Here is a 72,089-nt window from a genome sequence, read left to right as displayed (position 1 = left end):
AATTCCCTCTATAAAGGTGAAATTCCTGGGAACTGGTAACTGGCAGACCAAGCTGTAATTACAAAAGTAGATCTCATATCTAACCTCACTACTAAAAAAGAACTTAAAAAAAATCATTGTGTTAGTTTGAAAACAAACCATTGGGAGATTCAAAGTCAGAACTACAATTTAATAGCAAAATTAAGGCAGAAAAACAATCTGACACCCTGTCAGGCAGGATGCTGGTAGCAGTCTGATTAAATGGTGGCTGCAGTCCTCCTGAAATGATAGATGTGGTTCTGTTGAAGAAGTGATTCTGTAGAAGGGTCTGGTCTTCCTCTGAAGGTCCAGTGGTGGTTATGTAGCTCTTGTTCTCTGGGAATCCAGTAGGTAAGGCTGCTCATGGTGTTCCAAAACTCAGACTGTATCCAGGTAGGAATTCTTGGCTCCTCCCCCTGGGCAGAGCATTTCACAATGGGATGATCTAATTGTATGAGTTATGCATTGATGCTTAATGACCCATTAGCAAAAGATAGCCCCTAGAAGAAGTTATGAGGGATGGGTCAAGGAAGAGATAAAGAACACGATCTCATCTGTTTTTAACAGCTTGTAAAGAGGGTGATAGAATACATACTTTAGTTACATGTTACGCTATAACCTAAGGCAATTGTGGATTCTTTGGGATACTGGAAAAATTATGTTCATAGATTTTTTGTAATAGCAAGACCGTTGTACACATTAATGAGAAAAAAACAAAATTGGAAATGGCTTGACAGCCACAAACAGTGTTTGCAAATTATAATAGAAGGACTGAAAACATATCAATCACTTAGGCCAGTTCACCCCTGTGATCCTATAATAGCTGAATGGGGTTTTGCTGAATATGGAATTTATTGTAATATGTTTCACAAAGTGACACATGAATCAAAATGACCATTTGGATTCAGTTCCACAGTGACAAAAAAGACACTGAAAAGAGATACACTGATTGGGAAAAGGGATTATTATCTCTGACTGTCTTGGTTTAAAAAGACAGGTGTCCGCTAAGGAAGGCAGGAGCCTTCCTTGAAATGGAAAGTGTAAACCCCGTCCCTCCGAATGATTATAATTTTGAAATTAAAGGGCTCTCAGGCAAAGATATGGGAATAGGAATAACAGTTCTTTACTAGGAAAATTAAAAATACAAATGCAATAGTACAAAAAAAAAGAAAACAAACCACTGATAAGAGTCAGAATACCACCTGACACCCTGCTGGTCAGGGTGGTGGTAGTGGTCCGATTAAATGGTGGCTGCAGTCCTCCTGGAGTGACAGGTGTGGTTCTGTTGAAGCAGCGAACCTGTAGAAGGGTGTAGTTTTCCTCTGAAGGCGCAGTGGTGGTGTAGATGAAGCTGGTCATCCTCTGAATATCCAGTGGAGAAGAAAGCTACTCCTTTGGGAATCCAGTGGGAAAAAGCTTCCTGTGGTGTTCCAAGTCTCAGATTACATCCCGGTAGGAATTCTTGGCTCCTTCCTCTGGATGGAGCATCTCACAATATGATGATATAATTTTATCAGTCATGCAGTGAGACTCAAAGGCCCGTTAACAGAAGACATCTCCCTGGAGGGAGGATTGGTTGTGAAAAAGATAAAGAAAACTGCCCAATTAACAGAAGATAACTGTCCCACCTCTTACAGATGGGAATAGAATACACACCCAGCTAGACCTTGCAACCTGAGACACTGACTTTAGCTCTCAAAGAACTAAAAAAAAATTCAACCGCAGCAGCCTGCAAGAAATCCAAAACCCATCCAATCTGCTAGCCAGCATTAGGAAAGGCCGTACTCCGCCGGAGGAAATTGCACAGTGACCCACAGTTCACAAATGGTATGCATATGACTCAGGGGTCACAGATCAGATGGATGTTACAGATAACAGCTACTCCATAAATGTTAACATGACAAAACCTAACCTATCTTGGATGCCCCTGCATCCACTTCAGACTGAAGTTGGGGATGTCTGATTCACTGATGCCTCAGCCAAACACATTGATGGTAACTGGTAGTAAAGTGAAGTTGCTTTTAAAACAGGAATGGAAATGGTAGAAGGGATGATGGAAAGTGCACAGGTAAGAGAATTAAAAGCTGTATTGCTGGTAGTAATGTCAAAAGCTAGGATGGTGTCTTGGTTTGAAAGACAGACGTCTGCTAAGGAAGGCAGGAGCCTCTCTTGGAATGGAAAATGTAAACCTCTTTGCTCCAAATTATTATAATTTTGAAATTAAGGGTCTCTGAGGCAAAGATAGGAGGTTAGGAATAGCAGTTCTTTACTAGTATGTATAATAAAGCAAACCAACAACAACTACGGCATTAACAACAAACAGAACCACAAACCCAGTAACAGCCTTACTGGCTGCAGGCAATTTCCCCTTTGGTGTAGTGATGATCACAGCCATAAGAGGTGGCTCCTGGTGGGCATGGCAGGTGCGATGATACTCCTGAGGCTGCGGGGGGCGCTGTGGCATGACCTTGGGGAGCACATGGTAATGGCAGCTTGGCCAAGACGAGAAGGGATGGGAGAGAAGCTTTGCTTCACAAAACCCTGGGGCAGTAGATCCCCATGTCCCAGCAGGACTCTGAAGAGCACCAAGCTAGAATGGCAGGAATGATCAGAAAATCCAAGGATGGTGGTTGAGATGTATCAGAAGTTCCGTGGTGGTAGCTGAAACTGCGGGACATCTTGGCAGGGCAGGGGTTGCAGGGCTACAGCATAGAGAAATCCCAGAGCAGTGCCGAAGTAGAGGTGGAGGGGTGGGGCAGCGGTGACCCAGCATTCAGCAGGGCAGGGAGAAGCAGGCTCCAGATCCCGGGCACCCAAGCAGATGGTGAAAAGACCCTCTTTTAGTGAGGAAGGTGTTAATAAGGTCCCAATTTGGTGGCTGCTCTAGCGAGCAGAGGCTCACTCCACAGAAGAAGCAGCTCTGGGATGGGTTATGGCAGTGGCAGGGAATTCCCTTCCCCAAGCAGCAGCAGCTCTGGCTGTCCTCCTCTGAAGCCAGAAGAGAGAGAGCTAGGAGCTACCTCAGTCCCACCTTCTACCTGCCCAATTCTCACAGTATCTCTGCTCCTCGGAGAGAAACCTTCAGATAAGAGAAGTGCAACCAGATGCCCTTCTCCCCTGAGCTCGATCACTTCTTTTTCTTAAGTGCCCAGTTAATGTTTCCTAGCAACTTATGGGGGAAAAAAAAATCTATAATTAAAAAGGGACAAAAGGAAGAAAAGCCTAATTCCCAACATATGGTGTATGTTAACATAGTGGTTGTGTCAGTGTGAAGTGCTAAACTGGGAAGTGAATGGAAGAGAGGTTTGGCAGAAGATTTGAAATGGTTGTTGTTATGAACAAAAATTCTGTTAATTTTTTTTGTGAGAAAAAGTTACAAAAAGGCAGCCAGATCACTGCCCCTGCCAAAGTTCTGCGTGTTTTGTTATTGTAATCACAGGTCGTTGTAGCTGATCGCTTGTTTTGTATTAGCAGAGCCTTGCCCGAGGCTAAGGTGTACTTTTCCCAGAATAGTAAAGACACCTGAGAGGGTGGGGGGGGTTATGCAAAGTGACTCCAGGACCAGCATGCTTTTAGGGACCCCCTACTCCAAACGCACAGAGAAAACCCCAAAAACAAGGAGCCAAATAAGAGTGAGAGACTGGAATGATGTTTGGACGTGAGGAGCCGAGTGCTGAGCCTGCAGAGATGCAGAGTCCCTCTCGCCCTGACCACAGGAGTCGTCCCCAGCGCCGAGACTGAGGGGGACCGCGCTGGGAAAGTAACAACGACGGGATCATCATGCCCTAAAAGGCTCCCACGAGGACTTGATCCCCAGCTCTGCCCCAAGTGGACAAAGCTGTGCATATCCTCCTCCTCTGAGTCGCCCTGGGAGACATGACGGGGAACTGCAGCCCTGCCGAGCTGCCCAATCCTGAGCTGATCACTTTTAATAAAGACATTAAAAAGGAAAAGAAGTCTCCTGGCCCTTGTTATGAACAAAAATTCGGTTACTATTTTTTTTGTGAGAAAAAGTTACAAAAAGGCAGCCAGATCACTGTCCCTGCCAAGGTTCTGGGTGTTTTGTCATGGTAATCACGGGTCGTCATAGTTAATGTTTTTTTTTGTATTAGTAAAAGCCCTGGCTAGGGCGAGGTAATGGCCCTTCCCCGAGGCTAAGGTGTACTTTTCCCAGAATAGTGAAGACACCTGAGAGGGTGGGGGGGTTATGCAAAGTGACTCCAGGACCAGCATGCTTTTAGGGACCCCGACTCCAAACGCACAGAGAAAACCCCAAAAACAACGAGCCACCTAAGAGTTGAGAGACTGGAGTGATGTCTGGACGTGAGGAGCCGAGTGCTGAGCCTGCAGAGACGCTGGAAACCTTCGTTGTTCCTCACCCTGTCTTCGAGAGCCCCTGGGCCAGGTCTGGGAGGAAGCGAGACTCAGACCAAAACAACATCTGACGGGGGGACACCACGCCCTAAAAGGCTCCCACGAGGACCGGATCCCCCAGCTCTGCCCCTAGTGGACAGAGTCGCGCATATCCTCCTCCTCTGAGTCGCCCTGGGAGACACGACGGGGACTGCAGCCCTGCCGAGCCGCCCAATCCTGAGCTGATCACTTTTAATAAAGGCATTAAAAAGGAGAAGAAGTCATCTGGCCCTGTTTATTTCAGCCCTGTTTATTTCAGTTGTTTTTACAGGCTCAGTCCATACAAATCCATATGGAATGGGTTAAAGATCATGCAAATGATGAAGCTTTACAAACTTATTGGAAAAACAAGGTGGATCAACTGGAAAAAAATCAGAAAAATAGAAATTTATCAGTTAGATCCACAACACTGGTATCGATTATGTGAGAGACAACTGCTCACTTCAAAATTTTCACAAGGTTTATTAAACCTTAACAAAAATTCAACAAAAGGACTAAATAAGGAAAAATTGCATCGCTGGGAACTGCCCTTGTGGCTGCCCACCACGTAGCCCATTCGTCTTCAAGATGGATGCCCAGCCTTTTATACTCCTGGGGGTTGCATCAGCCAACTCTGGCCCCTCCCAAAGTTTGTCAGTCAAATCTTCTTTGCCGTTTATTGGTGGAGACTGCTTTCTTGTAACTTGATTGGAAGGTCAGGTGTTGTCAGGCTGTGCCCCCTGAGCAACAAACTTTTCCATTCCCAACTGTCCCATGGAAGGGGCACATGTGCACACCTTGTTTCTACCTGTCCTAGACAACCCAGGCTGTCTGATGGCAACAATACGGGGGGGGGGTGGGGGGGTGGGGTGGAAGGGAACTATGGGGAGAACAGAAGACATCTAAACTGCAATAACATAACTATGCATCACTAAAGCTTTTCTTAATATTCACACAATATTCATCCCTTAATTGTGAAAGACAATAATCTCATCCATCTATAACAATTGGGTGAATTGTTACATTGTACATTAGGGCATACTGGACAGGAAGCTCTATTTTTTTCAGCACAAACCAAAGGCTGGCCACTGACCAGGAAGATGTGCAAAGGCATTCTCACACACTGTCCCCAGTGTCAGCAGAGACTTGAACAAAGCCATCCAGACTTGACACTGCCTTTACATATCAAAAGTAACAAAGCACTCTGGTCACCTTGGCAAATAGATTATATTGGACCTCTAAGAACATCTAATGGTTACAAGTGTGAAAAACACATTCACTCTCCTGTGAAAATTAAAAAAGTTTAATAAAGGACAATAGGAGACAAGGACCATAGAGCAAAGGTTATTATGGCTGGGTGCATCTTGGCACTCGGCCAAGAGCACACCATCACCTTTGGGCATACCCCTTAAATACCTTTTCCATTACATCATATCTTAGCATATTCATAGACCCTTATGCATATCCATAAACTAGTTTACATATTCCAGGGACTATTTTGCATGGCCCCTCCTTGGGTCAGCCTTTTTAGAGCATGCGTGTTTCTTTGCTGTGATTTTGGCTCCTTCTCTTTATCACTTCCAGTTTGGGCCTTGGTCCACACTGCCTTCAGACGGTGAGTGCTGATAGTTGGTATATCTGTAGCAGGTGTCCTCATCCTATGTTCACTGGATGTTATCCCATCCCAGCAGGCATTTTAACACAAGCATAGCTATTTCACTGCTATGTCTAAGCTTAATTAACAACAGAAATAAAAACTATGTCTTTATAACAAAGTTACTTTAACATCACACATATAAAATCCAGTTTAATATTTGCGAAAAGCCAAAATTATAATATCTATATATAACACAAGTACATACTAATAGGTGTGGAAGTGATATCTGGACTGTTAGTTGCCACTAAAAGCAGGCATGCTGATGCAAAAGCTACTATTTCTGGACTCAGTAACTAGTTTTCCAGTGTCCCTGTCCCAGACTCTATACATGACAATGGATCACATTTCATTAGTGTGATGGTACAAAATTGGGCCAAAAGGGAAGGTGTTAAATAGGTTTTCCACATACCTTATTATTCCCAAGCAAAGGGGATTGTGGAGCATGCCAATATTTTGCTAAAGTGCTACCTTAGGCTACATCAATCTGGATGGGATAAAAGGTTACCCTCCGTGTTATATCAGATAACTAACAGCCATGGACCAATGGGTAGTCCTGTTTCATGAGCTCTCCTGAGCCCTATGTCTCTTAAAACAGCTCCAAATTGTGATGGCTAACAACTGGCCTGGAGGCCTCAGAGTCACAAGGAGCCCCAACTTTAACTTGATCAGTCTATACTTGTGATAGAAAAAAAACATCTTTGGGGGAGAGGGCACTGAGATGCAGAGGGACTTGACTGCAGAGAATGGATGCCAGCCAATCCCTGACAAGCATGTACACAGGCAGCTATTGGTCAGTGGACTGGGTGGCACAAAGATTCTAGCCAGTTGGGGTCAACCATATAAAAGCAAGTGCTGAATAATAAAGTTTGCTATTGCCCCATGAACCTCGGAGTGTCATGTCGTGTCCATCTCAACTGTGACACCAAATTATAAAATTGAAGATTTTCAAGATAACTTAAAGGTGGGCCAACCAGTTATGGTAAAGCTACCCCAAAGTGGGATTGTACCTATGTTATGATCTGTTTATTAAAGGTTATTAGAAATGCCTCTGCCTGAATTAAGGTGCAAACAAGACCATATGCCAGTGACAATAGTATGGATTTTGTTTAATAGTAAATATGAGAGAGAGAGATAAAGACACAAAAGAAGAGAAAGAGAAGATAGGTTTGAGGGGCACAGAAAGAGGGTGACAGAGAGAGAACAAGGAAAATATCATCACTCCCTGGATCCCAACGATGTTCCGTTGATCCTTTCCAGCTGGTCCTCTTGATGGTGAAGGTCGCCCCCCAAAGCATAGAATCCAATGGGTTAATATACAGTCAGGCTAAGTAGGAAAACCATGGCACTTCCCTGGCGGGGAGGAGTTTGCCATTGGTTTTTACAACAGACTCCAAATTTGTTGCATCATGTGCAGTCCTGGTGTGCAAGGCCTCAGGAATGACTCTGGGGCAGCACTTCGGGGAGTCTTTGATGGATTAAGGCCCCCCCTCTGTTGCCCCTCACGTGAACGTCCCGTGGATGTAGCCTTCCTGGGGTTGGGGGTTCCATAGACAGTTTGCATAAGGGAGGATGTGTTCATTGCCCTGAACAGAGGCTACCATACACCAAAACTTCCTCCTCCCCACCTTGGTTGGTAGGGAAAATCTGTGAAAACCTGCTCCCAGCAAATGAGTCTGTGGGCTATGGCCTCCCCCATCCCGAAGCAAGCCGGAGATGATTCTTAGCATGGCTGCTGGGTTTGGCTCACATTCTTTTCCTTGTTTACCTGTCTGTTTCAGGTGATTGAAGAATGAGTTTTTCCTTTATGTAATTCATTATTTTGACTTACAGTCCAAAGCATCAGTCAGGCATCTTCAGGGAGGCTTCTTTGGTTGTAGTTTCTTTATACAGTTTTTGGTATAATGAGCAGAACTTTATATAAACATTTGTGGCATGAACTATTTCACTCTCAGGCAACCAGACTTTAATGGGCATTTGAGGTCCAAAAGCCTGGATGGCTATTGATTCCCATGGCCAGTAACACGGGATTAGCTCCTGATGGGTATTCCCTAGATTTTAAGCTTCTCTTGTCTCTGTACAAGTTTAGTTTTGCTCTGAACAAAACAAAAGTTTCTCAATTAGGCCTTGCAACCCACCCCTACACTGCCCCCGTGTGGCAGCAGTGAGTATAGCCCTGTGTTTTCAACTAGAGGCCAGAGATGGAACTGCTGCCATAACTCTCAGTGGAAAAAAAACATGTCTAAGTTCTGTTGTTTTAGTTTCTCTAATAACCTTGGATGTTTAAGTAGATCCTCATGAAACAGGAGTCTCCTCGAGCTGGGTCTCATAAGCTCTTGGAGATGTATTTCATACCCAAGATAGCTCAGCTACCTTGGAAGGCATAAAATCAGCAGGATGGTTTCTGTGACAGTGTTGGAAACAAAAAGGTTTTAATAAAAGGCAAAATAACAAATTCTTTATAGAAAAAATCTGATTCAGGTGCAAGAGGCCCTCCTGTCCCTGGTAAAACACCTCACAAAAGCGATTAGTTTCTTTGTTCTCATCTTTTTCTAGTAAATTGCCCAGGCAGGAGTTTTTGGCTCCTGTCCAATTAGCTATCCTTAAGTTTGAGGTGAAGTCCCCCAGGTCCTATGAGATGCCTTTTCACCAAATCAAGGAGAGAAACTTCTGTGCTTCTTTCCTTTTTAAGGGGACAAAGGATAGTTTTGTCACTCCGTCAACAGGGGGCACATTTCTATACTCTCACTACGCCAAGGACTACATGTATATCCAGACATGAGACAAGGAGCTGTTCAAGCAGCAGTGGGAAGGACTGTTCACTACTGACATGACTATGAAAAGTACTAACAAAGACTCTTGGACACTTATAAGAAAATAAAGCCAACTCCAGACACAAAGAAACAATACTAGACTGCACAATAATGAATCCACTAAAGCCAAAATGTTAATTATGGTATTATTTACATTTTTGTACTTACAAGTCAATGTTTGCAATAATGCAGCATGGCTAATCAGCCATCCTAATAACAGTTAAAAATTGTAAAAAAGAAAAGAACAATGTTGTGTTGCTAAAGAGCGTGACAGAGCAAAGCACTAAGACTCCATCAGAAGTGTGCAAGAGAGCGATTTATCATAGGAACCTGTTGCCTTTATAGTTTATCAAGATATTTACATTTACTTAACAGACACATAAACTGCCCATTGGTCATAAGAAAGAAACAAAGTTCTTAATAGGTGAACAAGGAGCCACATCATTCTGTGAGCCAGCTAGAGTCCGTATCTTTTAACTTTCTCTCCTTCATCACGTCTCCATGGTGACAGCCTTGGTGTCTTCCTTGGGAGAGATACAAGGCTTTCCTTATCTTAAGGAAGCCTTCGCTGGTTCACAAGAACAGCACAAAATGCCTTTCTTACAATTCCCCCTTTTTGTATTTGACCTGCAAATACAACTTCTAAGGACTTCTGCAGGGCCCTTGCAAAAATTCAAGCAGACAGAGGATCCATTCTTCATTCACTTACAGATAACCAACTTCTACGAAATCCACAACACACACCCTCACAAACTTAATATTCATATACAAGCAAGGCACATAAAAAAGAGATCTTCAAATACTGTTACAGACCTCGCAATTTCCAGATGACACATTTGTAGCAGAATGACACCTTGACCTCTAATCAAATAACTTTCTCCCACACAGAATCAGAGACCAAGTCATCTGCCTAGTCATCACATAGAACCAAGTAGTATCCACTTAAATTTACAACTGGTTGCTGCTATCATACTGGGCAACCAACCTAGTTGCTCAAAGTGTGGACTTTAGCTACTGATTCAACCCCTATGCAAAGGCAACACTGCTCCCTTAGGTGCATCAAATTCCCCTTTTTTTGGGATCGTCGGTGCCCTGCAAAAGGAAATGGTACAAGACACATTTCTCAGTACTACCAACCTCTCTATAAGAGAATTCAAGGAAAAGAAGCAAAAGTAACATACACTCACTCAAATTTTGTATTTTTAGCGTAAGCCTATAACTCCCTTTACTCTGTCTTGAATTACCACCTTTACCACACATTACTTGTGGGTCCATGCTTCCATCCCCCTAATAACCAATGCAATTACCTACTCATTTTGCATCAGCTGCAGAACCACCCATCCTGTCCTTTCCTGTGTGCTCCAAAAAAGTTTTCACACAACGGGCAGAGACCCAATGAGGTCCATTTTCTGTTAAAACACATGCATATCCTCTTCCCCATGTTACTAATTCCATTGGGGCAGTCCACCTTTCCGTATTGAAATCTTTTACCCATACCTTAATACCTTTCTGAAAGTTTGGCTGTTTTGAATAGAAAGACAAAAAATTATAGAATATAGGAGACACTTGCAAATCAGGTAAAGGACGCAGAAAGTTTAAGACTTAGATGACGGCTTTGTCTAATCTCACTTGAGGCGACTCCCTCTGCATTCTCCCTTTTTGTTTTTGTACCTGGCGCTTCAACACACCATGAGCACATTCAATATTTGCTTGGCTGGTTGAAGCATGAGGGATACCAGTAGAATGACCAACATCCCAGGCACAAAAAAACACTTGCAATTTCTTTGAAACACGCTGGGCCGTTATCTGTCTTTACATGTGATAGAACACCTAAGATGGAAAAGGCATGGCAAAAATGACGAATAACATCTCAAGCTGTTTCACCTGCCAATGCTGAGGCAACCATGGCATGACAAAAGGTGTCAATGTTGAAATGAACATACTTTAAGACGGCCAAATTCGGGCATTTTTGTAAAATCTGTTTGCCATTCTTGCAAAGGGAGTAAGCCTCTAGCATAAGTACCGTAATTTTGTGAAACATGAGACATATGACAATCAGGGCAAGAAGAAGTAATTGACTTTGCTTCACTATGTGATAATTTAAATTGCTGCTGCAGTGCCGGAGAACCCTGACAAAAAAAAATGGTGAGATAGAACAGCTTTCTGTAACACATTAGGCACCGTTTTTACTGCTGAGGCAGCCACGAGGGAATCTACATAGGCGTTATCTTCAACAAAGTATGCAGGTAGCAATGTATGGCTACCAATATGCATAATAAAATAAGAATACTTTCGATTACAAATAACCGTCCACAATTTCAACAACTGAACAAATAATGGTTTCTCCTTTACATTATACAACACATCTTGATCCAACTGCTTCACTAAATTAGCAACATCAACAGAATCAATAACTATATTTACAGAACTAGGAAATATGGTAAAGGACAAGAGTACAGCACAAAGTTCAATGAACTGAGGAGACTCCTGTTGAACCATTACTTTGTATTCCCAGTGGTCATCTTTCTTCCAGGCTACAGCAGCTTTTCCAGTTCTTCCTAAACCATCTGTAAAAACCGTCACACCTTCCACTGGCACAGAAGAACAAAGTTGTTTCCCCTGAAAGGCAATCTCCCTAGTGAAATTCAAAATAGGATGAGAAGGTAAATTATGTGCTCTTTGACCCGTAAAGGGAGATAAAGCATATTGCAGCTCATGATTGTTTTGAAACACCACTCAAAATACCATTGTTGTATAAGTATGACAATAGTTACAGGATCATGGCCTAAGATTTCATGGCAGCGTCTGTGACCTTTGATAATGATGTCTGCAAAATGCTCATACAGATCTGGACTTGTTTTTTGGGATCTGATAGATAAAAATATCCACTCCAAAATATGCAATTTATCTTCCCATTTATTGTTCCACTGACACAACAATCCACATGGTATTTCCTCATCTCTCAAAATAAATAATTGCACATTAACAGAAACATCTATCCTGGCAACAAATTTGCATGTCAAGGCCAATTCAACTTCTTCTACAGCCTTTTATGCTGTCAAATGTCTCTCATTGGTAGAGGAAGTAATCCCTGACAATAAGTCAAACAAAGGTTGCAGTTGATGATTAGTTATCCCCAAGTACGGCCTAAGCCAACCTATTGCACCAACCAATTTCTTTACGTCAGCAGCAGTTTTAATTTCAATGTCCAGTTTTACAGGTTGAGGCACAATTTGTGTATTGGTGATTATCAGCCCCAAATATTTCCAAGGCATCTGTCTTTGAACTTTCTCTGGGGCAATAACCAAACCAAAGACTTTTAAAGTTTTCACAGCACATTGTTCCAGAGCCAACAATTGTTGTTTATTTTCAGATGCCAACAAGATATCATCCATATAATGATAGCAGTAACAATTGCTAAATTGCTGTCAGACCTTAGATAAAGCCTGTGCCACAAACCATTGAAAAATACTTGGAGAATTTCTCATTCTTTGAGGCAAAATGGTCCACTGATATCTTTGGCTTGTTCCTCGTGATTTAAAGAAGGCACAGTAAATGCAAATTTTTCCATATCCTGATCAGCCAATGGAATTGAAAAAAAGCAATCTTTCAAATCAATGATAATTATTTCCCATCCTTGTGGAATCATTGTGGGTGTTAGAAGAACTGATTGTAAAGCACCCATTGTTGTCATCACAGCATTTATCCGCCGCAAATAGTGCAAAAGTCTCCATTTACCTGATTTCTTTTTTATTACAAACACTGGTGTATTCCATGGGCTAAATGATTTTTAAATATGTCCAGCTTGTAATTGTTCTGTCACTAAGTCTTGCAGGGCAAGAAGCTTTTCAGTAGACAGGAGCTACTGCTCAATCCAGACAGGCTTATCTGTCAGCCATGTCAAAGATACAACTGGGCATGTAAGGCCCTGCATCCCAGTGGCCCCCACTAAAAATCCATGGTAATTTTAACACCCCATTGGGTTAAGCAATCACATCCCCATAAGTCAGATTGAGCATTTGGAACATAAGGTTTGATGTTAGCTTGTTGGCCTTCTTGATGTGTTACAGTGATCGCAATAGCAGATAAAGCAACAACAGTTGACCCACCTAACCCAACAACTGCAAAGCTTGATTGAGTGAGGGGCCATGCTGGAGGCCAAACAAACTGTGAAATTATAGTTGCATCTGCTCCCATGTCAAGTAAACCTGATATTGTTGTAGTTTCTGGATGACATCCCTTAGCCGTGACCAAACATTGTATTTCCGGACGCTCATCGGTCACCTTTTGAGTCCAAAAAAACTGAGGTGGTCCTGTAGATCCAAAACCTCCAGTGCCACGACTCTGGTCCACTACAGTTGGAACAGAACTCATAAAAGGAACAAGTTGAGCAATACAAGTACCTTTTTGAATAACAACAGGAGGTTCACTAACAGACACCATAGCCTGAATTTGTCCCACATAATCAGAATCAAAAAGACCCAAATGCACATTAATACCTTGAATAGTGCTACTAGATCTTCCTATTGAAAAAGCACTCAAACCTCGGCCTATAGGACTATAGGCATCAAGAGGCACTTTGCATATACCTCTTGTCAAAATAGTCACTGTGTCAGCTGTCGGTATACCAATCCCTGCGGAGCCTCTCATGGCCCCTGTGTATCATTCACAAACGGAGAGCTTTGCAGTGCTGGCAGGGCTCGTGGTTGTCATCAGGGTATTTGTGTCTCCACATGCCTCTTTGTATTCCTCTTCCAGTTTCCCTGCACTTGTCAACCACCAGAAAAAGATCTTACCTTTCAAAATTTAGCAATATGGCCAAAGGTACCACAACGATAACTAGGCACTTTACTAGTCCAAATTACCCTAGAGTGTACACATCGTCCAGCAGTTTGACGGCATTGTGTCTTCACATGGCCTGATTCTTCACAAGCAGAACATCTGGGTGAGGACTTCAAGATTGTTGCCAAAGCAGCCATTTTATGCTCAACCGAACCAACCTTTGAGCGAGTAACTGCAAGATCAGACAACGAGGGATCTCCCGGTAAAGAATCAATAATTTGCCTGTAATCATCGTTCTCATTTTCCCATGCTAGTTGTCTGCATAAAATTTGCCTCAACTTATCATCTTCTAGTGCTTCTCAAGGGCTGCAGCATCCCTCTCCACAAACTGCAGAAAAGATTCCTTCACCCCTTGCTGGATGGTAATATACCTTGGTTTAGGAGCTGCCACCTCCATTTTTTCAAGGCACTCATACCCTGCTACTGGGCCTGTGCCAGAACCAGGGGGTCCAATCTTGCCTGCAAATCTGTGTTAGAGAATGGTCCATTGCCCAGCAAGGCATCAACTCCCACAGCATGACGTGGATCGTGCTGAGGTAACTGCATATTGTCCAATGATACTCTTTCAACCATTTGTTTCCAAGTAGCTTGAAACACACCATACTGCACTGACTGAAACAGAATCGTAGCAAGGTGAACAATATCATAAAGAGCATACACATCAGCACCAAGAACACGAATCACTTGCATCACCTGTGAAGAGTTAACACCATACTGATCTACTTTTGACTGAAGGTCCATGCAGAAACCTGATGGCTATCTTGTCCCGAATTATGAGCAGCTTCGAAAACAGGAAAAGCGACAGCCCCACCAGAAGCAGCAGCAGCCATCTTCATCCTTTTAGGTGGACCTATTTTCTCTAACAAATTCCAATCTCCCACCTCAGCTGCTTTCATTCTCACATACTCCCAAAATTGCAAAGGGTGTCGAGGAGTCACAGTCACCGGGCAGGGAGGCAGAGTCCAAGAAATAGCAGGCCTAGATCTGCTATGAGGTCTAACAGAAACAGATTCCTGCATCTTTTTAGGTGCACTTATAACTGGCAGTTAATCATCAGAACTATCACTAGACAAAGAAGGACACAATGTTAAAGATTGCATTTGTTCAACCAGTTCGGGGGGGGGGGGGGGGGGGGCAGACGGCTCAACAGGGGGTGGAGCGGAGGCAGACGACTCGAAGGGGGCCAGAGAAAGGATGGATGGTTCAAGGGAATATGGAGAGGAGGCAGAAAACTCGACGGAGGGCAGAGGAGGGGCGGACTGCTCAAGGGGGGGGGGGAGGAGGACGAGCAGCCGACTGAGGGGAGGGAGAGGGGGAGGAGGAGGAGCAGACGACTGAGGGGAGGGAGAGGGGGGAGCACACGGCCCAGGGAGAGACAGAAGGGCCAATGACCCAGCCTGTCTGTTTTTCACTTCGCTTCTTCTGTAACTTCATTTTTGCTAACTGCTGTGCAGGTGTAAGATACTTTGGTTTAGTACTCAGTTCAACTAACTGCTGAGCAGGCGAAGTATGCACAGGTTTAGCATAGTCTTTTGCTTTTGGAGATAAATACCGAGAAACAGTCTTAGCCTGCTGTTTGATTCTCACGATAGCAAACCCTGGGGGAACCTCCACAGTAGCTGCAGCAGCCTCCTCAAGGTGAGATTCATCAACAGGCTCAGCCTCATCTTTCTCCTGTTCCTCTACTTCAGTTTCTTGCTCTAATTCCTGCTCCTCCAATTCCTCTCGTCTATCTTGTTCTGCTTTCCATTCCTTCAATGCCTCATACAACAGTCTCCAGGTAGCAGCCAAATTGACAACTGTCTTATCCCCCTTAGATATCACTTCCCATGGTCTCTTCCCAACCTTTTCCCATGCCCGGACACTGAAGGCAGTGTCGGCATCAGTTTCAAAGTCCTGTGATTTACACCATATCAGTAAACTACGAAGAGCATAAACAGAAGCTGGAACATTTTTTATTTTCAGTAAAGTTTTCCATGTCAACAAAACAGTCTTTTCCTTGTTTGAAAAATTATTTTGCATTATTTTTCCCAATCACTTACCTCGAATCAGACGTCTGAATTGGGTCCAGACCTCCACAGCGTCCTTGCTGCCTTCACTCATTTTTAGGATACCCTTCAACTTTTATCTCTTTTTTCTCTTTCCTTTTTTACAGTCCAGGTGAAATCACGGCAGGAGTGCAAGTGTCTCAGTTTAGAGACAAGTTTAGGAGAAGTACACTCTGGAGTGAGCATTTCCTCTAACAAAAAAGGGGTTCCAACAATCCCTTTCTGCCAATCAGAAGATGAATACTAGTGGATAAAAGTGGAAAAAACCAACTGTTTATTCACAAATCAAGTGTCCACACGGCACAGGAAAAAAAAAAAGAACAAATTCTAGATATTGAGTTGTCAGAACCTTACTCTCCCCGCCCCAAACGCACACACTCACATCAGAACAAAAAAAAAAACCAATATGCCAGGGAAAGTAAAAAACAATGGCCCACCACGTGGTGAGGAGGATCAAAATGGCACCAACTTTTGTCTCAGGGAAGGAAAAAACCAAAAGGTTCATGCAGCAGCTCAGGGAAAAAACCATATGGGAACCTGGTGAATCTCTGATGTTGGTCTCCTCCCCACAGCAGATGAAGCTGGTGGGTTTAGGGTCCTTTCTTTTGCTGCGTCTGCTTTTCTGAGGTCTGGGGCTGGGACAGAGCAGCTCCTCAGCTTCCAGCTGGTCCATGGCTGATGCTTCTTCTATTGACTGTCTGATTTCAGATCAAAACCAACTTGAACAGTTCAGGAAAAAAGACTGCTGAAGGATTGTTGCTACAGTCTTCAAGACAAGGGAAAGGGGAAAAAAACCCTTCTTGCCTAAGCTAACAAAAAACCAAGCTAGCTAAGTGTGCTGGTTTTGCAATAACTGATATTTGGTGAAGAGGGAAAAAATCAGCCACAGAAGTGATTCTCTGTGAGGAGTTGCTAGCATCTTCCTCCATGCATGGCAGGACCAGTCGCTGGCTGGCTATGAGAATTGGCATAGTGCTAAGACAATTAGAAAAGCTGGAAAAGCCTCTATGATAACATATTTAAGAATTTAAAAAAAGATCTCTTGCTCCCTGCTCTCTACCGAGGAGTAGGGGGCCTGTCAAGGCCCCCTCCCCCCCCCCAGTGGGGCCTGCCAAGGCCCCTTACCAGTGGGCCAGGACCCCTCCTGGAGGGGGCCACTGGACCCCGTCCTTGGGTGGCCACCAAGCCATGCTGCTAGAGGCCATCCTGGTGCCCTGAGACACCATGCAACCAGGGCAGTGCCATGCAGCCTCAGTGATACGTTGAAAAACTCCACAATTAGTAAAAGTTGTAAAGTAGGTATGTATTTATTCAGCACTTAGACGCATTTGGGATAGCTCCTCAAAGACATGCACGTTGTCAGCAGCACCTATTCTCCTATTTATTCTCTAAAGTCTTACATATGCATAGAATTACACAATACACCTAATACATATTTATTTCCTAACCCCGCCTATCTTTGTTTCAAATTATAATTAGTTCCAAGTCCTTCTGCACTTGCGCACCACTATCTGGTGGTCAAATGGTGGTCATATGGGAGGAAGTAAACAAGCCTTCCAACATCTTCCTCATGGGTGAACTTTTCACCTCATCTCCTTGCCCATGCTCCCTGGTCTCTTGGTCGCAATTCAAACCACAAGACTGGTTTTGGTCAGTTTAGCGGTCCAAACAGTCTTCCTTATCATGATAGCCTTGCATTCTCTCATTCTGCTTTTGTAAGCACAGTAAATGTTAAGCAATATACATCGTCTAGTCAGCTACCCTTAATCAATCACCCTTTAACCCCTAACTCCCTTGCAACATTCCACCCTTATCTAAAGAATTAGTAAATTCTTTTACTTAATACAAAGATTCTTCTTCCCAATTCCTACGATATATATCTCTCAATGCCTTACCATGTGCTTTTGACAAAGAAGTTAATATCGCCACTTGTTGCAACATTCTCCGGTTCCAAACAAGTATTACAATAGACAATACTAGTGGTGTACTAACTAATATCAATAAAACAATAATGGGGTGGCATAATCTATTTAAAATGCCAGTTGCAGTGTGGGACCATTCAAAATGTACATCCCACCAGTGATGACTTGCATCTTATTTTACTCTTTGCAAAACTCTGCTTATTTCTTTTGTATCATGATGGACAGTAGTTAGAGTTTTCTCTCAATTTTCCTGAATTTCTGTCAGAATTTTAATCAGGTCTTGGTGTTTATTGATTCACCAGCATAAGGTTCACCACCATAGGTGTAGGTAGTAATTTGTGATGCATTCTGTAATTAGACTTTATCCACTGGTGAGTTATAACTGATGCCAAATATGAAAAGTCACACCCAACAATCTTAACAAAATCACAAATAAAAAAATTAGAATGATTCTTAATAAGCAAAGTGTCCTGGTTTAGGGCAAATTTGTTAAAGAATCTGCAAAGGAGGGCCCCTCCAGAAAACAAAACCTGCAGGATTCAGCCTTTTCACTTTAGTCACTTAAAGATTCATCTATCACTTGCTCCGACCTTCGACACTTACACATTTCCTTCTCCATCTTCCACTTGCCCGGACCTTCAACACTTACACATTTCCTCCTATCTCATGTCTGTATGGTTTAATGTACAGACAATGGCAGTAACATCCAATGAACAGTGATATTGCACATCATTCTTACCCCACAATCAGATCTCCCTGAGGTACACATCGTGTTGTTCCATCTCTTTGCATTATCCACCACGTGCAACCTGGTCCCTGAGCAAAGACAACCGCACGAATGGGTTTGTCTGTACTCGAGGCAGAATTGATCCACACAGTCTTCCCTAACAAACCTCTGATATGTACCACTGGGACTTTGTCTCCTTCTATTACATTCAGGGACTCAGACTGGGCAGGACCTGCTCGGTTGGTGGAACCTCGGGTGTTAACTTACCAGGTGGCCTTTGCTAAATGCTGCTCCCATATTTTGAAAGATCCCCCACCCAAAGCTTTCAACTGGGTTTTTAGTAGTCCATTGTATCTCTCCACTTTTCCTGCAGCCGGTGCATGGTAGGGGATATAGTACACCCACTCAATGCCATGTTCCCTAGCCCAGGTGTTGATAAGGCTGTTCTTAAAATGAGTCCCGTTGTCTGACTCGATCCTCTCAGGGGTGCCATGTCTCCACAGAACTTGCTTTTCCAGGCCCAGGATGGTGTTCCGGGCTGTAGCATGAGACACAGGGTAGGTTTCCAACCACCCAGTGGTGGCTTCCACCATGGTCAGCACGTAGCGTTTGCCCTGGGGTGCCTGGGGCAGTGTGATGTAGTCAATCTGCCAGGCCTCCCCATACTTGTACTTGGACCACCGCCCACCATACCACAGGGGCTTCACTCGCTTGGCTTGCTTGATGGCAGCGCATGTCTCACAGTCATGGATAACCTGAGAAATGCTGTCCATGGTTAGATCAACCCCTCGGTCTCGTGCCCACTTGTAGGTGGCATCTCTGCCCTGGTGGCCTGAGGCATCATTGCCCCATCTAGCTAGGAATAACTCTCCCTTATGTTCCCAATCTAGGTCTATTTTGGACACCCCTATCTTTGCAGCTTGGTCTACCTGCTCATTGTGGAAGTGGAAAGCAGCCGTATGGAGCCCCACACGACAGGTTGCACAAGCTACCGAAGGAGAAGGTGGATCAAGCCAACTTGCGGAACTCAAAGCTGTTCAACTGGCCCTAGACATTGCTGAGAGAGAGAAGTGGCCAAGGCTCTACCTCTACACTGATCCATGGATGGTAGCCAATGCTCTGTGGGGATGGCTGGAGAGGTGGAAAAAGGCTAACTGGCAACGTAGAGGGAAGACAATTTGGGCTGCTGGTGAGTGGAAAGACATTGCTACCAGGGTAGGGAAACTGCCTGTGAAAGTCCGCCATGTAGATGCCCATGTACCCAAGAGTAGGGCCCATGAGGAGCACCAAAACAATGAGCAGGTAGACCAAGCTGCAAAGATAGGGGTGTCCAAAATAGACCTAGATTGGGAACATAAGGGAGAGTTATTCCTAGCTAGATGGGCCCATGATGCCTCAGGCCACCAGGGCAGAGATGCCACCTACAAGTGGGCACGAGACCGAGGGGTTGATCTAACCATGGACAGCATTTCTCAGGTTATCCATGACTGTGAGACGTGTGCTGCCATCAAGCAAGCCAAGCGAGTGAAGCCCCTGTGGTATGGTGGGAGGTGGTCCAAGTACAAGTATGGGGAGGCCTGGCAGATTGACTACATCACACTGCCCCCGACACCCCAGGGCAAACGCTACGTGCTGACCATGGTGGAGGCCACTACTGGATGGTTGGAAACCTACCCTGTGTCTCATGCTACAGCCTGGAACACCATCCTGGGCCTGGAAAAGCAAGTTCTGTGGAGACATGGCACCCCTGAGAGGATTGAGTTAGACAATGGGACTCATTTTAAGAACAGCCTTATCAATACCTGGGCTAGGGAACATGGCATTGAGTGGGTGTACTATATCCCCTACCATGCACCGGCTGTAGGAATAGTGGAGAGGTACAATGGACTACTAAAAACCCAGTTGAAAGCTTTGGGTGGGGGATCTTTCAAGAATTGGGAGCAGCATTTAGCAAAGGCCACCTGGTTAGTTAACAACCGAGGTTCCACCAACCGAGCAGGTCCTGCCCAGTCTGAGTCCCTGAATGTAATAGAAGGAGACAAAGTCCCAGTGGTACATATCAGAGGTTTGTTAGGGAAGACTGTGTGGATCAATTCTGCCTTGAGTACAGACAAACCCATTTGTGGAGTTGTCTTTGCTCAGGGACCAGGTTGCACGTGGTGGATAATGCAAAGAGATGGAACAACACGATGTGTACCTCAGGGAGATCTGATTGTGGGGTAAGAATGATATGGGGATAAGGGGTGGAATGTCCTGGGGTGACGTTATGATTCTTGTATCCCCATTCATCTGTTCTGTGCCTTTAAGACCGGCTCTGAAGAGTGGAAGTTTTGTTTGGGTTTCTCTTATCAGGGACACAGAAACAAGTGGTACATAAGGCTGTTCTTTCCCTTCCAGCTTCAGCTGGCTGCTTTTGCTTGCTCTCTGTTTCTGCTCTTGCTTCTGCTCTGCTTTCTGCCTCTGCTTATTAGCTAGTTCTATCTAAACAGTCCACATTGCTTCCTGGACTGTTTCTCCTCTCCTGTTTCTGTGACCATCTCGAGCCTGCTCTGGACCGGGACCTGGGAACATCAAAGGTTCGGCTGCAGCAGCTGGCCCAAAGCCGGAGGGACTGAGAACAGAGCAACCACCCCCCGAAAGAGACTTTCTGATTTTGCCATCTTTCTCAAAGCGGTGTCATCCGGTATTATTCATTTTGTGTGCTGGGGGGTGCTGGGCCAGTCAAATAAACAGGTTCTTTCCACCTGTCTCTGAGGATTTTTTTCCCAAAACGGTTGGAGGGAGGGGCCGTGTGGATTTTGCTTTCTGGAGGGGCCCTCCTTTGAAGATTCTTTAACAAATTCACCCTAAACCAGGACAATTGGAAAGCCCACTATGCCCGCCAGGGCGGGACCCCCTGACGTACCAGCGCCTGACCCAGAACAAAGGGTGCCTCAGGGTTATAAAGGGAAGGGGTGGATCCGGGAGGGGTTTACAGAAGACCAATAGGGGGAGAAGAGGGGATGAGCTTAACACAAATGACATAGTGGGGAGCCCAATAGATAGAAGGTATGGGAGGGGTCCCGGGACCACAGCCAACCACAACCCCCAAAGAGGAGAAGCTTCTGGAATACTAGGTGGAGTGGGGGGGGGGTGATTGACTTGGCCCAGGGAGGAGAAAAAGCATACATATAAGGGAAAAAGGGGAGGAGGAATTATATAACCTAAAAGATTGACAATAGAACTGGCAGGGCTGTGGTGGGAAAACTGAGGAGGACAGAACCATTTTACACAAAATGGGGGGAGCAGATACATAAAATGGGGGAGGAATTAAATGAACTTAACGAACACACTACAACATCTCCCCGTTTTTTACCAAATAAAAATCAAAAGAATGGTAAAGTCCATGTCAAACTGAAAAGTCCAAGTGAAATAACTTGAAAGGCTGTGACTCGTGGCTGGTCTTCACAAGTGCCTTTGTCTTCTGAACATTGTCCATCGGCCCATAAGTAGCTGGATGTTGGAGCGGTAGCCCCCTCCTCCTCTGCGGCTTGCCTCCGAAGAGAGGTTGAAGGAGAGGGGTCGCTCCTTTCCATGGGCTCGTTGCAAGGGACAGTGGCATGCGGTGCTGTCAGTTTTCTCCGGACTAGCTCGCGAATCAGGGAGGTGAAAATCAAAATTGAGTTGGGGAAATGTACTAAAAGACAAAAAAGGAACGGTTAGACACAAAATACTTAAACAGATGGTTCTGCCTCAAATAACAAGTTCAAATCAGAAGCAAATGGCGAGGAGACTGGAGAGGAGGGTCTGGATTCATAAATCAGAGGTAGTTCAGTGAGGAGAGGGGTAGGAGGAGGGGTCTCAGCATTGGGGAGGAACTGGACATCTGAGGAAACAGATGGTGTTTGGGAGGGTTTTCCCTGCCACCGCCAGCACGCCACCTGAACCTGTGGCACAGCCTCCTTCTGTGTCCTCTGCTTCAGGACAAAGGGCCTGACCCATTTGGATGGTATCCAGCGGGGGCCTGAGGGCGTGGACAGGCAGGCATATCCTCTCCCCCAGGTCACTAGGTCAAACGGCCCCTCCGTCCGCCAGGTCTCCGGATCCTTGATAAGGACCGGTGGCCTGGCTTTAGGCTGCAGCTGCTGGTGGCTGCTTAAGTGTCGGACCACTGGAGGGTTGGGGTTGTCAAAAGAGCAATTAAGGAAGTTGAGAGTGTAAAGTGCTCTCAACAACCGGATGTGGGGGGTCTGCACCTTCACAGCCACTTGCTGCCGAGCTAAGGTCTTCTTCAGGCTCTGGTGGGCCCTCTCCACCATGGCTTGGCCTGTCGGGGAGTAGGGGATGCCGGTCTTATGTTCTATTCCCCATTGCTGCAGGAAGCTCCGCAGTTCCTTAGATGTATATGCTGGGCCGTTGTCAGTTTTGATGGCCCTAGGGATGCCTAAGACAGCGAATGCCAGAAGCAGATGCTTCTGGACATCCGCAGCCTTCTCACCTGTGTGGGCAGAGGCATAGATAGCACCGGAGAAAGTATCCACTGAGACATGGACGTAACACAATCGACCAAAAAAGGGGACATGCGTTACGTCCATTTGCCACACCTCACAGCTCGTCAAGCCCCTGGGATTAGCCCCTGAGGCAATGGTGGGCATCTGGTCGCGCTGGCATTGGGGACATGTAGCCACGATTGCCTTGGCCTGGTCCTGGGTCAGATGGAATTGCCGGACCAGGCCAGGCGCGTTCTGGTGGAAAAGTTGGTGGCTGATCTTAGCCTGGCCAAACACATCTGGGAACGGGCCCACCGTGACAGCAGCCGCAGCCAGGGAATCGGCACGACGGTTGCCCTCAGCGATGAACCCAGGCAGCTCTGTGTGCGATCTCACATGCATTACGAAAAACGGATGCTCGCGGTGGGAGACCAAATCGACGAGCCTAGTAAGTAATTCGAATAATTTTTGGTTAGAGACCTCCTGCAGAACTGCTGATTGAGCTCTGGACACTACACCGGCAACATATGAAGAATCTGTTACCAAATTGAAAGGTCCCGGAACCTCTGGAATGCCCTGACGACTGCTTCCAACTCAGCTATTTGTGGAGAACCCTCCACAACAGCAACATCTTTCTCCCACTGCTGAGTCTGAGGATCCTTCCAAGTCATCACTGACTTGTGGGGTGCTCCAGACACGTCTGTAAAAACTGTCACTGCATCCAGGGGCTCCTTGCTTTGGACCTTCTTTAGTGATAATTTGTCGCAGACATTTTTTCATAGAAATCCTTTCTTTCACATTTGTCCATCTTCTGGGAAGCAGAGCCCCAGAAGAAGAATGTAAACAATTGTTATCAGCTGCTGTGAAATGTAGCAGGTGCCCCTGTGATTGGCTCATCTTCCATGTGTACCATTAAAGGCCAATCACAGGAGCAGCTCAGGGACAGATTCCCTGGACACAGAACTTTGTTATTCATTCCTTCTATTCTATTCTTAGCTGAGCAGCTCTCTGCAACTTCTTTTTCTTTTTAGTATAGTTATAATGTATTATATATCTTATATAAATAAATCAAGCCTTCTGATCAAGAAACAAGATTCTCGTCCTTCTCTCACCACAGTGACCGTCTAAGGTCACTGTAATAATAATTTAAATTCTGAATTAAATAATTTGTGGCCCGGCCGATTTACTGCAATCCGCCCAGTGTAGCTGTCCAACGCAAACTGAAGGTTCTCATTAGTTTGCAGCAGCTCATTGAACGTCTTCTTTTTTAATTGGCCCGATTCCAATTCAATTGGTATGTAAATGCATTTGAAATCGCATCCTGCCAACTCCCTGATCCTCGATCTTGCTTTGAGGATCAGTTCGGCTACCAGCTCCTATGGCCTTGTCATTCTTTTGGACCGATGGTGGCCGAGGAAGACCCACTCTATGATTAAGAGCTTATCTCCCCAGCCTTGGTCCTTCAGAGTCACGTCTCACTGGTGGATTATGCCATGGAGGTGTGGTAATTTTCCCAGTACTACGAATTTAAATGGCAGGCCCGGATGGTAACGGTGGGCCTGCCTGGCCGAAATAGCCTTTTGGATCCTTTCCAGTGCCCCCTGAGCCTCTGGGGTGAGAGTCCTAGGGGAACTAAGCCCCTCTCCCCCTTTCAACAAATCAAAAAGGGGGGCCAGGTCCTCGGTAGAAATGCCCAGCCAGGGTCTCACCCAATTTAAAGACCCACACAGTTGATGGACCTCCGCAAGGGTCCGGACATTAGTCCTTATAGCCAATTTTTGCGGCACAATGGTCTGCTTTGTAATTTCAAGGCCCAGGTACCTCCAAGGTGGCATCCATTGAATCTTGTCCTGCTGGAGCTCGAACCCTGCAGCAACCAACGTCTTGGTTGTCAGGTCAAGCGCATGGGCAAGCAAACTGTCGTCGGCTGCACACACGAAGATGTCGTCCATATAATGATGTAAAATGACGGCATCCCCGAGGGCTGTACGTACGGGGGACAGCAGAGAAGCGACGTACCACTGGCAGATCACAGGGCTGTTCTTACTTCCTTTTGGAAGGACCCGCCAGTGGTAGCGCTTGTCCGGGGACTCACGGTTGATGGAGGGAACCGTGAAGGCGAAACGCGGGGCATCATCTGGGTGCAGAGGAATTTGGAAGAAGCAGTCCTTTATGTCAATCATGGCCAAATTCCAATTTTGGGGGAGCATTGCAGGGGATGGCATGTCTGGTTGGAGAGACCCCATATCTGCGATTCTCTCATTAATTTGGCGGAGGTCGGTCAGGAGCTGCCACTTGTCCTTATTGGGCTTTTTGATGACTATTGAAGATGGAGGGAGAAGACCCACCTTTCATTGATCAGCATCAACTCCCTTTATTCACTCAATCAATCACTTTTTATAACTGTGTTAATTAAGTTCATGCATATTGCAAACCCGAGCTCACAATAGGTCAGAGATCACAAACCAACCCCTCCTTATGTTTCCAATACCAAGATTTGGGTTCTCAAAATTATTTTTGCTTTCCCAAAACAGCCAAAGATAGAATATCTACTTGTTATGAGAAAGCTGCCTGAGAACTCTGGTATGCAAGGTTCTCAAGGTCTTCATGTTTGTCACTTTTACTTGTAATTAAAAACAACCTGAGAACTTCTGCTGTTTACAGAAACCGGCTGTGAGAATTTTACTCCTCACAGCTGCCTTCTAAGCCATTTCTGAAAAAATCTCCAACAGATGACAAATATAGGAGAGTTCCACAGAGACATGGTCTCCTCAATATTACCCTTCAGCAGCTGCTCCCGAACAAGCTCGTGGAGCGCCTTCAATTTTTGTTTGTTAAGTGGCCACTGTTTGACCTGTACTGGTTCATCAAACAGCCAATCCAGCTTCCAGGTCCGGTGCTCTTCAGTGGCCACTGCCCCAAAAACCTGGGATGCCTTTGGAAGGTCAATTTTGGCTCCCCACTGGGCTAGAAGGTCTCTCCCCCAGAGAGGCTCGGTGTAATCCTAAACAAACGGGCACACCGAAGCCAATTGCCCGTCTGGCCCCGTAATTTGTACAATGCTCCTTGATTGCTTAGCCAATTGGAGCCCTCCTACACCTTGAATTGTGCCAGCTGTGTTTTGCAAGCCCCAATGTGACGGCCACTCCCGAGAGGGAATGATCGTCACATCTACCCCTGTGTCCAAAAGACCCCTGACGATTTTGCGGTCCCCGCCCAACTACAGTTGACATGTCAGGCGGGGCTTCTCCCTCCCCACTACTTGGGCCCAGGCCACCGTCGGAGGTGAGGAGTCTCCCGATGACTTCTGCCAATGGTCCTTGTCAGGAGATGGAATGGCCTGGGCGATGATTTGTCCCTTGGGGAGGAAGAGTGGGGGTCAGACACAGTACAGTCCTACCTCAAAACGGTCCCGGTCCGTAGTGACCAGCCCTGGGACGATGTAAAGGTCTCGCGGCGTGTGCTTAGTATCTCCGACGACAGTCCACCTGCAACGTCCTAAACTCCTCCATCGACCCGGATGTTGGAGGTCGACAGACACCAGCTGTAAATCACTATTGGGAAGGTGTAGGTCCCTAGTGAGCTGCAGCCTGTATGGGGAAGCAGAGGACAAGGTGTTAAGCACAGGTTGAGGCTGTAAACCACGGTTGTTAAATGTCACAGCAGGTATAGATAAGAAATAAGACAAGTCCGGTAACATGTATGATGGGTTTCCCTTTGTTCCTCCCTCCCCGCTAGATGTTACTTGTCCCGCCTCATTTCTATCTTGGCACAGGGTGGGGCTGTGCTCTTGAGCTAGTTTTTTTGCTGTTTTTCCTTCTCCTCTTTCCTCCTCCTATATTCTAAGTAATCTTGCCTCATAGGGCACTGGGGCATCCAGTGCCCCACTTTGCCACAGAGGTGGCAGGGGTGAGTTGCCGTCGTCCTTCTCCCGGACCCCGTTGTCATTGGTCCGGTGGCGGCGGCAGCTTCAGAGTCTGTATCCTCTGGCGTCGGATATTCCGCGAAGGCTACGGAGGCTCTTTTGGGGCGTGCTTTCAGGTCTTGTAGAGGAACCTCCCTGGCACACGCTTCGATCATCATTTCCACGGTGGGTCGGGGGTTTCGAGGGAGAGATTGGATAGCCCGCCTGCACGCTGTGTTGGCATTGTAGTAGGCCATCTGCCTAAGCATCTCCTCTCTCTCCCTCTCCCCCAGAACCTGCGCCTCAACGAACTGGTAGAGACTTTCCATAAATGCCAGGTAAGGTTCCTGCGCGCCCTGCCTTATTTCTTCTTCTTCTAGCTGTGAGGTGGCAATAGCTAGTTTATAAAAAGCACGCTCCGCAGCCTTCCCTGTTTCCACAAATTGTTCTGTGAACAACGCCTTTGCCTGAGCTGCCCCGCTCGCCCACTGCTCGGTGCCCACAAGATGGTCCTCAGAAATTACCAAGCCCTCGGTGTCATGAGATGTGGAAGGGCTCACCCAAAGCATTGGGAGAACCTCCACAATCTCCCTCCTCCATTCTCCTGCCCAGACCCTGAATTCCATGGGCCCTAAAAGGCTGGAGAAGAGAGCCCTCAGGTCCGCGGGCACCAGATCTCCTTGTGCAAGAACTGGGCGAAGGAGCCCCCGGAAATACTCAGATTCCCGGGAGTACTCCCTCTGGGCCTTGCACAGCTCCTTGATCCGGGCCTGGGCTATAGGCACCCATTGGGCCTTGGAACTCCCCTCCCCACCGAGGTGGTATGTAACCGGGGCGGCTTCCAATAAAGGCACCCGTCCCAGCTTCCGATCATCCACCCTCCCCCCCCCCCCGGAACACGAAGCATGGGAACCGGAAGGGGGAGCGTGGGAACCGGAACTGGAGAAGGTAGAGGCGGGGCTTGGTCTCTGGGCAGGGCAACAGCAGGGATGTGGCGACTCTGTTTTCTCCGCCTCCAAGATGGAGTTAGGAGGCAGAGCGGAATAAGGAGGAGGAACTTGGAAGGGGCCCATAGGGGGTGGAGCCGTGGGCGGAGCGAGGGGAGGAGCTGAGGGAGGACCCGAGGGTGGAACCAGGGGCGGAGAAACAGAGGAGCGGGAGGGGTGAAGGGAGAGGAAAGGGTTGGACTTTGAAAGAAAGGGATTCTGGGGAGAAGAAGGGGTAAGGGCATAAAAAACCATGTGGCCATCTCCATTCTGGGCTCCATGGGAGCCATCTTGGGAATTTTCAATGAACCAGACAACTTTGGGGACCGAAACTGGGGACTTGGGGACAGGGATAAAGGGATCGGGAAGACAACTCCGGAGAGCTTGGCCAGGGCTCTTCAGAGGGGGAGGCCGAGCCAGTCGCGAGGGATCAGGGGCAGGGTGGACCCCCTGCTTCTTATTGGCCTTAAGGATCCCCCGAGAGGGCTCCTGCCTAGGGAAAAAGGGTAAGGAATGAGGGGTAGGGATACAACAACCGGGAGAACTAGGGAGCAAACTGGAACGGGATGGGCTTTTTCTCAATTCCCCAGGTGGGCGCAATGTAGTCAGCACGTTGCCTGCCCAATAAGCCACGTTAGATAACTGAGTTTCCCCGGAATTAACTTCTTTATCTAATTTGGCCACAACGGCTGCCCAAAAATGTGGCTCCTTAGCAATTTCGGGGGAAGCTTCAGGGAAATGGGATAAAACCCATCTAATCAACACTATCAACTCTTTCTTGGGGGCAGTAAGCCCTCCCCCAAGTAACAAACCCTTAACCACAAAAAAACTCCTTTTTGGGTTTTTGCTCAGACCCGCACCCATGATTGTGCTCCTAAAGCACCCTAGACAAGGAGACTTCAGGAGGAGCAAGCACCCACGATGGAACACTCCACCCGCCCGAGAAAAATGCAAACTAAAACAAAGAAGCACACGCTGCCAGGCCCTGCTCCCTCCGCTGTTCCCAAGGCTGGGCTTTCAACGAAAGGGAAAAAAGGGATTTTGGGTGATGGGATCTGACCCCAAGTCTGGGGAGAGACAGACCCCACAGGAAAGGTAAAACAAAAAACAAAAGGGAAGAGGACTGCCCCCAGAAGAAAACCCCACGCCAAGAGGGGCTCCCCCCCGGACAGAGAGAGAGAGAGTCCCCCGCGCCCGCCGGCACGAATTCCAAAAGACAGCGAAACACGCTGCAGAGACAATGCAGCTGTGTATACTGCTTTTAAAATTCCCGGGCAGCAGCAGCAGGGAGCTGGACCAGGGCCCCCCGCGCAACGTGGCAGGCACCAGGGCCCCCCACGCCACGCGGTTGCGCGAAAAGCGGCAGGAGGGGCGAACCGCACGGAAAAGCCGCCCCTCACTGAAAAACCCGCGGTAGCCGCTCGGCGCCTCGCCGAGAGAGCCCGAAGCACGCCCCGGCGCCGCCGTACAGACACAACGCGGGCTCGAAAAGCGGCAGAGGGCTCCGCCGCACGGCGTGGCGGGCGGCGCCTACGGAGTCTTCCAGCGGCGCGTGTAGAGAGCTCCCCCCGCCCCGCGCCGAGAGAGAGAGTTCCCCCCAGTGACGTGTAGTGCCTGGGGATCAGCCCTCAAGAGAAGAAGGGTCGGGAGCGGTCCCCAATGCAGGGAGGGCTCCCAGGGAAAATTAAAAAGGCAGGGGGGGTAGCCACCAAGTCCGGGGCTCACCTAATCCAGCAGTGGTGCAAACGGAAAATTCAGGCAGATGTTTCTCATCTCGAAGCCCTCCTCAGGTGTGGGGAGATGCAGCTTTGAATCCCCCGGGAGCACCACCCCTAAAACGGGGTCTGCTGCCACCGGAGGTAGTCTGAAGGCCAGAGGAATTTATAATCCAATCCGCAGGATCCGGGGACCTGGCGTTCAGTTGTCCAGAACGGCCCCACGTTGGGCGCCAACGGCAGCAAGGTGTATTTGGCCTTCAAGGGCAGAGAAGGTCAGAGTCCGGCTAGCTGAGTTTAAGGCCGACACCCAGCTGCATAGTCTGCCAGTACCCCTCGGCGTCGTAAGGCCTCAGGCTGTGCTGGTTGCGGACTGGATCGCTGCTAAACAATGAGAAGGAAGCAGCTGGACGCTCGCTGGGGGCGAAATAGGTTTATTGGAAAGCCCGCAATGCCAGCCAGAGAGGGACCTCCTGATGTACCAGCGACTGACCCAGAACAAAGGGTGCCTCAGTGTTATAAAGGGAAGGGGTGGATCCGGGAGGGGTTTACAGAAAACCAGTAGGGGGAGGAGAGGGGATGAGCTTAACACAAATGACATAGTGGGGAGCCCAATAGATAGAAGGCATGGGATGGGTCCCGGGACCACAGCCAACCACAACCCCCAAAGAGGAGAAGCTTCTGGAATACTAGGTGGAGTGGGGGGGGTGATTGACTTGGCCCAGGGAGGAGAAAAAGCATACATATAAGGGAAAAAGGGGAGGAGGAATTATATAACCTAAAAGATTGACAATAGAACTGGCAGGGCTGTAGTGGGAAAACTGAGGAGGACAGAAACATTTTACACAAAATGGGGGGGAGCAGATACATAAAATGGGGGAAGAACTAAATGAACTTAACGAACACACCACAACACAAGGGCTACTGCATGAGCAATCTCCTGCTTGATCTGGCCAAAGGCTTGTTGCTGCTCAGGGCCCCACTGGAAATTGTTCTTCTTCTGGGTGACCAGGTAAAGAGAGCTCACAATCTGACTGTACTCAGGAATATGCATCCTCCAAAAACCTATTGCACCCAGGAAAGCTTGTGTCTCTTTCTTATTGGTGGGTGGAGACATTGCTGTGATCTTGTTGATGACATCTGTAGGAATCTGACGCCGTCCACCTTGCCACTTCACTCCCAGGAATTGAATCTCATGAGCCAGTCCCTTTACTTTGCTCTTTTTAATGGCGAAACCAGCTCCCAGGAGGATCTGGATGAGTTCCTTCCCTTTCTCGAACACTTCCGCAGCTGTGTTCCCCCACACAATGATGTCATCAATATACTGCAGATGTTCTGGAGCCTCACCCTTTTCCAGTGCAGCCTGGATCAGTCCATGGCAGATGGTGGGGCTGTGCTTCCAGCCCTGGGGCAGTCGGTTCCAGGTGTACTGAACTTCCCTCCATGTGAAAGCAAACTGAGGCCTGCATTCTGCTGCCATAGGAATGGAGAAAAATGCATTGGCAATGTCTATAGTGGCGTACCACCTTGCTGCCTTGGACTCAAGCTCATACTGCAGCTCTAATATGTCCGGCACAGCAGCACTCAGTGGTGGAGTCACTTCATTCAATGCATGGTAGTCCACAGTCAATCTCCATTCTCCTTCAGATTTTCGCACAGCCCAAGTGGGGCTGTTGAAGGGTGAGAGGGTCTTGCTGTCCACCCATTGGCTCTCCAGCTCTCGGATCCTCTTATGGATGGGGGTCACAGCACCTCGAGTGGTCCTATACTGTCGTCGATGCACTCTGGAAGTGGCAATTGGCACTCGTTGCTCTTCTCCCGTCAGGCATCCTACTGCAGATGGATTCTCAGACAACCCAGGCAAGGTGTTCAATTGCTGGATGCCCTCTGTCTCTACAGCAGCTATTCCAAATGCCCATCTGAGTCCTTTTGGGTCTTTGAAGTACCCACTTCGAAGGTAGTCTATGCCCAAAATACATGGGGCCTCTGGGCCAGTCACAATAGGATGCTTCTTCCACTCATTTCCCGTTAGGCTCACATCAGCTTCCACCAAAGTGAAATCCTGGGATCCCCCTGTCACACCAGCAATAGAAACAGACTCTGTCCCCACATGTCTTGATGGGATTAATGTGCACTGCACACCAGTATCGACCAAAACTATGTACTCTTGTGGTTCCGATGTGCCAGGCCAACGAATCCACACAGACCAGAAGACACGATTTTCCCTGGCCTCTACCTGGCTAGAGGCAGGGCCCCTCTAAGCCTGGTTATCTTTCTTTCCCTGGGTGTATGTTTTGGACGTTCCTTCGAGGGGATCAGACATGTCATCATCATCATACCTGGCCATTCAGCTACGGGCAACTGGAGCTGCTTTCCTTCTGGTGGCTTCCTTCAGTTCAGGCACCCATCGTGCCAGAACAGAGGTAGGTTTCATATCCCACCTTCTCATGTTTTCCCCACAATCACGCAGGTAAAACCACAGCTCAGCTCGTGGGGTGTATCTTCTCTCACCATCTGGGAAACATCTGCCTTGGATACCGGAACCTCGGATCTGTACTGCTGAAATTTGGAGAAGGTCTTCTTTAATCTCCTCTCTAAGCTTCTTATGGTTCTCCTCTATCTTATCCTCTAAGTTCTGCAGACGTGTTTCTACCGCTGCGATTCTGGCATGTGTCGGGCCATGTACAGCATCTGCATATGCTCAGAGCTTCCTTGCCATGTCAAGCACAGTCTCACCCCTCTCATCCCTCTTCATGATGGCTAAGGCAGAAGCATATTCATGTGGCCCGAGTCGTACGAGTTTTCGCCACATCACAGACGTGCATGATACCAAGTCTGGGTTCCTAGTTGTTACATCATCTGAGAAGATAATCTCTGCCACGGCCATTTCTCTCAGGTGTTGGATCCCTTGCTCTATTGTCTTCCACTGAGTTTGCTGCATATAGAGATCGTCTGCATACAGGTATCTTTTTGCCACACTTTTTAGGACCCGTTCCCAGAGGTTGTGAGAGTTAGCCCCCCTCATCATTCCTTGGTCTATGACAGGATCCTGTGACAGGGATCCCAAATGCCTGGCTTCAGTGCCATCCAAAACGGTAGCCTCGCCTGCAGCATCCCGGAGACGGACCAGCCAACTAATTATGGATTCATCAGACCTTCGAGTGTAATCCTTCTGTAGGCCACGAAGGTCCTTCAGGGAGAAGGACTCATTATTGGCATCTGATCTTGCACCTGCTGCTTTGACTCCTGATTTTACGTCAGGAGGCACTGAGGTTCCTTCTCCTTCATCATCATCATCATCATCATCATCCCCTGGTCGATTGGTCTTGTCCGTGCATTTCCCACTTCTACTGCTGGTAGCAACAGCCATGGGTTTAGATGCTGGCTTCGAGCCTGGAGTGTTAGCTGCAGCCTGAGTCACCGGGACAGTTGCTGATTTATCTCCCTGCCCCCCTGCCTCTGTCTACTGCCCGACACTCTCTAGCAGTGTGCGATAAGCATATGCCAGGGCCCAGCTCACTGCAATGACCTTCCTCTCCTTAGGCTCATCCTGGTACTTCTCTTTCAGATCTTTGCCCACCTCAGCTGGGTTCTGAATTTGTTCATGGGGAAAATCCCAGACTATACGGTCAGAGAATTCCTTCAGGATTTGGCCCATATCCTCCCATTTCCCACACCACTTAGGATTTTCCACACCGGTGTCTTCTCCTGAGTCAGGGGCCTCATCAGCCCATCTAGAAATCTCAGCCCTCATTCTAGAGAAGCAGCAGACTGTATAGAGGAAGGTTACCAGATTGAATACCAGGAAGATGGTTTCTTTAACATTGAAGGGAAACTGAACATCCTTCACTAGTGATGCAACTGATTCATAGGAGAAGGAGGAAAGCAGAGGCTGAAAAACCTCATTCCCTCCTGCTCCTCCTGCAACAAACTGGATGCATAACCATAGCCATGAACCATTCATACCTGGAGCAGACCCCAGCATGTTTATAAACTTCTTGCACATTATTGCCACCAAACCCAGCAGGATAGCTATTCTGGTCACAGCCCCTCTGATGTAAAAACTACGTATTAGGGGCAATACTAAAGCTATTTCTGGATAAGAAAATAAACCTAGGGACCAGAGAGGTATTAAAATCTCAAAAAACCCTAGGGACCAGAAATGCATACAAACCTTCACCCCAACAGGCATTATGAATCCAAAAAGCATGGCTATTAGCTGATTTAAACGAACACAGAGTAATAGCAGCCAAAATGCAGTCAAAACAGGGTTTTTCCACTCTCTCTCTCGCCTCACGTTTGGGCGCCAAAGATTTGTCCTGGTTTAGGGCAAATTTGTTAAAGAATCTGCAAAGGAGGGCCTCTCCAGAAAGCAAAACCCACACGGCCCCTCCCCCCAACCGGTTTGGGAAAAAATTCCTCGGAGACAGGTGGAAAGAACCTGTTTATTTGACTGGCCCAGCACCCCCCAGCACACAAAATGAACAATACCCAATGACATCGCTTTGAGAAAGATGGCAAAATCAGAAAGTCTCTTTCGGGGGGTGGTTGCTCTGTTCTCAGTCCCTCCGGCGCTGGGCAGCTGCTGCAGCCAAACGGTGCAAACCCTCGGTGTTTCCCAGGTCCTAGTCCGGAGCTGGTTCGTGATGGTCACAGAAACAGGAGAGGAGAGACAGTCAAGGAAGGAATGTGGACTGTTTAGCTAGAGCTAGCTAATAAGCAGAGGCCAAAGCCGAGCAGAAGCGAGAGCAGAAAAGAGAGCAAGCAAAGCAGCAATCTGCAAGCAAGAAGCGAAAACAGCCCTATGTACTGCCCATCTCTGTGTCCCTGATAAGAGAAACCCAAACAAAACTTCCACTCTTCAGAGCCGGTCTTAAAGGCACAGAACAGATGAATGGGGATACAAGCATCATAATGTCACCCCAGGAGACAAAGTTATAATTTCATTGTCTATTTTTACGAAAACGCAAGCAGTTCCTAAATATACACAGCCTTGACCAATATATACAAGCACAGTCTTTTGACTAGTATCTGGATGAATCTCAAAGTGGCAAATGCCTTGCTCAGTGTCAAGACATATGTCTCGAGCATCAATTGTATTACTTTCACAGATAAACCCTTGTTCTCAGGTAATACAGCATTCTTAATTTACAGTTTGCCATTTTTCATCCCCCATCCAGGCCCATACTCTATGTCCAGAGGGATAAAGCAATGTCCCCTCATGGTTTAATCCTTATGCAATGATGGGGTGGATAACATAAATTGTGGTGTTATGTATAGTCAGCACAAAGGCAGTAACCATGTTACCAATAGGATAATACGTAAAATTTACCAGGGTCCACCAAGATTGGAGTTTTCTTTCCAAATCAGTAGCATCGTCCCAAACAGCCTTTTGAATTTCAGTCGGAAAGCATCTTCACTTCCTTCCCGTATGATCAAGGCAGCTGTTGACTGCATCCATAACTGTGCCTGTATACAACTAAAAGCTAAAGACACATTGTCCTGGGCCATACCAAGTGCATCTATTATTAATCTATGGTCTTCAGCCTTTTCCCATTTTGGTAACACTTTTGAAACTTGCCACTGACTAGTTTCTAATGCCAATAGAGAGGACTGTAGGGGCAATTTTAATTTTGTCAAATCCCTAGTTGCATTCATTTTGCTCAGGTAAGTTTTAGTTTCAGTTCATTATCACCTGGTGTTACTTTCCAAGGGGCTTCTGGATCTTTCTTTACTCAAGTGTGGTGGATCCAAGCCCTCTGTTCCTTGATGTTAATTGCAGTGAAGGTAGTGAGAAGCACCTGGAATGGTCCTTCCCACTGTGGTTCTAAAGTTTTTTTCTGCAAGAGACATAACATATGCATAATCTCCAGGTTGTCATGCACTGGTCCATCCAGCTCTCTGCTCCAAGTTCCAGCCATGTGTTTTTCAATTTCTCTGAGTTGTTTACTCAGGGCCACCATATAGGTGGTCATTGTTTCCTCCCCAACTTGGGTAGACATTCCCTTTTTCACTCCATATTGTCTCCCATAAAGCATTTCTAAGGGACTTAACCTTACTTTAGTTCCAGGTTTAGTCCAAATCTGTAGCAATGCCAGTGGTAGAGATTGGGGCCAAGGTAAATTAGCTTCTTGCCCTAGCCTCACAATTTGCTGCTGAATCAAATGGTTTACTTTCTCCACTTGGACACTTGACTGAGGAGTGTGGAGTTCCCAGTCTATACCCAAATGACAACTGATTTGCTGCACTATTCTTGAAATAAAATGTGATCCTCTATCTGAGGATATTGTGGCGGGAATTCCGAAGCATGGTATTATTTCTTGTAACAATACTCTTGTTACCTCCCAAGCTTTGGCAGTCCTGGTGGGAAAACCTTCTGGCCACCCTGAAAATGTATCTGTTAATACCAACAAATATCCATACCCCCCTTTTCTTGGAAGTTCTGAAAATTCAATTTGCCACTACTGCCCTGGTTCATGGCCCTTTCCAATTTGACCGAGTTTTGGTTTGGGGGTATTCTTGGGGTTAGTCTGGAGGCAATAGTCACATGGCCGGGTGTCTTGAATGATGGTAGCATATAGATTCCTGGCAATAATCCTTTCAATTAGATAGTTATGCAGGGCATCTATTCCCCAATGTGTTTTTTGACGTTCCTCTCTTATTAGTGATCATAATAAATGGGAGGGGATAATCAATTTCCCTTCTATAGTAGCCCATCCTTCTTGATTATAAATACCTTTTTGATCATTAACTTTCTGTCTTTATTATATTCTGGCTTACCTTCAAGGGAAATTTGCCCATCTGGAACTAGGGTTCCTTCACTTATGGTGTCACCTTTTGCTGCTTCCTTTGCCTCTCTGTCCGCCAGCTTGTTTCCGTCCTCCAATTCTGAGCTCACCTTCTGGTGTGTCCTAATGTGCATAAGTGCTACCTTCTCAGGCATCTGGACTGCTTCCAACAGTCACATTTTTTCTTGTACATGTTTGATGTTCTTCCCTTGCAAGTTCAGCAAACCCCTTTCTTTCCAAATGGCTCCATGTGCATGTACAACCCCAAATGCATATCTTGAGTCTGTAAAGATGTTTATTCTCTTTCCTTTTGTTATTTCTAAGGCACGAGTTAGAGCAATTATCTTGGCCTTTTGTGCAGAGGTATCTGTTGGCAAAGGTCCAGATTCGATAACCTCTCTGCAGGTAGAAACTGCATACCCAGCATGTTGTTTTCCACTGGTGACTTAGCTGCTCCTATCAGTGAACCAGGTTTCTGCATCATCAAAAGAGGTGTCCTTCACATCTGGGTGGCTGGAATAGGTAGCTTTGATAGTCTCTAGGGGAAGTCGTGGTATATCAGCTCCCTTTGATTTCCACTGAGAAAAGAAGCTGGGTTGACAATGTTAGTTGCCCCTATTTCTACATCATCTTGTTCTACCATAATGGCTTGGTATTTCAGGGACCTTTGTGGGGAAAGCCAGTGCCTACCTTTCACTTCTAGCACTGTGGGCACTGTGTGAGACACTAGTACAGTCATTTTCTGTCCCAAGGTGAATTTGCCTGCTTCTTGGATATTTAGCACAACTGCTACAATGGCTCTGAGGCACTCTGGCCATCCCTTGTCCGCTGCATCTAGCTGCTTGGAAAAGTAAGCAACTGCCCTTCAATATAGGCCCAGATCCTGGGCTAGTATCCCTAGGGCAATCTTCTGTTTCTCATGGAAAAAAAGAAAGAATGGTTTACTCACATCTGGAAGTCCTAAAGCTGGAGCTGACATGAGAGTATTCTTTAGCTGGTGAAAGGCCTGCGTGGCCTTCTTTGTCCGCTGGAGGTCTCTGTTTCCATTTGCAATGAGCGCATAGAGAGGTTTTACAAGCAATCCATAGATGTAGATCCACAATCTACACCATCCCATCATCCCCAAAAAGGTTCGCAGTTTCTTTATTGTCTGAGGTTTTGGAGTTCTACATATCACTTCTTTGCAATCTTGCCCCAAAGTCTGTTGACCAGCACTAACCTCATAACCCAGGTAGATCACTTTCTGCTTTACCACCTGAGCCTTTTTCTTTGATATCCTGTAACCCTAGAGTTCTAGAGAATTTAAGAGGCTTACGGTCCAGACCAAACAAGACTCTTCTGTCCAGGTGGCTATTAGGAGGTCATCTACATACTGCAACAGCTTTCCTTCTTCTGATGGAGCTTCCCAGGACTCTAAGTCTTGTGCAAGTTGTTCTCCAAAGTGAGAGAGTTCTTAAACCCCTGAGGCAACACCGTCTATGTGAGCTGAGTTTTACGCCCACTCTTAGGGCTTTCCCATTCAAATGCAAAGATTTTCTGTCTGACTTCATGGAGAGGGAGGCAAAAGAAGGCATCTTTCAGGTCTAAAATGGTAACCCAAGTTACCTCTGGTGTTAGGCATGTTAACAAAGTGTATGGGTTTGCCACTACAGGGTAAAGATCCTCAGTTATCCTGTTGACAGTTCATAGATCCTGTACCACCTGATATGACCCATCAGGTTTTCAAAGAGGTAAAATGGGAGTGTTGAAGTCAGATTGACACTCTTTTAACAACCCTAATTGCAAAAATTTCTCAATTTCCAGGCTAATTCTTCCCCTATCTTCCTTTTTCAAGGGGTACTGTTTAATTCTAACTGGTTGTTTCCCTTCTTTAAGTTTAATTAATACAGGAGGTGCATTTTTCACCCTCCCCGTTACATTGGAAGCCCATACTCCAGGAAACACTTGGCTTATTATTTCCTCACTAATTTCTGTGACCGTGGTCACAAGGGTTTTGAGAATGAGAGAGAGAAGAGAGTGTTGATTCCATGTTCAGAAGGCTTGATTTATTATTTTATGATATATATACTACATTATAACTATACTAAAAAGAAAAGGTGGGAAAAGTTCTCAGAAGGCTAGCTAAGCTAAGAATTGAAAAAGAATGAATAAGAAAGACCTGTCTCTCGACAGAGAGCGAGACCCAGCTCTGCCGTGAGTGGTCAGTAAATCCAAACATCCACAGGAGACCAATCACAGATCCACCTGTTGCATTCCACAGCAGCATGTAACCATTGTTTACATTTTCTTGCTGAGGCCACAGCTTCTCAGAAGGGAGAAAAATCCCAAGAAAGGATTTCTCACAAAGGATGTCTGTGACAAATTTCCTCTTCAGTTTCTGTGGTTACTAATATTAAATTTAATATTTCTACCTACTGTTGATCATTTACCTCCAGAGTAATTTCCCCATTCTTAAATCTAATAGTTGCTTGTGATTGTTCCAATAAGTCTCTCCCCTAAAAGTGCCTTTGGAGAACTGGGCATATATAAAAACTTGTGAATGCCCCATTGCTTCCCAAGCTTATACTTTAGTGGTCTGAAAAAATATGCCTTTTCAGATTGACCAGTTGCCCCTTGCACCACAATGTAATCATTCCCCACAGGCACTAAAGCTTTATTTAAAACTGAATACATCGCTCCCATGTCAATCAAAAATTCCACCTTTTTCCCTTTCTCCTTCAACTTCATTTTTATAACCAGTGGATCTGCTGGGGTAGAATCCCCTGGTCCTCTTCAATCTTCTTTCACATGCAAGACCATCCTTTCCCTTCCCCTGTTCCCCTTCTCCTTACAGTAACTGTGTCTCCATTCTGGGCATTGGATTTTACAATGATGGACTTTCCTGCAGATTGCACACTGGTGTCTGCTCAACCAGGGTGGGCCTTGCCTGGGTGGTCTCTGTCCGCATCTTCCTCTCTCTTTTTCCCTTACAACTGCTACTAATTTTCTCATCCCTTGCTTATATCCTTCTTCCTGGTTACTAAAAACTCTCCATGCCTCATCCAACAAGGTCTCTAGGTTCCTCCCACTGGCCCCTGAAGCTTTTGAAGTTTGCAGCTAATGTCTCCCATGGACTGCCCCAAAAATAAGTTGACTAACTGTTGTATTCCTACCTCCAACCTGGGGTCCAGTGATGCGTGGTGGCACATTGCATCTCTTAAGTGATCCAGGAATTTGAATGGAGACTTGCAAGAACCCTGTTTGACTGCATGTAAAGCTGACCAGTTTATGGTTTTAGGGATTGCTCTCTCCATTCCTTTTGCTATCCACTTCTGGTAACTTTCAAACTTTTACATTTCTGCTGGTCTATTTGGGTCCCAATGTGGATTTTGGAGTGGGAAGTAGGCTTTTACATCTTGTGGTTGGGTCTTAAAATAATCTGTCAAATTCCCTGCCATTTTCAAAATCAACTTAAATGAGCCTTCCTCGGTCTTATCCTATGCAAGCTATTACAGCTCCAGAGCTCAGCTCCCAGGGGGACTGAGTGCCAGAAGCCAGCTTGCTCTCAGACCAAGGCCGCGCATCAGCCCCTAGCAAGCAGGGAATATTCAGCTCTTAGTGATTAGGCAGCTCTTGTGATTTCAGCTTTGCTTGCTAGGTAGCTTTTCCCTTGGCTTAAGGCTCCAGCAGACGGTAGAGAGAGGAGAAGGAGAAGATGCCGGCCATTCCATGTGTATGGCTTTATTGCAGGGGTTCCGTGAAGGGTCTCAGCTCTTCTTCTCCCAAGTTAGTAGGGGTACAGTATGCTACTTTTATACCCTTGGCCCGGATCCAATCCTGACCAATGGCAAAGGTGTTAGAGGTAACCTGCTTAGTGGATGAGGGAAAGGCTATGGATGTGGGCTACCTGGACTTTACTGAAGCCTTCGGTACTGTCTCCCACAGCATTCTCCTGGAGAAGCTGGCTACCCATGGATTTTCCAGCTGCCCTCTCTGCTGGTTAAAACTACTGGCTTGATGTCCAGGCTCAGGCAGTGGTGTTAAATGGAACTACATCCAGCTGGTGGTTGGTCACAAGAGATGTTTCCCAGAGCTCAGTCAATTTTTAAAGTTTTTTTTGGTGATCTGGATGAGAGGATTGAATATATCCTCCGTAAGTTTTCAGGCAACACCAAGTGAGGCAGGAGTTTTGATCTGCTTGAGGGTAGGAAGGCTCTGCAGAGGGATCTGGACAGACTGGATTGGTGGGCAAGGCAGGGGTATGAGGTTCAACGTGCCATACCAGGTCCTGCACTTGGGTCACAACAGCCCCATTGAGTGCTACAGGCTGGTGCAGAGTGGCTGGAAAGGGGCCCAATGGAAAAGGCCTGGAGATGCTGGTCAACAGCAGCTGAACATGAGCCAGTGTGTGTCTGGGAGGCCAAGAAGGCTCCTGGCATCTTGGCCTGTACCGTCAATAGTATGGCCAGCAAGACCAGGGCAGGGATTGTCCCCCTCTACTCAGCACTGGTGAGGCCACACCTAAAATCCTGTGCTCAGTTCTGGGCCCCTCACTGCAGGACAGACATTGAGATCTGGAGGGTGTCTGCAGAAGGGCAACGGAGCTGGGGAAGGGTCTGGAGCACAAGCCCTGTGAGAAGTGGCTGAGGGAGCTGTGGTTGTTCAGTCTGGAGAAGAGGATCAGGGGAGTGCAAGTGACACTGAAAGTAGGGTGTAGCTAAGTAGGGGTCGTTCTATTCTCCCAGGTAACAATTGGGCAAGAGGAAAAGGCCTTAAGCTGCACTAAGGAAGATTTAGATAAGGTATAGGAAAAATTTCTTCACGGGAAGGGTGGTCAGATGTTGGAGAGGAGTGCCCAGGGGAGTAGCTGAATCCTCATGCCTAGACGCATTCAAAAGATGGGTAGACATGGATCAATGGTGGACCTGGCACAGTCAGGCTAATACCTATGACCCTAAGTGTCTTTTACAACCTAAAGGATTCTATGATTCTACTGCTTGTAGTTATGCGATGCCATATTTAAAATTTATGTATTGTAGAAGGCGAAAAGCAAACTTCAATGATCAGGCAAAATAAAATGTGCATTTAGGAGTATATTGATGAGCAGTTGGATATGTGTTTTATTAATTAAAACCCCATATTAGATAATAGCAAGCTCTACACAAGTTAACTGCAATGGAATGCTTTTTCAAGTTAAGTCTTCACTGGCGCAGCAAGTGGGAATTTGCAGATGATCTTTGGTAGTCTGTGGTAATTGGTTCTGAATGATTCTTTGCCAAAATTGCCTTGCATATTTCAACTTCGTAGTGTCTTGGAGATTCTCTGAAGCTTGGCAAAAATCCACTGCTGAGCTGTTTGATATTTTGTTGTTCTTGCGCAAAGGATGTTGAGACAGATGCCCGTGTATAAAGGTTAAAGGTTTGTTTATTTGTTGATTCTAGAGAATACATTCGGTCTAACAGTAAAGGTTATTTTGGGTTGGAGGAGTAATAGGGAAAGAAGGTGAAACTTTCCCGTTGACTATCTAGGAAAAGAAATTGAAGGTGTCCTCCCACGTAAATATCTTTCCCTGGTACACTGAAATAATTTATTCCTTAGTAACTGTTCCATTTGGTCAGGATCTCACTTGATTTGTGTTAGTTGCATTCAGTTATTTGGTTAATAGTGTTGATCAGAGCTCACTTTGATCAGACATGGTTGTTGCACATGCTAATTGACTGATGATATTTTACTGTGTGATCTCATTTTACTTATTGACCAAGTCTTGACTGTCACTAGCACAGAGTTATAAGTTAAAAGCTACAAAGCAAGGAGGAAGACTGCTTGAATCATGTCATTTAGAATTCCTTTTAGGAAAAATGGCATAACAGAGGTGTATTGGAATTGCAAGATGCAAAAAATTGGTGGGAAGATCCTTTTGGTTACAAAGGCGAAAGTGCTGCTCCAGCCATCTGAGTCTATGTGGGTGTAAGGCTAGAAGCTGCAGAGGAGAAGCTACAGAATTGGATTTGGAACATAGTTTGCCTTAAAAATTTAAAAGATTGAAGCACTGTACTATGATGCTATGAGCTGGTAGAATCAGAAAGCTTGAGACAGATTGTGACATTCTCTCTGTGGTTGAGATTCATTATCTGATAATACAGCCATTGAGAAAACTTCTGTCTGTTAATAGATTCAAACCCAAAAGCAGAATAATGACCTCACCTAACTACTCGAAGTGAGCTTGGATTTTTGATGTGTTGAGTTAAATGTGATGGAAAATGCCATTTTTCCCTGCAAAAGCTGAAATTTAGTATTAGTAGAGAACTACTGAGGTAAAACTATGGCTGTGTATTCAAGATGTGTCAGAGTTAGTACATTGTTCTAGACAGGCCATGACTGAGGTATGTGCACCTCCAATAATGTTCAAAACATTTACTTCTGTAACATTTACTTATGCAAAGCTTCACCTTGCTTGGACTGAGGCAGCAAGAGGAATGACTATCCACAAAGATATTTATTGATTAATGCAGTTGGAGTAAAGGTGGGTGGAATTGTGCTTTGTTGTTGCGGTGTGTTGCAATGTCCTGTTTTAAACTTCCGGTCCCTTCCCAGGTGTGCCTATCCCTTCTCCCTTCCCCCTCGCCCCTCGCTGAGTGTGCCCTGTCAATCAGGCTTAACATTCCAGCAAGGCGTAGTGTGATTGGTCCCTCAGGCCTGGGGGACATTGGCCCGTATAGGTGTCCCTAGTCCCTTGAGACCCTGCCCCTTCACCTGGTTGGTGGCTCACCTGTCCCCTCCCCTTCCCCCGCCCTGAGCTTAAAAGGTTAATGAGACCATGCGGCCTCCATTCTGTTGGAGGAATTGCCCCGGCTCAGACCTCTGTACCCGTGGAATAAACATCTGGATATAGCCCTCCAGCGGAATCCACTCCTTCCTTCTCTTCACCATCGCCAGAAGCTCTCTCTCCTGAGGTAAACGGAGTCCTGACAAGCCTGGACTTGCGTCTGTGCCCCGCTGCACTCTCCAGCAGCCAAGGTATCTCTGGGGTAAAACACCACAGTGCTGCCTTTGGCCCAGCAGCGAGGGTCAGAACTGGCCCAGGCACCATCTAACTGGTTATATTGGGATTCATATTCTAATATATTGGCGTCCCTGAGGCGGGCAGAGTGACTCCGCAGCCCGAAAACGGACTCGCAGTACCTCAGAGAAGTTTCTGCCTGCCGTGCATCCAGCTGAAAGGAGCCTGGCTTCAAGACTCCCAGCTAGAGACTTTGGGAATATTCCCAGAAAAAGTTTCGTGGACTCTTCGGCGCCTATGGAAAGTCCAGCTTCATTGTGGTGAGCAGATTTTCCAGAGGAAGAAAAGGGTAGCCTCTCTTGCACCCAGAGAGAGGTCCTTTTCCGGTGGAGACCTGCCTGCCTAGACCCAGCCTACAGCTTCCATTTCACGTGAGTATCTCTGCTTTCGGTAGAGCAGAAGCTCAAAAACAGACTCTGCCGTGAGTTCTGCTCCCTTTTTGCCTTTGCATTTTTGGCTGCGCAGCCCCACAGACAAGAATTCATAGCGTTCTAGCTTTAGCTTTCTGCCGCGTGTTTCACTGTCTTTTAGAATTCGCGCCGGAGCGGGATCGCTCTCTGCCCTTCCCCCCCGGCTCAGCAGCGTGCTCGGACACGTGTTAGGAGACTCTCTTTCTTTCTCTGCTCCGCGGGGGAGGGGAGGGGGCTCTCTTTCCACGTGGCTGGGGGAGGGGGGGGCTCTCGGCTCTCTGCTCCGCGGAGGACTCTCTCTCTTTCTTTGCATGCGGCGGGGGGGGGAGGGCGTCCCGGTTTCGGCTTGCCACGTGGAGTGGTTGCTCCCTCTGCTCCGCGGGGGGGCTGCATTCCATGGCGGGGGAGGCTTTGTTTCTGCCTCGGCTCGGCAGGGCGTGCCCTGTTGCTGCTGCCCGGGAATGTTAAAAGCAGTATATACAGCTGCATTGTGAAGCTTTTGTCTGCTCGTTATCGCTTTTTATCTGTGGTTTTTTTTTTTTAGAAATTGGTAGCTGATTTTAGCTTTGTTTTTGGTCAGGCGGGATTAAGTACTTTGCTTTTTACCGCTAACATGGGTTCCAAACTTAGCATTGTACAAAGGGGAGTGTATTATAATATTGTTAGCATTTTAGTCAATGGTAATGTGAAATTCTCTAAAGGAAAATTGAAACAGTTTATAAGATGGCTTTTTCTGCAGTTCCCAAACATTTCCCCTGAAGAAATCCACAATATTCAATTCTGGGATAAAGTTGGGAATGAATTGATAACCTTAGGACAATCTGGCAAATCACCCTCAGCTAAATTTGTGTTCTGGAGTTTACAAATTCAAACAGCATTGTTCAAACAAAAGGAAATGGAGGAAAAGCCAAATGTAAAGCCATGTACCTCTGCTCTCCCTGTTTCTCCCTCCCCTAGCTCTAAAACCCCTAAACCTCTTTCCCCAAAACTTGGTATTTTAAAGAGAGCACACTCATTGGGAAGTCGGCTCCCAGAGTGTGCAAGAATACCTGAGTTGTTTTGTTCACAAAGCCCTGGCCAGGCTGCGTGGAAAAATTCCCAACCCCCTGTATCCCCTCTTCTAAAACCCAGAGCACGTGTTAGCTTTCCGGAGAGCAGTGATGTCCAAAATGGCCCCCAGTCCCTAGGGGGTCCACAAGATGGTGGATGCCACGTGGCATCTTCCCAAACCTGGTCTTCTTCTCCCCAAAATCCTCTTAAGCATTCCAAAATTCCATCCCCATCCCCCTCTCCTCCTGTTCCTCGTGACACCTTCCCCCCTCCCCCCGCCTTTCCTGCAGTACCCTCAGCTCCGCCCCTCTACTCCTCCCAGGGGGCGTCTGCTGACGTGATGTCACCAGGTGACCCCGCCCCCTGTTCCCACGGTATCCCCGCCCCCTGCCAGCCCCTTGACCCCGCCCCTTGTTCCCACGGTTTCCCCGCCCCTTGCCGGCTCCCTGTCTCCGCCCCCTCCCCGGGTTTCCACGGTGGGGACACACCCACTGCCTGTCCCCAAATCTGTAGCTGTGATCCCAATGCTTCTGATTCAAGGGATACAGAGCAGGGGACGGCAGACCCAATGCATAGTCCCAGGTTGTCACTAGCTCCTGTTACGTTTCAGCCTGCAGCTCAAGCCGGGGCAGCTCCAACTGCTAATTGGAGCTCCTTTGGACGACAATTGATTAAAGAGATCTGTAAATCTCATAAGGAATATGGTCCACACAGTCCATATTTCCGTGGCCTTTTAAATTCTGAATTAGGTAGGATTGTTGTGATTCCACATGATTTAAAACTGCTTTTTTCATGTCTCATGACCTCCACGGAATTCAAATTATGGGAATCAGCATTGAAACAACTGCTAAAAGATGCTCTCCCAGGCTTACAGGCTGATCCAAACACAGCGAAAGACAACAGTGGTAACCCTATCACCATGGAGCACCTCTGTGGTGAGGGTCAATGGTCTTCTCCCTCAGTCCAAGCTGCTGCAATTCCTGCAGAAACACTTGAGAAAGTAAAAGAAGCAGCTGAAAAAGCATTCTTTTCCCTCCAACCTGAGGGACCAATCACACGACGCCTTGCTGGTATGTTAGCCTGATTGACAGGGCACACTCAGCGAGGGGCAAGGGGGAAGGGAGAAGGGATAGGCACACCTGGGAAGGGACCGGAAGTTTAAAACAGGACATTGCAACACACCGCAACACTTTGTGGAATTGATGTACTATACAATTGAGGTGTATATGGAGAGAAGGGGATAATGGTGATGTGGCTGGGACTGTAGTTTGGAGGAAGGTAAAAGGACTGATTGCTATGAGCAAGGCAGCAGATAGAATCATGTTCTTGAACACATGTTCGGGAACAACAGAAAGACATGCTGGCTCCTAGGGGCATCTGTTGCTACAGGTACTGCATGAGCAAAAGGATTGATAGTACTATCCTGCTTATGTATTAATTTATTTTTCTTGAAGTGTAAAATCCATCCAGTGTGTTGTCTACAGTAGTAGTGTGAGTGAGTTGTGCCACATGGGAGGCCAAAGTGAAGAAATTGGAAGCAATACTGAAACTTTTGGGTTGCTTTTCTAGATAATTATGACTATGATCATGAAGAAAGCCGTGAGGAAAGTGATGGGTCTTTGGAAGCCATGATCGATACAATATTAGTACCCTCAAGAAGGTATGCTAATAAGAATTTGATAAAAAAGCAGTAGAAGAATTAGATGTTTACTTATCGGACCTGAATACTTTGCATCACTTGAGTCTTAGTAGAATATTTTAGTAGCCCACTCCGTCCATCACAACTGCTTGCTTTAGCAAGATAGTCCTAAAGTAACTGCTGCTTTCTCCAGCTAATGACAGATTGATCAACTGACTGCTGCTGAATAGGAGGAGTAGCAGTCAAATTGCAAGATTTTTTTCTTGCTTTCTAACTATGTTCGAAGATTCAAGAGACAGATGGAGAGAACAGAAGCTTCCATTTCTCAGGCTAAACCTACTCTACAAGGCTTTTTTCATTACTTTTCTTGAGACTTACAATCACATTGTTCTGTAGCTACTCTTCCTACAGTACCAGCAAAGGGTTAAACACAGAACAATGTTATCCTAGAAGGTTTTTTCCCTTTTGTAATTTGCTTAGTCCAGGAATATTTCATGACCTTTTGAATAATGCTGTCTTTCATAATATGACTCCCACAAATGTTTGAACATTACCTGCTAAGGGACTAAGGGAGTTAGCAAAGGAATGCTGTAATGCTATCCATTCTTAGACATCAGTAGATGTAGTTGCATATAGGTCTCAGAGGCTCTCAAAGTAGCTAACAATTAAATCCTGGGTTTCTTTCAGTGACTTCATACAGTATGGAGGCGTGTCTGCTTCTGAGGCTACAGACAAATAACATCAAAAACATTTTAAGATATGCTTTTCCCAGCAAGTGGGAACTGTGCAGTTTTGAGAGCTATGCCATTGGCATGAAACTTACTAGAAGTGATAAAGCTGAAGTTTTTGGTAGCCAGGTGATTGTTAAATATCAAGTTTACATAGGAACAGACTTGTGGATGCCAGAAATGGTTCAGACAAAGACTACATAGGAAAAAGAATGTTGTCAAGTGTGCAGAAGACTTTCCAGTTGTCTTTTATAGTAGAATGCAGAAGACTTGTTTACGAGTGTATTGAGAAAGCCCTTTTTTTTTTTTTTTTTTTTTTTGTGTTCTAATCAATAGCAGAGTTTATTAATTTACTGTTTTTGGGAGGCTGATACACAACTAGGGCTAAAGCTGCTCTAATTGCCACATTGTTCTCCCTATAGTAAAACTGCTTTCTGATGACCGGGACGAATTGAGGGAAATCGTAACGGACAGATACGGAGCACGCAGTGTATAACAGCCTTCTAAGATTTGCATTCTAGTTGTTTAATTTGTCTCTAAAATTGTTGGGGTTTTTTTGTCTCTCTCCCCTCTTGAGGAGCTCATCGGTGCCATCGTCGTCAGAAAATGAAGACCTGTTAATTAAAAATGTATATATCTTTGACATAAGTTAAACTTATGGCATGTCCTTTTTATATTGGTTGAAACTTACACTTCATGGAAAATGGTTTTGGGCATGTTTTTTTGGGGCTTTGGTTTGTTTTGTGAGGGTTTTGGGGTGGTTTTTTGTTGTTTTTTGAGCAATATTTTTACACATTTGAGTTACTCTGGCAAAATTGTAAAAGCTAACTCTCAGTGACTTCACTAAGCTTTAGGAAAGAACAGCAGGAAGTAGGTGCCCTTATATCTGACTTCCTGTGTAACATGCAGTGTGTGACTGATTCCTTGTTTGCTGAAACAGTCTTTTGATGTGGGCAGTGGTCAGACTTTGTTTCTTTAAGCTATAAATGAAATTTAAGTGTGAAAATGTAGGGTAAAAGGAACTTGGATGTACAGTTGTTCACTGTACTGTGATCAGAGTTGTTGCAAGTGAGTCATCTGTGTTGTATGTAACACCTATCCTCGTCACTACTTAGGTCCTACTTTGAATACAGTTGTAAAAATATTTTGTATTTTGTTAGAATTCAAGACTGAAATATTTTTGCTGACTAAACACTGTGGGGCCATTGCAGTTCAGAAATTTTACAGCAGTTTATGCTAATATCCTTTCTTGATTTTAAAATGACTAATAATTCCTTTGTATTCCTGTAGAACTTGAATACTTGTGTGGGAAATGAAAAACCTGTGCCTCAAAAAAACTTAAAAAATGGAAAGGAAGAATTCCCTGCTTCAGAAATGGAGGAGAATGCAGGTGAAAATGTTACCCAGACAAAGTCTCCTGCGAAAAAAGATTACCTTCTTGAGAAAGCCAGAGATGAACTGGCAGAAGAGGTTAGGATATAATTTTTGTTAGTTTTTAAGTAAATGATCACTAAGTTTGGAGAACAAATCACTAATTATAACAAAAAATGTCTCTTGTAATCCACATACATTGAAAGATACCTTTTTCTGATAGGTAGTTATCAGTCACGGAGTTTTAGAGTGGACTGATAAAGTACACACTGAAAGCATGGAGTTTGTGCAGGTATCATACTTAAAAATCATGGTGAAGTGAATAGTATGTTCAGTAGAATCGTGGTATGATTACACTTAAGTCAGTGAAGTACACTGCATATATTCGGAAACAAAAAGAACTGTTGAATTCTTAAGACATATGTTGTTATCTTGTTGTATTTCATATTTCTAGAGTCCCATACTGTTGTTATTATATTCTTAAAATCCATACCTTCTAGCTGGTTTTCTACCATGCAGTTCTCTGCAGCACATTTCCTCATGGCTTCACAGGGGCTCCTCCAGGGCTCTCGACCCACCCCTTTTATCCCAATTGTCTTTACGAGCTACAGCTGCTGCCCACCTAAGGACTTTGCAGCTGTAGCTCATTTAGAGCTACTAGGACCCACTTATCCAATACATAGGACTCTCACTACAGATATACATGTTAAATATTTAACAGGGACTTGGTAATTTTACGCAGGAATGTAAATATTCTTCCTTTTAGGTATTCCATTTCATATTTGAGGAATTCCTTCACAAGGGTTACTGTCAAATGTGCCACTTCTTATTTTGGAAAGTAAATTGCATTTTTAACTGAAATGGTAGTTGTTTTTCATCTGCTAAAATTTTTTAAATGTGTGAATATATCTCTAGTCTTCAAGCTTATGCAGTTCGTGGCTAATGTCTTAAATATATTCTATCTGAGCACATCTTCTTATTTGAAAGGTGAATTCATAGATGATGAGTGAACTGAAAATTGAATCTGATCTCAGTCCCTTACCTTCATTTTGTGTTTGTAGCATACTATGGTCATTCTGAACCTAAGTAGTAAATAACAGAAAAAAAAAGATATTCCAAATTCTCCACATGATTTGGAAAATGAGATTTATTTTTAACCATAACTGACAGAAATGAAGAGGTTATAATGGTTATAATTTTGATTTCTTAGAATTTCCTGTTCTTTCACATCCTACAGATTGCAAAGTCGGTGATGTCTGAGTCACCTCACAGTGGTGAAGAAAAAGGAATGACATTAGATGTGTTTTGCGGAGAAAAGAAGAAACCTCACAACTTTATGAAAGTTGTAAAGCTCGGTATGTTTATTTACGACGCCGAACGCACACAGAGAAAATCCTCCTAAAAAGGCATGCGTACCCCTGAAGATTTCAGACCTCCTTTTATCCCCCTTCCAAATGCATATGCATACAGTTTCACAATAAGTTCATACATATTCATTCTGCATGACACTTAGCACCAGTTCTTCTTTATCAAAGGAATTTCTAGGTCGGGGCAAATTGACCTCCTGGTCTTTTCTGTTTTTCTTTCTCTGTCTCCTTGCTGTCTCGGCATGCGAGTTTTTCTTTCAGCTTTGGCCGTTTGACTTTTCACCGTTGTTAGACACTTCACCTAATTCAGGATGGATCCCTACTCTGTCTCATTCCCCCCTTTCCTAGGAAACAAGTAAATTCTTTTACTTAATGAAAACTTCCATGACAATAAGTGTCTTTTAATGCTTCACTATGTACGTTTGATAAAGAGGTTAGTACAGCCATTCATTGTAGTATTCTCCAGTTCCAAATTAACAATGTAATAGATAAGCTTATCCCAACTAATATTAGTAAAACTACAATAGGGTGGCACAACTTATTAAAGATTCCATTTGCAGTTGGTGACCACCCAATGATCACATCACACCAGTGATGATCCATATTTTATTTTATTCTTTGTAAAACTCTGGTTATCTTCTTTGTATCATGTTGGACAGTAATTAAGGTTTTCTTTCTACTTTTTTGGATTCCTTTCAAGACTTCTAATAGGTCTTGGTGCTTAATTAATTGTTTTACCAATGTAAGGTTGGCCCCAATAGGGGTAGGTGGTAGTCTGTGATACACTGTGTAATTGGCTGTAAGCAGCTGGTGGGATGTTACTGGTACCAAATACGAAAAATCACACCCAATAATCTTAACAAAATTACAAACACAGAGATTAGAATGGTTTCTACTAGACAGAATAACATCATTGCTATCAATTTGTACAGCAGCACAAGCAGTTTTCAAACATACGCCCTTTTCCAGTATATACAAGCACAGTTTTCTGGTCAGTGACTGGATGAATTTCAAAGTGGCAAATACCCTGTTCAGTGTCCAAACACATCCTGGGCATTAGCAGTATTGCTTTCACAAATGAATCTCATTTGTTCTCTAGTAATGCAGGATTCGAAGTTCACTGTCTGCCACTTTTCATTCATCTTTTCGTGCCCACACTCTATGTTCTGAAGGACAGAGTATTGTTTCTTCATGGTTTAATCTTAGGGCAATGATGGGATGGATAACATAAACAGTGGCATTACGTATGGTAAGCACAAAGGCAGTGGCCACATTAGAAACAGGATCATAGGTGAAATTCACCATAGTCCACCAGGATTGAAACTTCCTTTCAAAATCAATTGCATAATCCCACTAAATTTTCCGAATTTCAGCTGGAAAATTACCTTCACCCCTTTCCTATATGATCAGAGCTGCTGTTGCTTGTATCCATAACTGTGCTTGTATACATCTGAAAGCTAAAGACACATTATCTTGAACTATACTAAGTGCTTCTACAATCAACTTGTGGTCTTGGTCCCCGGCCTCTTCATACTTCCTTACTTTGGCAGTACTTTTGAAATCTGTCACTGCTCTAGTTCCTAATGCCAATAGAGATTACTATAAAGGCTGCTTCAATTTTGTTTGGCTACCTGCTGCAGCAGCCAGTTTATTCATCAGTATTTCTGAATCAATTCTATTTAAAACTCCTAATCTTGTCCCTAATATGCCAGTTAGATGTTTGTTATAGGGAACAGGAACTGCTTTCTGTCCATGATCATCCCTCCCTGCCAGAGGGATGTGCTGGGCTCATACTGCAAATTCAGACACACTTCACAAGTGTACCTGACAGAGGTTTAGGTCATACTTGAGGCAGATGTTTGTTCTGAAATGTAGAGAGCTCAGGGAATCTAACCTCTCCCTCTCCCTCCAAAGCACCTGATTTCTCAGATGTGTGGCAAGCAGGAATGTCTCTCCTGGTCTACAAAACCTCACCCACCTTGCCCCTAGCTAAGATCAAGCTGTGGACTGTGTTCAGGGCAGAAGATAATGGAGGGGAAATCTTGAGAGAAAAGCCTATATTCATTGCAGTGCCTCAGAAGAAACTGGGATCAGGTTTCTGCTATTTGAAACACTCAGCACAAAAGTGATGCTCAAAATCCTACAGCCTGCTGCTGAGCTCTGAGAGGGTCTCTCTCTCTACTTCTTTTAAGCAGAATCCAACCGCCTCAGACTGGGACAATCACTGATCCAAATCTCAGTAGGAAAATGGATAGCTATAAATAAGGAAAATCACCTTCCTTGCTTGGGTTAATTCACCACCTGCAGTTCGGCACCCTTTACCAGCCATTGCCTGGGGGTTCAGCCAACCAGCTTGGAAAATGACCTAAGGAAACTGATTTCTTGGTGTTCCTGGTTTTAGGCACCAGGAGAGCTGGCTCCTTCCTTTCTTGTTCTGCTCCTGAGATATGCCTGTTTTTGTGACCATGTTGTCCAGTCCTCCAAGGAAGTTTTTAGGAAGGAGGAGCAGGCTGGTTGGATTTTTGAGATGTTAATTTGCATTATCAACTCCACACGTTTGAGAGACCATTCTGGATTGAATAATAGCTGTTGTTCAGTCACATTCTTTACTACGTTAGGTTCAAGTTTGGAGTTTGGGGAGAGTCTGAACTAGTATGGGGTGTATAAGGCCCCGCTGTGTTAAAAAGTGCAGTGTCCACTTTGAATTCAAATGAAAGTCTGACAGTAACTCGAGCTCAAAGGCAGGTCACTTCTACAGGCTGTATCAGGGTGAAATTACACCAACAGTCTGATTCACTTAGGTTATCACAGACTTCCTGGTGTTCATATACACCAGGGGAGGTTCAGACACTAATTACATCTGGTCTCTCATAAGCCATCCTATTGATGACTAAGCACTTTACTTTGATTTCTTCTCCTCAGATTCCTTGAAGTGTTCACAGTTCCCGTTCTTGCTATTCTTACTCCTCACATACCTGATTCTCGTGGATTACTACAGTAGATATGTTTAAATCTTTTATCTCAGATGGTTTTCCCATGGATCCAGTATACTGATTAAATGCCAGGGACCAAGGCCATTCAGCATTGCTGTGGGTAGAGGTACTCTCTAGTTCTAAAACTTCAGTTATAATTCCATACAAAACAATTCTGTAGACTAAAGTATGAGCTACTCCCGACCGCAATATACTCATTTTTCCCGAATAAGTTTTAGTCTCAGTTCATTGTCTCCTGGTGTCACTCCTGAAGGGGCTTCTGGGCCTTCTTCACCCGAGAGTGATGGATCCAGGCATTCTGCTCTTTGATTTTGATTGCAGTGAAGGTGGTGAGAGGTACTTGCAGTGGTCTCTCCCACTATGGTTCCGAAGTCTTCTCTGTAAGAGACTTAACATATACATCAACCCCAGGCTGTCTAACTCCCTGCTCCGAGTTCCAGCCACATGTTTCTCAATTACTCTTAGATGCTTGCTTAATGCCACCATGTAGGTGGACATTCTGGACATTCCCCTTTTATTCTATATGGTCTTCTATAAGGCATTCTAAAAGGATTCAGCATTCCTTTAGCTCAAAAGGTTTAGTTTGAATTTGCAATAGTTCTAGTGGAAGAGCTTCTTGCCCCAGTCTTATGATTTGCTGCTTAATCAAATGATTCATTCTCTCCCCCTGGCCGCTTGATTGGGGGCGGTATGAGGTGTGAAGTCCTTAATCTATGCCCAGATGGCTACTAATCTGTTGCACTATTTTGGAAATGAAAGGTGATTCTTTATCTGAGGATATTGTGGCTGGAACTCTGAGGCGTGGTATTATCTCTTGTAAAAATGATCTGGTCACCTCTTGAGCTTTGATAGCTCTGGTGGGGAATGTTTCTGGCCACCCTGAAAATGTATCTATTAATACCAGTAAATACTGATACCCCCCTTTTCTTGGGAGTTCTGAAAAGTTGATTTGCCACTGCTGTACAGGCCCATGGCCTCTCCCAGTCTGACCGAGTTTTGGCCCGGGGGGGTATTTTGAGGGTCGTTTGGCAGCAAGGATCACATTATCAGCTCACCTGAGTGATAGTGGCATATAAATTCCTGACAGCGATACAACTATTGTTTCAATCAGATGTGTGTTCTAGAAAGCCTGTGGGAATTACTACTTCAAAGTCAACACTTCATTCCAATGCACTCTGTATCACTCGCAGCCTTGGTCCTTTTGAGAAAGGAGCCACACTCTATAAAAGGCTTTTAAGTAGTTAGGCCCTAGTGTGTTTTCTAGTGCCCTTCCTTCACTAGTAACCACGAAAATGGGAAGGGATTACTAGCTCTCTTTCAATAGTAGCCCACCCCTTGCAGTTGTATGTCTCTTTTGATTAGTATTATTATATTCTGGCTTACCTTTGAGGAAAATCTGTACCTCACCCTTTGCTGCTTTCTTTGCCTCTCCATCCGCCAGCTCATTTCTTTCCTCCAATTTTAAGCTCACTCTCTGGTGTGCCTTAATATGCTTTTTCAGGTAGCTGAACTGCTTCCAGCAGCTGGATTGTCTCTTATGTCCCTGTGAGGTCAGCAGTCCCCTCTCCTTCCAGATGGCTCCATGTGCATGCACAACTCTGAATGCCTTTAGCTATTTCTGAGGCATGAGTCCATGCATTTATCTCAGCATTCTGTGCAGAGGTACCTGTTGGTAAGGGTCCAGACTCTATTACCTCTCTGCAGGTAGTCACTGTGAATTTTGCAATGTCGCTTTCTTGTCAGTGAACCAGGTCTCTGCTTCGTCCGGAGGAGTGTCCTTTAAGTCTGGGCGGCTGGAGTAGGTAGCTTCAATGGTCTCCAGGCAACTATGGTGTACTGCTTCTCGTTGATTCCACTGAGAAAAGAAGCTGGGTTGACAATATTAGTCACCACTATCTCTACATCATCTTGCTCTACCATCATGGCCTGGTATTTCAGAAACGTCTCTGGTGAAAAGCCAGTGGCCACCCTTTACTTCCAGTACTGCGGACACTGTGTGGGACACTAGCACAGTAATTTTTTTCCCAGGGTAAATTTGTGTGCCTCTTGAATGTTCAGCACAACTGCTGCTACAGCTCTGAGTCAACCTGGCCATCCTTCGGCTGTTGCATCGAGTTGCTTAGAGAAGTAAGCAACTGCCCTCCGGTATGGACCCAAGTCTTGAGCCAATATTCCCAGGGCAATTCCTTGCGTGGAAAAATAGAGAGAATGCTTTACTTACATCTGGAAGTTTCAAAGCTGGAGCCGACATGAGGGCACTCTCTAGCTGGCGAAAGGCCCGTGTGGCATCTCTTGTCCACTGGAGATCTCAGTTCCCATTGGCAATAAGAGCATAGAGGGGTATGACGAACACTCCATAATTACAAACCCACAGCTGGCACTACACTGCCATGCCTAAGAAGGTTTGGAGTTCTTTCATTGTCTGGAGTTCAGGGTTTGGCATAGGGCTTCCCTGCCTTAAAGACTGCTGCTCAGCACTGCCTTCTTACTCCAGGTAGATTACCTTCTGTTTCACTACCTGTGCCTTTTTCTTTGAGACTCTGCATCCTTGGAGTCCTAGGAAATTCAAAAGGCTTACCGTCCAGGCTTCTCTCGCTTCCCTCGTCTGAGTGGCTACTAGAAGATCATCTATGTACTGCAACAGCCTCCTTTCCTCTTGTGGAGCTTCCCGGGACTCTGGGTCTTTGCAAGCTGTTCTCCAATCGGAGTGGAGAATTTTGAAGCCTTCAGGCACATGGACTATGTGAGCTTGTGTTTGAATGCAAAAATGTTCTGGCTGGCTTCGTGGATAGGGAGGCAAAAGAAGGCATCTCTTAGGCCTAGAACAGTGAACCAGGTTAGCTCAGGTGTTAAACAAGTTAGTAAGGTCTACGGATTTGCTACCACAGGGTACAAATTCTGTGTTATGTTATTGACATCCCTTAATCCAGTACTATCAGTTATTGGACTGATGCCTTCCTTACCTTCCCTTTGAGGGTACTACTCAGTTCTCACTGGTTGTGTTCTTTCATTAAGCTTGATGGGGGAGCATCCCATGGGGGAGCATCTTTCACTCTCCCTGGTACAGCAGAGACCCATACCCTTGAAAACACTTATTTACTTATTCTAATATCTCCTTAGTAATGTCTTTCTTAATTTCAGTGTCTGTTAATATTAAGCCTAACATCTTTATATTATTTGCCTCCAGAGTAACATTTCTCATTTGAGAATGTTTAGCAAATTGAGTGAATTGTACAAAAGCCTTTAGGTACACATAGTACACATGTTACTTTAAAGGGTTGCAAAAGTATGCCTTCTCAGACTGGCCAGTTGTTCATTCCCCACACTACAACATAAACATTCTCCACAGGTATTAAAGCTTTATTTAAAACTGAACATATGACCCTTGTGCCGACAAAAATTCTTCCCTTTTGGGGAGGTCATCTTTACCCCTCCTCCCTTACCTTGGGAGGAAGCATTTAGCAGGTCATATGTACTCGTTTTGTGAACTGTGATTGCTTTGCATTTCAGCATGATAATTTTTGCCTGATTTCATACGTTGCTATCTTATGCTGCATGCTGAACAACATGTTTGATTTGCTTTCTCTTTGCCTTGTTTTCCTTTTCAAGGGCCAAGACCAGAGAGCGGTCTGATCTCACAGTCTCTTTGTCATTCTGGGTGATTTCTTAAAACTTAAGACATTTCAGCATACAAAAACTATCCCATTTATCTTCCTATTATAAAACAGTACTAACAGCAATGAAGCACTATAAATCTTTTTATTTTCTGAGCTGCTCTTACTGGCAACCTCCTCCCAGCGAGCCCCTCCCAAAAGGGGCTAATTTAGGAACCTGTTTGCTCTGCTCAGTTCTCATTATTTATTTCTCCTTGCCCTATCTCGCTTCCATTCAAACCTTCTTACAGACCTTCACAGTAGTTTCTCAGTTTTCCTCCTATACACACAGCTCCAGGTGGCAGGTATCAGATGTGATTCCCACACACAAGCTCTAAGACCTTAGGTTCTGAATCCGCTTGACCAGAAACCTCGAATTTACACTCGGGGCATGTGCCCTGACAATTATTAGAACAGCAAAACAGCAATACCAGTGTTTCTCATAAACACCGCACTGCACTAATACCTGCACATCCAGCATTTGCCCACAGGCCATTCCTGTGTTCCCTGGGGAGACGGGGCAGCCAGAGCTGTCCCTGTGCCCAGGGGACAGCCACTGTCACCTCACACAGCCTGCTAGCCTCTTGATGTACCAAAGGCTCCCCGGAATTGCCCACAAAGGCAGGCTATTCTGTTTGTTTTAGAGAACTTTAAATCCTTTCAGCAGATTGTTTCCAGTAAAGACTTACTGCAGTATCAACTGAAGTCTCATAAATCTCATAAGTCTCATTAACTAATTCATCTCCTTCATCTCTTCTATCCCTTCTATATAAACCCTGTTTTACAAAATATCAGTCTTTTCTAGTTCTCTTCTTGCACAATCTAGTTAGGCACTGTGTCTACTTACACTTGTTTTGCTGCTTTGCAAAAAGGCTGTGCTAGTCACAGCCAAAACTCTGATATGCCCACAGACACACACACAGGCACTCCCCCCCCCCCTTTATCTCAAATTCACTAGAGCCAATGCTTGAATTGCTGTGAGGGGGAGAATTCTTGGAATTCCATTAACTCGTTTTATCGAAGTTAAACATAAATCACTGTACTATAGTTCTCCTATGTAAAATGCTACTCTTGTTGCAACAAAATATTAAAATCTCCGCAAACACCACTATACAATCTGAGAATCAAATTACCACAATGCAGCGGAAGAAAATCACCACACAAAATCACTGGGAAAGGGCATATTTCTCAAAGTGCTCACTTTCTCAACACAACACAGCATACCATAATTCAGCATTTACTCATATCAATTTTCCTGGACACGATCAAAATAACAGCACACAGTCTAGAGATCAAGTCCGAACATCCAAGGCAACGGAACTCTCTGAGCTCATACTCACGATTAAAATGTACCAAATCTACACAAATCACTACATTTAAACACGACAAATGCCATCACTGACATTCCTCCACTCGCTTCTCCGCGGGGCACTTCTCTCCCTGCCCCCGCAGCCTGCTGCAGCCGGCGCCTCTGGCCTCACTCGGCTGCTTCAAACACGGGGAGTACTGACGCCCCCGCACTGTAGGGCACTGCAGATTTACTCTCTTTTATACACCATACACTTATCACCTGCACGATCACAAACACAGTGCACTGACCACACACATTAACCATACAGCAACACAGTGTCCGGACATCACACACACACACAAACAAAACACACACGGGCTCACCAGTTCTGCTCTATCAGAACTACGAATCCCCAATACACACAAACACGGGTTCACCCGGCTTACCCCCAAAGCCACTAGCGGTCTGCTCTATCAGAACGATGAACCCTGTCTCTAATACAGCTGCTCTATCAGCTGAACCCATGAACCCAGACGTCTCTGGGTGGTTTACTCCCTTTCTCTCCTTCCTCCCCCATGGGGCCCCTTAGTACATACCATATCTTCCTCCGCAGGCCAGCGGGTCGTTGTCTGTCGTCGCAGGTGGCAAGTCGAGACAAGCGGAGCCCCACCAGGAAAAAAAAATCCTGGGGCGCGCCTTGGAGGTCCGTCTATCTTCCCTGCCCCCGCGGGGACAGAGAACTCCTGGCTGGCTCGCCAAAATGTTTTGCGGAGAAAAGAAGAAACCTCACAACTTTATGAAAGTTGTAAAGCTCGGTATGTTTATTTACGACGCCGGACGCACACGGAGAAAATCCTCCTAAAAAGGCATGCGTACCCCTGAAGATTTCAGACCTCCTTTTATCCCTCTTCCAAATGCATATGCATACAGTTTCACAATAAGTTCATACATATTCATCCCGCATGACACTTAGCACCAGTTCTTCTTTATCAAAGGAATTTCTAGGTCGGGGTAAATTGACCTCGTGGTCTTTTCTGTTTTTCTTTCTCTGTCTCCTTGCTGTCTCGGCATGCGAGTTTTTCTTTCAGCTTTGGCCGTTTGACTTTTCACCGTTGTTAGACACTTCACCTAATTCAGGATGGATCCCTACTCTGTCTCAGATGATCTCATGAGCTCACTGTCTTATTACCCATTTATAACGAAGAATCAAATACCCCGAACTCCAGAAAATCTGCTTGAGTTTGAAACTGTTTTTATTATGCTCATTGATAAAAAATGTGGTTAGTTCATTGACTTGTAACGCAAGAAGAAAAAGATAATTGTTTCAGTGATGTTGCATGTTTTTCTAATGGCTCAATCTAATACAAAACAGTAGACCTAGTAGTAAGTTGTGAATACTTTGAATTTGATTTAAGAGATTTTTTTTTCCTTACGTAGAATTCCCTTTGTTTTGGGGAAACAAAAACAATATAAAGCAGCTATATGTATTCCCTCTTGGATTGCTGTATCACTGAGGGGACAGAAAAAAACCAGACTGATTGAAAGTATTAAAATTTCACCTTGGTTTGTTTCATTTAGTTGCTGAAATTAGACGTTCGTGGAGAAAAGCTATTCAGACTGAGGGCTCATTATACCCAGAGCTGTCCTCAGCTGAAGTGGTGACGGAAGAATCTTCAGTGAATGCCATACCCGGTATGCAGGAGGAGGTGGGCTCTACCTTTGTGTGCTCTGAACCTGTGTCTCCTGTATCTGACTTGGGTCCTCCTGTATCAGAGAAGAAGTCTCAATTAATTTCTACAGAATCTGCTTCTCAGGAGCAGGTGATTGTAAGTCATACATTTGAATCTTCGAATTCAAACACGTCTGGAATTCAAGAAAATGAGAGAACTGAGTCAGAGGAACCAGATTGTTCTGCTTTGAGTGGAAGTTCTGTAGAAGATCTAAGCCAGAACATGAATATTTATTTGAAAAGTGGTAGTAGAACAAATACACTACCTTCAGACCACTGTCGCAGTTTTCTAATGGGTAAGACGCTATGCTGGAATGCATCTGCATTAAATTCTGCCCTTCATGAATCTCCTGACATGGGAATATTGGACGAGATGCTTCCAGAGTGTGATGGTATGGATCCCAGCATATCTGCAGACTCAGACTCTTTTTTTTTAACAATGGACAGTGAAAATTTAATGGATGGGTCAGAAAATAATGAGGATATTAAAAAATTGGACCTATATTTGCAGTCCCTGTCCAACTCACACGAAGTGCTAAAAAAGACTGCATCTAAGAGTCATAGTAGTGGAGACAAATCTCAAAGTTGTAGAGCTAAACTAAGGATGTCGGAAGAAGGAGAGGAAAATGAGGATGATCTTCCCATGGGTGAAAGATTTACCAAGATGCCATTGCCAAGCTCTCCTGATGAAAGCAAACATTCCCTGTCCCTGTCCAACTCACACGAAGTGCTAAAAAAGACTGCATCTAAGAGTCATAATAACGGAGAAAAATCTCAAAGTTATAGAGCTAAACTAAGGATGTCCAAAGAAGGAGAGGAAAATGAGGATGATCTTCCCACGGATTAAGGATTTACCAAGATGTCATTGCCAAGCTCTCCTGATGAAAGCAAACATTCCCTGTCATCTTTGCTGGTATCCTGTCAACAGAAGGATGGTACATGAAGTCCCATTAGACTTACTACATGAATTGAAGGTAAGTTTCTGTGTTCTTTGTGCATCAAGATTTTTTCCATTCTGTCACTAGATATACTACCATGAATAACATCTGAGTAGCTGGACTGTGCTGTGGAAGTGGATGGAAACTTATTTGTATGCTTGTTTCTCATGGAAGATGAGATGTGGAAAAAAAAAGGAAACAGGCTTCCTCTAGTTCTAGAGTTCTATCAAACATCTTCCAAGTACAATAAAAGATGTTCATCTGACTTTCTGCTGTAATCTGGAGTGGTTAAAAAAAAAAGCCTCAAAGTGCATTAACTGCAATCTGCAGTTAGATTTTGAATAATCTGAATTTAGATGTTGAGAATTCACAAAGGTAGTTTGAAGTTTTGTGTTTACTCTGAACAAATTTGGCTATTTAGAAATGTGTCATATGTCATTGAAACTTCTGTGAGTTCATTAAGGTGTTGATAGAACTATCCTGCATTCCAGCCTGCCTATCCCCTTATCCCATTTCCAACAGAGATGTCAACTGTTTAACTGTTTATTGGAGTGTTTAGTTACATGTTCAATTAAATCATTGAAGTGCGTTGATTAAAATTAACTAGTAATGGAGGACTTCCATGAAAACAGATGGTATGCAGGGATGTGATGAGGCAGGCCACCACCCACTTGGAATTGAGTCTGGCAAGGGATATCAGTGGTAAGTATATCAGCCAGGAAAAGGAAGATTAGGGAAAGTGTAGGGCCATTGTTGAAGCAGACAGGTGTCCTGCTGATGGAAGACACATTTAAGGTGGAATTAGTGAATGCCTTCTTTGCCTCAGTCTTTACTGCTGATGCTGTCCTTCAGGAATCCCAGACCTCAGAGGTAAGGGAGGAAGGCTGAAGAAAGGGGGACTTGGCCCTGATCATAGAGGGTTCAGTTAGAGGTTAACTAGACAGACTTAATGCCCATAGGTCTGCGGGCTCCAACGGGATGCTCCTGTGGATGCTGAGGTAGATATCCCGTGGCAGATATTGTTACTGAGCCATTCTGAGTTATCCTTGAGAAATGGAGAACAGGAGGTGCCTGGTGACTGGATGAAAGCCAGCATTACATCCATCTTCCAAAAGGGCATCAAGGAGGAACCAGGAAACTACTGGCCAGTCAGCCTCACCATCATTCCTGGAAAGGTGGTGGAACAGATCATTCAGAAGATCATCACCAAGCATGTACAAGAACTGGTCAGGATGGATTCACCAAGTAGTCAGGATGGCAATTGGGAGTAGACGAGTGGAAATCATACTTTACCATGGCCTTCTGAGATGACATGGCAGGGTAGGTTGGCTAGTGGAGAGCAGTGGATATTGTTTGCTTTTAAAGAAACTACCCAGTCTGGCCGTTCATGAGACTCTGGCAGAGACAATTCCCAACATCAGAGGCTTTCACTTTTGGGAGTGAAGCCCTTCACAGTGGGTGGCTCCAGTGAGCTGATGGGTGCCTTGCTTGACTCCTCACAAAGCCCACCCTCACATGCACTCAGACCAGTTTCCTCACAGGTCCCAGGTGTCCCATAGCAGTGTCTCACGTGTCTCAGTCCACAAAGCCATTTATTCACCGTGCAGTAACACAGAAACAGCTCAAGCTGGTCCCTCTGGGCAAGACCCCCAGGAAAGGAACCCCAGATCTTTTACAGCCTCAGTCTCCCCACATGCAAGTCTTGCTCTTCCTCCTGAGTCATTAGCTTCTGTCCCCACTCTCTGTTTCCATCCGCCTAGATGGTGTCACCAATCTTCATCTCCTTTGTTATCCCAAAGGTAGGCAATTCCAAGCTCCTGATGTGTCTGTCACCATCCATTCACCTGGCTGCTGTCATCCATATTCATACTCCTTGTTATCCTGAAATTTGGCAGTTCACAGGCTCTCACCCAGAGGTCAGATGTCAGTCATCAGCTTTGGTGTCTATCAGATGGTATCAGCACTACCTTAATTTCAGCAAGGGTTTTGATAACATCCTCATCTTCCATAACATCCTCATAGGTAGGCTCAGGAAATGTGGGTTAAAGGAATGGACAGTGAAGTGAATCAAGTACTGGCTGAAGGCAGAGCTCAGACAGTCATGATCAGTGCAGCAGAGTCCAGCAGGAGGCCTGCAGTCAGTGGTATTGCCAAAGGACCAGTACTGGGACCAATCTTACTCAACTTGTTTATCAGTGACCTGGAGGAAGGGATAAAATGCACCCTCAGCAGGCTTGCTGATGACTCCAAACTGGGGCAGTGGCTGATCCACCTGAAAGCTCTGCTGCCATTCAATGGGACCTTGATCAGCTGGAGGGTTGGGCAGAGAGAAACCTGGTGAGGCTCAACAAGGGCAAGTGCCAGGTCCTGCACCTGGGGAGGATCAGCCCCAAGTGCCAGCACAGCCTGGGGCTGACCTCCTACAGAGCAGCTCTGTGGAAAAGGACCTGGGACTCCTGGTGCATCACAAGCTGTCCATGAGCCACCAGTGCCCCTGTGGCCAGGAGGGCCAATGTCATCCTGGGGTGCATTGGCAAGAGTGTGGCCAGCAAGTCAGGGAGGTGATCCTCCCCCTCTACTCAGCCCTGGTGAGGCCATTCCTGGAGTGCTGTGTCCAGTTCTGGGCTCCTCAGCACAAGGGAGACAAGGAGCTACTGGAGAGGGTCCAGTGGAGAGCCACAAGGATGATCAGGGGTCCGGAGCTTCTCTCTCATGAGGAGACACTCTGGGAGCTGGGATTGTTTGGTCTGGAGAAGACTGAGAGGGGATCTCACCTAAACATAGAAATATCTCAAAGGTGGGTTTCAGGAGGGTGGTGCCAGACTCTTTTCAGTGGTGCCCAAAAAAGAGGCAAGGAGCCGTGGCCACAAACTAAAGCACAAGAAGTTCCACTGTAACTTGGGGCAGAAAGTCTATACACTGAGGGTGGCAGAGCACTGGAACAGCTACCCAAAGAGGTTGTGAAGTCTTCCTCTCTGGAGACACTCAAAATCCAACTGGATACATGTCTGTGTCACCTGCTTTAGGTGACCCTGCCTTGGTGCGGAGGGTTGGACTGGATGATCATCAGAAGTCCTTTCCAATGCTACCTGTGCTGTGATTTAATGAAGTACTTGGAATTTAATATTTAAAATTTAAGAAGTAGTGTAATTTATTTGTGCAAAAAAGGTTTCATTTAGAATGGTAGCCGTGTTGCTAGCAACTGATGAGAGTACTTATCAAACGGTACTTAGAGTACCATTTTATATATGCTTTATTAATACATGAGAAACAGCTTCAGTATTTCTGTCTTAATAGTTGAATACTATAGAGTGCAAACTGGTATGTTTTCTCTTTCAGGTAAGAAGAGTTGAGTTGGAAGCTGGGAACGAAGGAACATTCATCAGGATGGAATTTGTAAAGCAGCATAACCAGAGCAGTGCATTTATGATTCACTTGTATCTTCTCCAAGCATTATCTGCATTGGGAAGTTGCAATCCTTTTGGTCTGCAAGGAGACTACTCCAGTCTCCTTGTTTAGGAGTGTCACTTGCCTGCTCTGACACTGCCAGTTTCATATCATTCACTGTGGCTTTCTATATACAGCGCATCATTTATATACAGAACTATAAGCTTATTTTGAACAGCAGATGTTGAGTAAATGGCATAACCTAGAAAATGGGAAAATTAGATGTCAAAAGAGAAATAGTGAAATCTGTTAATTTGCTCCTAATCCACATCTCTTACCCCATCCCAACCCTTAACCCAACAGATTGATATTTTTCTTGGTGCTCTACATTCCATTACATTCATCTCTCTTACTGAGATTTCTGGTCTATACTGCCATCAATTCTGCCTGTTGATAGAGGCTGTTCCCTTTTTCTACGCTTCACTGGAGTGCATATTTCTTTAGCTATATTACTGAATAAATGCTTTACAATAAATGCTTTACTGTAGTAGTATGTTTGTTAAGTTCATTGTATAGCTCCCCCATTTTGTATTGTTCCCCCCGTTTTATGTAAATGGTTTTGCCCTTCCCAGTTTTCCCGCCATTGACATTAACTGTCAGTTAAGTTATATAATTCCTCCTCCCCCTTATTCCCTTATATGTGAACTTTTTCTCCTCCCTGGGCCCAGTCAATCACCCCCCACTCCTCCTAACTTTCCAGAATCTTCTTCTCGCTGGGAGTTGTGGTTGGCTGTGGTCCCGGGGCCCCTCCTTTACTGTGTATTCATTGTTTTCCCTTTTATGTCAGTTATGTTAAGTTCATCCCTCCACCTTTCCTTATTGGTTCAGTGTAAACCCCTCCTTTGTACGCCCACCCCCTTTATAACCTCGTTTCACCCCCATTTCGTGGTCTCTCCCTGGGGTCTCTCCCTGGTTGCTGTCTTGGGTGCTCATTCAACCTGACTTGACCCCATCGAGAGTCCAGCTCCTTATTCCAGTCGTGTTGGCGGTGAGATCGGTCTGCAGGCGAGCACAGCCCGAGGCCCTCAGACTCCGAGGGGTGCTCGCTTTGGATTGCAGCGGGGTGTCGGCCTGCCTTCTGCTAGCCGGACACTGACCACCCAGGCCAGATACACTTGATTTTAACAAGTACTTGATTTTAACTTCTTGATTTTAACTTCCTGATTTTAACTTGATTTTTCTTGCTACTTGATTTTAACATCAAATCATATACAATACGTTGTGATGTAAAAGGTAATAGACCCTGTGGTAATAGGAGAAAGTACAACTCTAGATTCCAAGAGGAAAACTTACTGTTTTAAAATACTGTCTCCTAACCTAATGTGTTTAGAGGCATTTTTAAATAAAGTTGTTTAAATGTTCTGGATTGTCTTCCTCCTTTCTTCCAAAACAGTTACCTTGGGTTTTAAGAAGAAGCTCCACCTGTATTTGACATCTTCCTTATAAAGAGAATTTGACAGGCTCTGTGAAAAGCCATGTGGGTGGTTGAGGAAGCTGTAATATCTATAACACACATTAGAAGATAAGAGGGAAGTGCTGCTTAATAGCCAAAGGTCTTTTCGAACCTAAGTTCTATGATCCTGTTACCACTTAGCTACTGGCTGCCTGGAACAGGCCCAGCTGTGTTCTGTCCACACGTGGACTCTAGAGCTTGGAACTGGTGACTTCACAAACATTGCCCAGGTAGCTAGACGGGCTGTAGACTAGCTACATATAATGATGCGGATAATAAGATTGTGACCTATCTTTAGAAAAGTCAAACTGCCTTTTGTGTTGTTACTGCATTGACAGTTTGGGATTAAAAAATGGCATTTAAAAATCTTGAGTTTCCTGTGAAGACCTTGCCTCACATTTTGAGTTACATATAAAAGCAGAATCTTTCCTCCTTGTAGTTAAATATAACAATGTTTGTATTGTAAGTAGTAGCTCTCCTGTCCACTAGTTTGTGTTGGACGCTTAGGTAATTTTTGGTTAGGTTTACATTGGAAATCCATCATAATAAATTTGAAATTCTAGGTAAAATTCTTATTTAGAGCAGTAATTTAATGATTTGTAAGGGGAAATTGAGAACAGCAGGGTATTATGAGCAGCCAGAAATACAACTCTGTATTTCTCTGACTTCTTTAAACCTAGATATTTGCTGAAGATTAATACAGTATTCCTAATGTGCAGTGTTAAATATCTTAAGATACCTATGAGAAGTCCTTGTCCATCAATCCTGGAGAATTCTGTTCCTCCTGAATTTCCTAATCAATAGATTCCTTTGTGTGACTTCCTAAAAGTATGTAATTTGGGCTTCTGAAGTTAGGTGCACTGTATTAAAATTAGCTGAAATACAATGCAAGGTACAGTACCTTGCTTTCCTTTCCAGAGGAGAGTATGCAGGAGGAGATAATTTTGTGCAGCACTCCAGAGCAGCCAGTATTTCACACTTTAGAGACACCTATTATTACTATGTAAGCTCCAAAAGGATAGCTTTATGCACTTCTGTGTTCCTTGGTCTCTTTCATTTTTTTAACTTTGGAATATTATACTTAGGTTTTCTTGCCAGAGCTTATATAAATTGCTCACAAAAGTTTGATGAAGTGCCTGAAATATTTTTCCTCCAAGTTCTATAGTATTTATTATATCATGAGCAATGTGATACACAGAGAGAGTTGGGCCTGTTCAGTCTCAAGAAGAATCAACTGATAGGGAGCTCATCAGTGTCTGTGTCTGAGGGGAGGGTGTCAGTGGATGGATCAGGCTCTGCTTGGTGATGCTGAGCAATAGCACAAGAGTCAACAAACAGATGTGCAGTTAGTTCTATCTGAACATGGGGAACTTTTTTACAGTACAGTACAGAGCACTGGGAAAGATTGCCCAGAGAGGCTGTGGGGGCCTCCCTCACTGGAAATACTCAAGACCCATCTAGATGTGATCCTGTGCAATGTGCTCTGTGATGACCCTGCCTCAGCAGGGAGGTAGGACCAAATGACCTGCTGTGGTCATTTCTGGCCTGACCCATTCTGTGATTGTATCAAGTGTTATGGTGTCTGGTAGTGGCATATCCGAAGATCAGTTTGTAGCTGTGACAAAACATAAATTGCTCTTAAGTTATGTACAGGATAACACATAACTTGGCAGTCTGTACTTTGTATGTTCTCTCTGTACTGAGCATACATCAGTCTCTTTTTATTGAAAAGTAAACCTGAAAGAATGTTTGAAATGTCACTGATTCACTGGGCATTGAAAAATGCAAGTACAGTCTTGTGAATTAATTTCTGCAAGTAGTGGGAGAGAATCAGAAGGGTGAAAACTACAAAATTAGTGGTTTGAGCCCAATACCGGCCACTGTGAACAAAATCAACTCTAGCCCAGACAAAACAGACTGGGGGAAGATAGGATGTATAGGGACCAAAAATATGAGTACTTAGATTAATTTCAGACAGAGAGTCTTTTAGCAAACCTGAATTGCATTTGTGGCTTGATAGTTCTGCTTCAGTCTTCTGTGTTGCATCATTTAGAAAAACTTTGGCAGAAATTACTCTATTGGTGATGGCAAAACACTGTAGGAGAGCTCTGTCTTACCCCCTGCAGTGCTAAAGTTCAGCTGGGTTAGCTCCAGTGGGGCGCTGTTTGGAGGTAGCTCTTCTGTATGGGAATGCTTTCAGACCATCCTCCCTGGAGATACATACCTACACTTCAGTCTGTGTGGAACTGTTCAGCTGTGTCTGCTGATTGTGGATGGGGTTACACCTGGGGAATTCTGTGTGTAACTAGAAAAAAGCACAACTGCAGAGAGTTTGCTAACCTTTTTGTCTCTTGTGGGCATTTTATCACTTCTAAATAAGATCTTACTTTGGTTGGTGCTTTTCTGTGGCACAAAGACTAGTTTCTGATTAATTTATGTGTAGGCAGTCATCCCAAAGTGTGAATCTAATCCATAGTCACACATAGGTTTTATGTTTCTGGCAGTCTGTCTGTTGAAGCTGTATACATTTTACTTCTTTGCATGTAGAAATACAGTCAGAGAAAGCTGCAGCAAAGTTTCTCATATGTATTATAAAGTACTCCAGGAGCCAGGACACAATCATTTCACTGGTGTTGGGACATTATCAATTGCTTAAATAGTTGATTCACGCACTTTTTTTTTTTAAGGAGTTTAGTTAATGAGACAAATAGAAACAGTCATTGTTCCAAGAGGCCTTCAGACTAAAATCTAGTGAAGAATTGTATTGACCCATTTATTCACCCTGTTGAGACCCCTTGATGGCAACACACGCGTTGGGTGTATCAACCTCTTCTCCCAGTTTTGTGTCATTTGCCAACTGCCTGAAGGTGTGTCATGTATCCCATTATATATGTAATTTATAAAGATCTATGTAATAGCTTTTACCCCATTTCCCAGTCATTGGAATCACAGCTGGTGGTGGCCCTCTGGACTTTGTGCCACTGATCACAACTCTTTGAGTCTAGCAGCTCAGAGCATTATTTATTTTGCCTCAGGGTCCACTTACCTGGCCCATGTTTCTGTCAGTTTGTTGATGAGGTTCTTGTGGGTGACAGTGTCAAAAAGCTTATCAAACTCAAGATATGCAGTATCTACTGCTTTGTGCCTCATCCTACAGAAGACTGTACCAAGCCAGTCTTCTTTTAGAAGGTTTTCTGTTTGGCCTAAGCATGATTTCCCTTTCATGCTGACTGCTCCAAATGATCTCCTTCAGCTCACTTGACAGCCAGTATTGGGAACTGATTTTCCAGGATTATTTACTCAACCATCTTTACAAGGACTGAGGTTGAAATCTTTCTTGCCTTTCTTGAAGACATGTGATGAATGATGTTTACTTTCTCCTAGACATAAGGAACCTCTCCTGGTTGTCACAACCTTTTAACGACAGAGAAAATGCCTCAAAAATGCATTACAATACTGCTGTATTTCTTGTGGGTACTCCATGGACCCAAGCGTACCATTTGTTTAAGTGCTGCCTAACCTGTTCCTCTTCCTTGACCCAGTCTTTTCTATTGATCTCAAGGACATGGGGTGTCTTAAAGCTAGTCATACCAGTAAAGACCAGGGCTGAGACTCAGAGTCAGTGGTCACACATTGCTTTTCAATGTAGTTTGTGTAGTCAGGGAGCATGAACAGCCAGTTCTTGCAAATCAAAGCTGTTGATCCTGAAGAAGGATAAGAGTATTGGTGTGAGCCAAGAAGGGTTTCTTGGGGGTTGATCAGCTGTGCTGGTTATCTTTTTAGGCAGATTTTCTGCAGTAGGGGGAACAATCTGTATGTTAATACTGGTCAGGCAGGTAAACTTTACTCATCACTTATTTCTAAGTGCTCTTCCTGCTGCTTAGAAGTTTAGATCTGGAAGCCTGTATTAGTCATCAGTTAATATTTCTTGCAATCATTGTTTTTCAGTTAGTGGGAAGTGCTAGTGGTTAGAAAATTGTGACTTTATCAAGGACTTTGTCCTGGGGTGACGTTATGATGCTTGTATATCCCCATTCATCTGTTCTGTGCCTTTAAGACCGGCTCTGAAGAGTGGAAGTTTTGTTTGGGTTTCTCTTATCAGGGACACAGAGAAAAGCGGTACATAAGGCTGTTTTTTCACTTCCAGCTTCAGCTTGCTGCTTTTGCTTGCTCTCTTTTTCTGCTCTTGCTTCTGCTCTGCTTTCTGCCTCTGCTTATTAGCTAGTTTAGCTAAACAGTCCACATTGCTTCCTGGACTGTTTCTCCTCTCCTGTTTCTGTGACCATCTCGAACCTGCTCCGGAGTGGGACCCGGGAACACCGAAGGTTCGGCTGCAGCAGCTGGCCCAACGCCGGAGGGACTGAGAACAGAGCAACCACCCCCAAAAGAGACTTTCTGATTTTGCCATCTTTCTCAGAGCAGTGTCATCGGGTATTGTTCATTTTGTGTGCTGAGGGGTGCGGGGCCAGTCAAATAAACAGGTTCTTTTCACCTCTCTCCGAGGAATTTTTTCCCGAACCGGTTGGGGGGAGGGGCCGTGTGGGTTTTGCTTTCTGGAGGGGCCCTCCTTTGCAGATTCTTTAACAAATTTGCCCTAAACCAGGACAGACTTACAGTTTAATGCTCTGGCAGTAATTTTTCACTTACTGCATAAGTAGGAGGCCTAAATGAATATCTTCCTAAATTTTATTTCAAAATAGAAATTTTGGAAATATTTATATAAAATATAAATATTTTATAAAAATCAAAATGTACCTAATTGTAACGCAAGTGGAATAAGAAAGGATGCTGAAGGCACCTTGTTCATCTGACAGTCCAGGTTACTGCATGTATGGTAAAGGGTCACTTAAAGGGGACTTACGAAAAGGATCCTTAATCCCTGTGAGATCAATGACCTTCTTGTTTCTCTCTAAGTACTTGCTCCACAAGTAATATTACATTGTCTTCCTGTGGGATAAAAGTCCAAGATAGTGGGGACAATTGTATTTGCTGTTGTTTAATGGCCTGAACTTTTTACCAGAAGATGGCAGCAGGCTGACGTTAGTCACCAATATTTCTACTGCTTATTATTGGATAAACTTGCTCCATCAGTTCCATGTCCTTGCTGTGCTGGGAGCCCAGAGCTGGTGCAGCCCTGCAGGTGGGCTCTCAGCAGAGCAGAGCAGAGGGGCAGAATCCCTTTCCTGGCCCTGCTGCCCACGCTGCTCTGGATGCAGCCCAGGACACGTTTGGCTCTCTGGGCTGGGAGTGCCCATGGCTGGGTCATGTCCAGCCTCTCATCCCCCAGCACTCCCAAATCCTTCTCTCCAGGGCTGCTCTGCATCTGTTCATCTCCAGCCTGTGTTGGTGCTGGGGCTTGCCCTGACCCATCTGCAGCACCTTGCACTTGGTCTTGGTAAACATTATGAGGTTCCCACTGGCCCAATTCTTGAGCTTGTCCAGGTCCCTCTGAATGGCATCCTGTCCTTCATTTGTCAGCCACATCACTCATCTTGGTGTCACTTGCAAATTTGCTAAGAGTACACTTGATGCCTTTGACTATGCCATTAATAATGATATTAAATAACACCATTCCCCATACAGAGCGCTGAGGAACTCTGCTTGTCTCTGTTGGATTGCTGGGCTGTTTATTTTTCTCAGCTTTGTTACTTCCCAGTCTTGATGCTTAGAAATCCTCATACTTACACTCTGCCCATTACCCTGATGGAATTGAGTTCAGGGGCCTTTCCCTGCTCCTTGGAGAATGATGTTTGAAGTATTTGTCCACAGAAGGAACTCATGAATTCATAAGTAGGAATCTGATCCTTTAAAATGGATCTGAGAGCTTCCCTCTCTTCAAATGGTGGCTGTTGCCTGATGTGGATGCTTACTTTCTATGTCATCTGAGGCAGCATCTTGAGTAATACCACTGTTGTCTTTGCTGAGTCAAAGAAGAGACCTAAGAGAAGACAATGGCTATTGAAGTCTTACCAGCTAACACCACCCATTTGTCCTCAGAGAATCCTTTAGTCTGGAAAAACCCCAGAAACATCAAGCCCAGCCATTAACTTAGCCAGGTCTACCAGTAAATGCTGTTCCTAAGAGCCACACCTACATGGCTTTTAAATACCTCCAGGAGTGGGGAATTCAACCATGTCCCATGGGCAGCATGTTCCAGTCTTTTACAACCCTTTCTGTAGAGAAATTCTTCTTAATATCCATTCTAAATCTCCACTGGTGCAACTTGGGACCATTTCTTGTCATTCTCTCAAGGAGAAAAGACTCACCCCCAGCTGGCCACACCCTTCTTGCAGGTAGTTACAGAGCATGATAGGGTCACCCCTGAGCCTCCCCTTCTCCAGTATAAACAACCCCAGCTGCCTGAGCCACTCCTCCTAGGACTTGTGCTTCAGACTTTTCACCAGCTCCATTGTCCTTCTCTGGATGCATTCCAGCAATTCAGTGTCTTTCCTGTAGTGAGTGTAGTGTGTGGGATTCAGTATATATGGGAAGTATATGTCCAATTGTGTCAGGAACCCACGTCTTAAGAAAGGAACCCACTTGCTGCGGCAGCTACGTCCAGATATGGACAACACTGGACAAACCAGACCAGTGAAGAGCTTTTTGCTTTTATTTCCAGCACATCAGTCTCAGAACATTGTTAGACAATGGAGACAGGATGTTAACAGCTCGCTGATCCACAGGGAATGCCAGAGAAGGTGGG

The 72,089-nt window shown here is 45.1% G+C and overlaps 1 protein-coding gene and 1 non-coding gene across 2 annotated transcripts; both read left to right on the top strand.

The window, feature by feature from the left end:
- Positions 1–40,149: 40,149 nt before the first annotated feature.
- Positions 40,150–59,511, top strand: LOC135461033 (HAUS augmin-like complex subunit 6; the record flags this gene model as incomplete). Its single annotated transcript, XM_064738018.1, has 7 exons — positions 40,150–40,186; positions 46,347–46,467; positions 47,722–47,773; positions 48,435–48,614; positions 49,753–49,822; positions 58,980–59,054; positions 59,398–59,511. Coding segments are annotated over exons 1-7 (649 nt in total), but the record flags the coding sequence as incomplete, so codon positions are not given.
- LOC135461034 (small Cajal body-specific RNA 8) lies at positions 47,505–47,635 on the top strand. The gene has a single exon (XR_010443320.1). It is a non-coding gene; the product is annotated as a small Cajal body-specific RNA 8 (non-coding RNA).
- Positions 59,512–72,089: the final 12,578 nt, after the last annotated feature.

This window comes from Zonotrichia leucophrys, unplaced genomic scaffold (assembly GCF_028769735.1).
Source record: "Zonotrichia leucophrys gambelii isolate GWCS_2022_RI unplaced genomic scaffold, RI_Zleu_2.0 Scaffold_153_110806, whole genome shotgun sequence".
Lineage (NCBI taxonomy): Eukaryota > Metazoa > Chordata > Aves > Passeriformes > Passerellidae > Zonotrichia > Zonotrichia leucophrys.
This window is presented reverse-complemented; position numbering and strand designations above follow the sequence as displayed.